We start from the raw sequence: 72089 nt of genomic DNA on the forward strand, positions 1-72089 counted from the left end.
CTGGTGGTAGATAATGCTCTCTGAATAGGCAGATAATTATAAGTTATACACTGAAGACTTAGAAACTTGAATGTTATTTAAAAAGGTACTATATTGAGCTTCCCAAGTTTGAGATGAAAAAGATGCATTTGACTAAGTGAATAAGGTGATGGGGTGTTATGTAGACAGAAATGAGACATCAGCAGTACATGAAACAGAAGATCATAAGCAAGTACCTGACTTGCTTTCCAGAATTACCTTCCTACCAGATCAGAAAGTGCTAAATTATTTAAAAATATATTTTAACATTTCAGATTTCACTTGTACTTCACATTTGGGTAGATTGTGAGTTACTGGATCAACATACAAACTATTTCCAATCAATATTGTAAAAATATGTCTCTCCACCAATTGTTTCAGTAGCTTTTTTAAGATGAGGTGTCAGATAAGAAGGGGGGAATAGTGGGTGGCACTCTCCTAAACTTAATCCACAAAATGAGACATCAAGATAAGATGGCAATCATAGTACATTGTGCATATTTTCATATGACAATTGTCGTTTTGTGTGCTTGAATGATATAATTAATTAAGTTTACATAAAATTTCCATTAAGTTTCAGAATTAAAACCAGCACACAGACCTTCCTGACTTACTATATCAGGCTGTTTCCAAATCCAGCCAACTATCACTGTGTTTACCCTCTGTTTATACCTTGAGGGTTTGCTTTAAAACAACCAGGATTACAAATGTTTTTTTTAAAAACATTAACTTAGGGTCAGGAGCATTATGTTACAAAATAATCATCAAACCCCTGTGAATTGCCACAATTAGATCCTGTCTATGTTATGAGTTTCAGTATATAAAACTGTTTACATTTTAGATATTCAATCACCTTTCTAACGGCATATATAAAGGACTGAATCAATATCCTCATAATGTATTTTGGAATTGCTATTTCCAAGCCATAGAATGTAAGCAGATTTCTTCTGATCTTGGTGGTCATAAAATGTGATTCTTAATATAGAGATATTACTAGCTATAAATGGCCAAATTAGCATAAGGTAGGCTCGTTGGTCATATCTACTTTAATCACTTGTGCATTGAATGGAAAGCTGGGCACCTATCTTCCCCTATGTTCCTTTAAAAATGTGTCCCAGGACTTTGCCTTTCAAGAGTGGCAAAGGCCATGAGGAAATGCATGGGCCAGTCATTGGTGGATAAAACTAGTTTCCAAAAGGCAGGACAAGCTACAGTTATTGCCCAAATATATGGTAGTTCATCCTTTTGCTTAGGGAATCTTCTTTTGATGCTAGTGTCCTTGCCAATTATGACCCTTGCTTTCCTCTGGTGTGATGAATGAGGAGATGAGAATAAACAAGGTGCTATTCCATATACTTGCATAAAAATGAGCTGAGTTTCAAAGACTTGATGCAAAAATGTCCTTGATTTTAATGGTCAACAATGTTCACATAGTAACAAGGACAGTGATCAATCATTTGTGTTAACTCTGCTAGATCTTGCGGTAAGTTTCAGCAAGTTGTCCATGAAGGACCCTTGATGTGTCTGAGATACATGGTGAGGAATTGATAGATGTATTTATTTTAGACAGATGGGCTGTGTCTAGACTAGCCTCGAACTTGGAAGAGGGCATGGTAATTAGGGTTTTGGGAGATTACAAAATTTTGAGCAGTAAAGGGACTTCAAAGGAGTGTGGGGACTGTGAAGTACCTGCGGCTGACCCATGGCTACACGCAAGCTGGCACTTCTAAGTGTGAAACTTCAAAGTTGCTGTGGGTGAGATTTAGCCTAATGAACTGCTGCACATGCACCACAGCACTTCATTAGTAATCTCCCAACACCCTAATTACCATGCCCCCTTCGAAGTTGGGGGCTAATGTAGGAACAGCCATGCTGAACCTTTCTGTGAGAGGACCACAAAGGGTAGTGTCACTATATCTGTCCTTTATCAAAATGGTCTGCAATCCCAGGGGGTTCTACAAAGTGCAAGCCTGCTCCAAGACTCTGAGTTAGTGATAGCAGATATAAAAGCTTTTCCTCATCTTTGTACAATACTGAGATATCATGACTAGTCTACGAAATACTTTGATAAATAGAAGACTATATTTTTTTTTTCTTTCTGATTAAGTTTTCACCTCAGTCATCCAGACCTTGTTACTTCCAGGCTAAAACACTAAAGTATGTTCTACTTATAACTAACCCAAGAGGTACCACAGAAGCTGAGTTTCTGCAAATTGTGGCTGTTTGACTCCTAAGAGGACAGACTGTTTACAGAGCAGGTGACATGTTCTTAACTTCTATATCATTGCTGGCAGATACCTACAAAATCATATGCAGAGCTTGTAATCCATGACTACATAATCCTCTGATATAAAATATATACCTGCCATAAAAAAGGACAGATTCTATTTCAAGTACACTCACATCAGATTTGCCATTCCAGAGCCAGCTCACTCTTCCAGGGGGGCCACACCCAGCCCCAGGAGATCCCTGCTCCTCTGGGGGTCAGTGAAATACAGATGTTGGAGCTGGTGTGAGAGAAGCCATAGTGACTCACAATAGACAACCAAGCTAACTGGAACCCAGCCCTCAGTGGTAGGTGAAGACCATAAGGGAAGCTATGAGGAAAAGCACCATAAGGACATACAGGAGGGTGGGAGTCATGGGTTTCCCAAGCTTGATCCATAGAGCGGAAACTGCTTCTTGCAGAGTCAGAGGGCAAATCACCATAGCAAGGGGAAGTGTATCGCATAGAAGAAGCATGTGATGGGGGAGGCAAGTAAGGGAGATAAGAGGAAAGGGTCATTAGGGAAGGAAGGCACAAGGGAGCAAAGAGCAGTAGCAACATGGGGATGGGTACAGGGATGCACTTTCAAAGGTAGGTTACATTTTCCTTTTTCTCTGTGCTTCTTAAAAATTGGTGGTTATGATTTTTGGAATATTTATCTTTTAATAAAGCAGGAGAGTATAGCCGTGTCTACACGTGCACGCTACTTCGAAGTAGTGTCACTAACTTCGAAATAGCGCCCGTCACAGCTACACATGTTGGGCGCTATTTCGATGTTAACATCGACGTTAGGCGGCGAGACGTCAAAGCCGCTAACCCCATGAGGGGATGGGAATAGCGCCCTACTTCGAAGTTGAACGTTGAAGTAGGGCACGTGTAGACGATCCACGTCCCGCAACATCGAAATAGCGGGATCCACCATGGTGGCCATCAGCTGAGGGGTTGAGAGATGCTCTCTCTCCAGCTCCTGTGGGGCTCTATGGTCATCGTGTAAAGCAGCCCTTAGCCCAGGGCTTCTGGCTGCTGCTGCAGCAGCTGGGGATCCATGCTGCGTGCACAGGGTCTGCAGCCAGTTGTCGGCTCTGTGGATCTTGTGTTGTTTAGTGCAAGTGTGTCTGGGAGGGGCCCTTTAAGGGAGCGGCTTGCTGTTGAGTCCGCCCTGTGACCCTGTCTGCAGCTGTTCCTGGCACCCTTATTTCGATGTGTGCTACTTTGGCGTGTAGACGTTCCCTCGCAGCGCCTATTTCGATGTGGTGCTGCGCAACGTCGATGTTGAACGTCGATGTTGCCAGCCCTGGAGGATGTGTAGACGTTATTCATCGAAATAGACTATTTCGATGTCGCTACATCGAAATAAGCTACTTGGATGTAGGCTTCACGTGTAGACGTAGCTTATAAGTGAGTTTCTATCCAGTTTTCTGTTACACAATTCAAATAATTTAGAAATTTCAATAACATTTAAATTGGTTAAATATATGTTTAGTTTAATTAGATTTGTATACTGGGCACCATGGAATCGAGTAGTGAACTATGGAAGTACCACAAAGATAACAATGGCAATACATGAAGGAGAGCAAATATATGTCATTATTTCAATGACACATGTCTAAAATACTTTCTATGAAAAAATAACTAATGAAATTCATAAATAAATCAGAAATGTAACACTAAGGATTAATAATGCCACAATGAATGTTGCCAAGACACCTGAAGTGATCCCCTTTGTGCATGTGGATTATGGCACAATTTTAGTTACATGCACAAGAGAAAACATATGAGAAATATTTTGTAAGGGCAGACCCAGAACCCCATGGGAACACGGTGCATGCAAAATAGTCAATATTGGTCTCAGGATATTAGAGAAACAAGTTGGGTGGGGCAGTGTCTTTTATTGGACCAGCTTCTGCTGGTGAGAGGGACAAACTTGCAATCCACACAAAGTTTGTCTTCAGGAACTGGATGGCAGAGGATTAAGTGTTCTGCATCTCCAGTCAGACATAAAAGTACCTTATCAGTGAGACTATCCTTTCTCTTCTTGCAATTCCATGTCCTTTTGACTACAAACCTTCCAACTTTTCTTACAAATGAGGCAGGGGTCCTACAGACCAGAGACTCCTTCACTATGCCGCCCCTGTTTATTTCCACATGGGACACCTTTTGGACACTGAATGAGCCTAGGAGTCCTGTGGAGGAAAAATATGGCTAACATGCCTCCAAATGTTTATGGATTGGTTTATTGTTGTCAGCAACTGTAATTAATATTCCAAGCTTTTCTCTGTGGATTGAGCACAGTTTGGAATCAGATTTGTAGTTTTCTGAAAACATGGCTCTATCCCCTTCCCCCTGTCCCCTGCCCCCAGCTCAGCCTGTTTTGCAGAACTGAAAAATGCACAGAAGTTGGAACTATGGGTACAGGGGTGGGAGGGTGCTGGTGCAGCCCTGGCTTTGAGTGGTTTCCATCTTTTATAGGCAACCTTTATAGCTGGGTGCAATGGCTCTCAGGCCCCTACTATACAAATTGTTCTGGAAAAATCCTAAAATAAAAATACTCTTCCCTTTTCATTTTGCTCTGATAAAAAATGGTTAATGAGCAACTCTGTTTACCGAACTCTGTTATAGACAGAACTGGTTTGGCTTTCTCACACTGTTCTGGCAGTACGCTTCAACAGTATTTGTGATGGAACTACCCCTAGAGGTGAGAGTTTTTCAGTCTTATCTCCATTCAAACCTTGGCTTCTTTGAAGCTGGCAGCAATGTGGCAATATGTGTCAGTTGTGATTATGCTTTTTATTACATAGCACATGGTAGAATGGGACTTGGATTGAGAACACCTACTCAGTTCACACAGGCCACAAAGCAGCTATCACACAGTAATAATTATTGGTAACTTAAAACCTGGCTGAATTCAGAGGATTTACAGTTCCTGGTGAAAGATTCTGTTTGTTTTTCTAAATGGTCCTTGTAAGAAAACCTCACATTCGTACCATCCAAAATGAAATGCTCTTTGACATTATGGTAAGGGAAATACACTGTAATACCTTGATGTACTGTGTTATTAAGACTGTAGAAAGTGGGTCATATTCATAAAAGGAAAGACATTTATTTTCTCTTAGGCCATGGTTACGCAAGCCTCCTCATTATGGAAAGGGCATGCTAATAAGCCACTTTGGCTGATGCTAATGAGGCTCTGACATGAATATGCAGTGTCTCATTAGCATAAGGGCACCATGTGCATTTCAAAAGTGCTGCTTTCGGAATGCACGTTGCCTGTGTAGACAGGGGCCCTTTGAAAGGACCCCTGGACTTCAAAAGCCCCTTCTTCCCAAAACTAAATGGGAACACGGGGCTTTTGAAATCAGGGGAGTCCTTTTGAAAGGCCCCAGTCTACATGGGCAGCTTGCATTTCGAAAGTGGCACTTTTGAATCATGTGCAGCTGCCATTATGCTTATGAGGTGCTTTATATTCATGGTAGCACCTCATTAGCATCTGCTAAAGTGGCTCATTAGCATGCCCCTTCCGAAAGGCGGGGGCTAGTGTATGCATGGCCTCAGTGTTTGACTTATTTTGTGCATTATACATTTTTATGCATTACATTAGTGCCAATAGTAGCAAGCTTTACAGTTCAAAAATGCAGCTGAACTTGAAATATACTATTCTGAAACTTCACTTGATAGACAAACAGCAGCTTGAGGTTTGTTATTCCATTTGCCACTGTGAATGATCACTGTGTTCAACATCCTGAAAATACAGATATGATAATATTCACTGGAAAAATATTTTTATTTTAAAATAAACATGTCAGTAAAATGATTTAATTGCTGAACTATATAAATGCTAAGGATGGCTTCATAACTTTTAGTGGAATGAATAAGAAAATTATTCATTTATAAATATTACTTTCTAATGTAGATTATATGCAAATTAATACAATCTTCCATTTTTAGATAGGTGTAAAACAGCTAGTATATGGATAAAGTCAAAGATATACATGGAATAACTCACATTAAATCTTGTATTTTACTATATCTAGAAATAGATCCCCAACTAACGCAAAATTCTTGAATTTATTCACTGAAAATAATTTGCCATTTTTTTCAGCAAATAAACTTGTTCTGCAGTTCATTTCCACATTTTGAATATTTCTGCTTTACAATTTGAAATTTACTCTGGTCATGAGCAGAAATCTCATGGTACTGTTTCTTTTTTCTATCTCAAGCTACTTCTACACTATGAGATAAATTCAACTTTTAATAAATTCAATTTTTTTTAACCTCATTCTTAAGAATTCAAATTTAAGCGTACACAAACCTTCTGGAAATGCGACCCTCCATTTCTCTGTGATGAGGTTCCATGTCCCCATTGCCTTATCCAAGTCTGACTGTGTGAGCAATGTATTGTGTGTACCTATCCCACAGTGCCTTAGTCCTGGTTGGTTGTGGGTGTTTGATGTCACTATCCCAGAATGCAAGGCACTGTCCCGGAATGCAGAGCACTTAGTGCAAAAATGAATGGGAGATTATGCCATTTTCTCAATTACAGTGCTAGCACAAGCATGGATCCTCAAATGCCTCAAGTCATTGCACACACCTTTACGGCAACTTCACAGATTCTCATGCAATTTTTCTGTTGATTAAAAAGTGAGATGATAGTGATGATGAAGGTTTTGAAGAGGAAATCTTTCTACTGCGGTCCAAGAACTCACAAATGCTGGCTGCCTTGAATGCACAGCTGCCAGTAGAGTGGTGGATTTGGACTCTTAAAATCAGCACACACTGGTGGGACCACATCATTTTGGAGTCATGGGACAACCAGCAGTGTATGCATGAGGAGGAAGCCACAGTCAGGAATGCTTTAAAACATGCCTTTATGAATGACTAGCTACACACGATAGCGATATATTTCTCTGTTGTAATAACAACCATTGTCATCATCGGATCGATGGGCTACCATTAATAACAACCAGTCCCCACTCTCCAAACTGAATTGTGCTTCCCACCAAATGTGAACCAACAAATCAGGCTGTGTCTTATGCAGAAAGAACACTTTTACTTGGTGGGAGGCAGTTAAGTTGCAGGCAGAAGAATAGATGTGGAGTGAGAGTTATCTTCCTAAAACAAAATGTAAAAAATAAAGGGCAGCTGTGCAATCAGCCCTCTCCATCCCCTCCTGGGTGCCTCTGCCACAAGCTCTCTGCAGGCTTTGGCATAGAAGTGGGCACCTGTGCTATCAGCTCTCTCCACCCCACCCCACAATGATTTTATACACCCTACCACTCATGCATGCCAAAAAATCACACTGAACTCAAACAAATAAATGTGTTTTGGGGGGAGGGGGGAAAGGAGAGGTTTAAGTGGCAGGGAAAAGAAATATTGTCAAGGGCAGTGGAATGCCATTTTGCAGTGGCCTTTGGTACAATAGCAGCAGGCTGTTCCTCCCTCCCTGCATTTGGGAACCGCGACAATGGCATGTAGGTGAACTGTCTTTTGGAGACTCCCATCTGCTGCTGTGGGAACCCCTTTGCAGCTCCAGCAAGGAGCTCAGGACGTCCATTTGATCACTCATTGTTGATATGAGCTTTGCCACATCCTCCTTCTGGTTTGAGTCTTTCTCTGTCTGGCAGTCACACATACTGTGCCACCACTGTGCTACACTCTGATGCCACCGTGCTGTCTCCCTTTTCACGTCACTGGTTTCTGCTTCAGACCACTGCGTGTGCTGCAGGATCAGATTCTGCTGATATCTTTTGCACTTCCTTGCCCTGTCTCCCATGCTGGGCGTGCCAGTTGGAAATGAAAGTCAAAACTGAGATACAATACACACTGAGCACTTGCCCTTGGAATGAATGGAGCTAGCTCTCTTCTATTAGTGAAAGTTTCTTTTTGCAAGACCACTTGAGGCTTGTTAAGGATGAGATTCAAAACATACGTTACACAACCCATCATCTACCATCACTTATCCAGTACATTTTGTTGTGGACATGGTAAGGTATTGTTCACTTTTGGGGGAGAGGGTGAGGTTCAAAGAAGGGGAAGCTGGCCAGTGTCCTGGAACAGGGGAAAATGTGTTTTGGGGTTTTTTTGTTTTTTTTTTAGCCATTCGTGGAGCAGTCCTCCACAAGGAGCAAGATCCGCATTCACCAGCAGCACCATCGCAAGTAGGGATGGTGGGGAAGTGTTCAGTGCCAGCTACCTGGATGGCTGGGTGTGGAGGGTTCCCTGTAAAGTGGGAAAAAATGCTGGGGGGTGGGTTTCCAGCTACCTGCCAGGTTGGGGTAAAAAAGTTTCTTGTTGGTCACTGGAACAGCCCTCATCAGGGAAAAAAGGCCATGGAAATGGGAAGGGAGAAGGCTCAGAGATCCTGCCACCCACACGGAGTGGGGGACATGAAGCATGCACCAGCCATGGAGTGTGCAATGTGAGCCAGGGAAAAGTAAATGCGCAGGAAGCATGGGAAAAAAATCCAATCCAAATTCCGGCGCTTCTTTAAGTTTCAAAAGAAGATATCACCCTCCTAAAACTAACAGATATTGACAAGGGAGAGCTGCTCATCCTGTGTGACCACAAGCCTGGAAAATTTGCCAAAATGCTGTTTGATGCCATGATACCAGATCGCTATCTGCTTGCCTGCAATGGCAAGTGTGCTATTGTGGAAGCCATAATAAGTCATGCCGGCCCAGAAAACTCATGCAAATCACACAAGAGTGCCTGGAGGAGGCCTTCCAGGAGATCTCCAGAAATGATAAGTGCTCCATTCCCAGAAATATTAATGCACTGTTCTGAGGGGCACAGATCCATAAAAACTTATCCTCATAGCCATACCTACACCTGTACCCACCTACAACCCACTCTTGTAGAAAAAAAATACTCACCAGAATAACTTGGTCCCTGGGGTTCAGGGACTGGCATGGGGGGACTGGTTCCTGCTCTAGGGTGAAGAGCTCTGGGTTGTCAGGAAGAGCTTCCTCGGGCTTCTGCTGGTTGCCTCCATCCTCCTCTCCACTGGCCTCTTCCTCCTGCCCCTCCCAGATCCTCTCCACTCAGTCCAGACCAGGGCCTTCACAAATGTCAAAAAGAAGAGTGGGTGACATGATGTTGTCCCCTGCAAGAAGCGTGTGCAGCAGCTCATAATAGCAGCACATCTTTGGAGATGACCCACACTGCTGGTTGGCTTCTTGAACTGTGTAATACACCTGCTGGACTTCTTTCACCTTCACTGGCATTGTCTAGAGTCCTGGGAGTAACCTCTGGCAGTTGTCTCATGTGACATCTTGTCATAGAGCTCTGTATTTCTCTTGGACACCTGAAATCTGCTTACCACTGACTCCTTTCCCCAAACTGCAAGACAATCCATAATTTCCTGGAGCTCTCTTTTGAGCTCACTGGAGCTCTCTTGTGAGACAGAGCTACTAAACAGATCACTACCCTGAGGGCTCATGATTGGAGGAGATGGCTACCAATGCAATGTGATGAGATGGGTAAAAGTAATTTTTCGTTATGGGTGCCCTTTATATTTCCAGGCCTGGGTGCCAATGAATTCAAATGCGTGATCTTCCTGTGACCTCCTTCCTGTGCACCTGGAAAGCAGTGGAGAAGGAAGTTGTCATACCTGGTGGGTAAATATGCAGCTTTGTAGGATACATATGGGACACTTCTGGAAGCTAATGCATTTAATTTTAAGACCTGGAGCTTCCACACTGGCCTTTATTTGAAATTTTAAATTTGAACTTGACACTTCACCCAACCAGTTTCAATGATATTATGATATCAATGCTCCTTAATTCAAGCTAATGTCATACACAGTGAAGAATGTGATGCTTTAAAATTGAGCTAACTGCCTTAAATTTGAATTTATCTTGTAATGTAGACATAGCCTGAGCCTGAAATTCTCTAATTGAGCATTCATATCTGCTTCTGAATACAAGTCTAGATAAAAAGTTACACTTAGAACAGAGAATAATGGGTGGAATTCATATTAGCAACCTACAAATGTTTGATTTTTTGGCAGGAAACACAAAAATATACTGCAAACTGAGACCAACAGAAACTATCTTTCAAACCTGCATTTAAATACAAAATATTTCCCAGGTTTTACTGACCTCTACCTACAGGAAACATATTCTATCAAAAACGAAGAATTAACTTGCCTACTTATCCATGGTACTCTATATATGTTGGCTACTTGGCTATTTGGCTAGAAGTTAGTCGGATAGGGAACGTGGGAAATAATATATGGGCAAGATCAGATGTGAAACAATTGCATATAAAAAAATCCAAGGCGTCTGTGAAAGGCGGACATATAAATAGTGGAAGTTTTTTAAAGTGCTTTTACACAAATGCTAGGAGTCTGTCTAATAAGATGGGTGAACTGGAGTACCTCATATCAAAGGAGGAAGTTGACATAATAGGCATCACAGAAACATGGTGGAATGAGGACAATCCGTGGGACACTATCATACCGGGATATAAATTATATCGGAAAGACAGAACAGGTTGTGCGGGTGGCGGAGTGGTACTATATGTGAAGGATAATATAGAATCAAATGAAACAAAAATCCTAAAAGAATCAAAATGTTCCATAGAATCATTATGGACAACAATTCATTCCTCTAACATGAATACGGCATTAGGAATATATTACCGATCACCTAACCAAGACAGTGATAGTGATGCTGAAATGTTAAGGGAGATTAAAGAGGCTATCACAATAAAAAACACAGCAATAATAGGAGATTTCAATTATCCCCATATTGATTGGTTACATGTCACCTCAGGACGGGATTCAGAGATTAAATTTCTTGATGCCTTAAATGACTGCTTCTTGGAGCAGCTAGTACAGGAACCCACAAGGGGAGAGTCAATTCTCGATCTAGTCCTGACTGGAACGCAGGATCTGGTCCAAGAGGTAACTGTTACCGGACCGCTTGGAAATAGTGACCACAATATAATAACTTTTAATATTCCTGTGTTGGGAAGAACACCTCAGCGGTTAAACACTCTGGCATTTAATTTCAAAAAGGGGAATTACACTAAAATGAGAAAGCTAGTTAAACAGAAACTAAAAGGTAGAGTAACTAAACTAAAATCCCTGGAAGCTGCATGAAAACTGTTTAAAGATACCATACTAGAGGCCCAGCTTAAATGTATACCCCAAATAAAAAAACGTAGTAAGAGACCGAACAAAGAACCACCATGGATTAACAGCCATGTTAAAAAGGCAGTGAGAGAGAAAAGGGCAGCTTTTAAAAAGTGGAAGTCAAATCCTAGTGAGGAAAATAGAAAGGAACATAAAGGCTGCGTCTACACGTGCACGCTACTTCGAAGTAGCGGCACCAACTTCGACGTTAGGCGGCGAGACATCGAAGTCGCTAACCTCATGAGGAGATAGGAATAGCGCCCTACTTCGACGTTCAACGTCGAAGTAGGGACCGTGTAGACGATCCGTGTCCTGCAACGTCGAAATTGCCGGGTCCTCCATGGCGGCCATCAGCTGGGGGGTTGAGAGATGCTCTCTCTCCAGCCCCTGCGGGGCTCTATGGTCACCGTGGGCAGCAGCCCTAAGCCCAGGGCTTCTGGCTGCTTCTGCGGCAGCTGGGGATCTATGCTGCAGGCACAGGGTCTGCAACCAGTTGTCAGCTCTGTGTATCTTGTGTTGTTTAGTGCAACTGTGTCTGGGAGGGGCCCTTTAAGGGAGCGGCTGGCTGTTGAGTCCGCCCTGTGACCCTGTCTGCAGCTGTTCCTGGCACTCTTATTTCGATGTGTGCTACTTTGACGTGTAGACGTTCCCTCGCTGCACCTATTTCGATGTTGGGCTGAGCAACATCGAAGTTGAACATCGACGTTGCCAGCCCTGGAGGACGTGTAGACGTTATTCATCGAAATAGATTATTTCGATGTTGCGACATCGAAATAGGCTATTTCGATGAATAACGTCTACACGTCCTCCAGGGCTGGCAACGTCGATGTTCAACTTCGACGTTGCTCAGCCCAACATCGAAATAGGCACAGCGAGGGAACGTCTACACGCCAAAGTAGCACACATCGAAATAAGGGAGCCAGGCACAGCTGCAGACAGGGTCACGGGGCGGACTCAACAGCAAGTCGCTCCCTTAAAGGGCCCCTCCCAGACACACTTTCATTAAACAGTGCAAGATACACAGAGCCAACAACTAGTTGCAGACCCTGTATATGCAGCACGGACCCCCAGCTGCAGCAGCAGCAGCCAGAAGCCCTGGGCTAAGGGCTGCTGCCCACGGTGACCACAGAGCCCCGCAAGGGCTGGAGAGAGAGTATCTCTCAACCCCCCAGCTGATGGCCGCCATGGAGGACCCCGCTATTTCGATGTTGCGGGACGCGGATCGTCTACACGTCCCTACTTCGATGTTGAACGTCGAAGTAGGGCGCTATTCCCATCCCCTCATGGGGTTGGCGACTTCGACGTCTCGCCGCCTAACGTCGATTTCAACTTCGAAATAGCGCCCAACACGTGTAGACGTGACGGGCGCTATTTCGAAGTTAGTGCCGCTACTTCGAAGTAGCGGCACTAACTTCGAAATACCGCCCGTTGCGGCTACACTCGTCGGGCGCTATTTCGAAGTTAACTTCAACGTTAGGCAGTGAGACGTCGAAGTCGCTAACCCCATGAGGGGTTAGGAATAGCGCCCTACTTCGATGTTCAACGTTGAAGTAGGGACCGTGTAGTCGTTGCACCTCCCGCAACGTCGAAATTGCTGGGTCCTCCATGGCGGCCATCAGCTGAGGGGTTGAGAGATGCTCTCTCCAGACCCTCAGCTCAATGGTGGCCGCATGGAGCAGTCCCTTAAAGGTCCCCTCCCCCTCCCTTCCTGTGCAGGAAGCTGAGGGATCGTGCAGGTGGCAGCCTACACACGCGGCCAGCCTGCACCTCCCTCAGCCCCCCACCCAGCTGCGATGGCTGCCTGGCAGCCCCCCAGCGCCCCCAGAGGACCCCCCCCAAGGGGAGCCAGGGCTCACAGCCCAGCCAGGCGGGCAGCCAGGCTGGCAAGCGGCAGCGGGGCCCCTCCTGGACGGAGGCCGAGCTGCGGCCCCTGCTGGGGCTCTGGAGCGAGGAGGAGGTGCTCCAGGTAATGGGGAGCAAGAGGCGGAATGCAGATGCTTTCGCTCGGCTGGCCGAGGGCCAGGCTGCCCGGGGTCACCCTGCCCGCACTCCTGATCACGTCAGGAGTAAGGTGAAGGATCTGCGGCAGGGTCACTCCCAGGCCCGGGATGCGGCCGGCCGATCTGGGGCCGCCCCCGTCACTTGCCCCTTTTACAGGGAGCTCAGGGACATCCTGGGCCCCTGGCACACCTCCTCCCCTCCGGCCACCCTTAACACCTCGGCCGATGAGCCCCAGCAGGCCCTGCAGCCGGAGTCCGCCCCGGAGGTAAGCCCCGCACACCGGGGGCCCCCCCCGGAGCCCAGCCCCGGGCCATCGCGGCAGGAGGAGGAGGAGGAGGAGGAGGAGGAGGGGGGCTCCTCCTCTGCAGAATCCGGGCTGCAGATCCTCCTCCTGCCATCCCAGAGCAGAAGCAGGGCCTCCGCCCCCGGGGATCTCCGGACCGTGGGAGCGGACCGACAGGTAGGTACCCCCCTCTGGTGTACACCCCTGGGCTTGAGGGGCGGGAGGTAATAGATATGTGTCCAGGGCCCCACACATGCTCACATGGCCATGGTCCCAAGGACAGCAGGGCTATGGCCCTCACAGCACTGCATCAGCCCCTGCCACCCCTCCACCCCGCACAACAGTGCCATGCCCCATCCCCGGGGCAGGGGGGAGCGGAAACTCGAGGGGCCCCCGGGAGGAGGGGGTGGGACACCCCGCAGCAGCAGCAGCAGCATGTGATGGAGTGGGGGGAGTGCAAAAGGGAGACTCAGGCTACATATGAGTAACAAGAGCCGAATAGCTCCCAGGGGCAAAGGATGATCCTGGTGCTACAGCTGGCAGGTGACACCTCTGCCTTGAACAAAGAGGAGGGAGGAGCCGAGCTGGCTTTGAATTGGGGGAGGGGAGGGCGGGGGCCACAGGTAGAGGCTAGGGGAAGGGAGAGCTGGAAGGCAGCCAGCCTGAGGAGGGGGAAAGCTGCATCCCAGAGGGGCCCCCCTTGGGGTCTTCTCCCCACAACGGGTTGGAAGGAATGTCTCCTCCAACAGCTGGTGCTGTCACTCCTGCCAGAAACTGGCCATCTGTGGCTTAATAAATCTTTCCTCCTCTCAGACCCTGCGGGGTGAAGTGAGAGTCGCTCCCACCAGGGAACGGGGTGCAGGGCAGGGGGACCCCTGAACCCCATCCATCACAGCAGCATCTCCCGGGGACGGGGATGGGGAACCTGCAGCACAGGGCTGGGGGGACAAAGGCCACGGCTCGGGGCCCACACTAACGCCTGTCTCCATTCTTCTTCCCCCCATCCTCTCCTGTGTCCTGCACGTGCACCATCAGAAGGACCGGAAGAGAGCGCCGGCGAGGCCTCAGTGGTCCCGGAGAGCCCTCCGGGACCCTCTCTCCAGGCCAGCCCCTCGGCCGAGGACCGACCGGCCCCACGGCAGGCTAGACGGCGGACCCCGCACCACCACCAGCCGATGGCGACGGACCCCCAGCTGCTGGCCATCCACCGTCGGCAGCTGGAGGTCACGGAGCAGCACCTGCAGCTGCAGGAGCGGGCACTGGCCTGGCACCAGGAGGCATGGGGGGCCTACATGGAGACTTTTAACCGCATGGTGGACTACCTGGCCCCCCATGCCGCGCCGGCCGCCGCATCGCCCGCCCTGCCTGCTCCACCAGCCCCACCACCAGCTGCTCCGCCCGTCGCCATCCCGTCCGCCATTGTCCTGCCACCCACCGCCGAGGGCCGGAGCGCCAAGGGACCCCTGGAGCCAACTGAGACTCGCCAGCCATCCTACCTTCCGGTCCGGCCCGCCCCCAGCCAGCCCCGGACAGGGCTGCGACCGCGGCGGGGCTCCTGGCCGCCCACGCCCAGTGCCGGGCTATAGGAGCGAGGGGCCCGGGACGTGGCCCCCCCCTTGTATATAGTTGGGCCCTGTTATTTGTTGCCCCCCATTTGCCCCGTCCCCCCCATGTAAATAGTTCTCCCCTTTATCCTCCCTGATTTTCTTTTTATTATTGAGGACACTTGTTTCTTTGTATTGTTTTATTTTTGTACATGTTATTTTTTCCCACATGTTTCTACATAGTTTGTTCTTGGTTCCTATATTTACACTAAAAAAAAGGGTTCGGAAACAAAAAGAAGTTTAAGTTCAGCCACAAGTGCGTGCTGTCATTTGTCCAGGAAAAGTGGGAGCGGGGTGCGGTGGGGTGCTCCATGGTGTGGGCGTTGGGGCAGGAGTGTGGTGGAGGAAGGGGCGGGCAGTGGGGGGCCTGGGCAGAGTTCACCCCGCGGCCTCATCATTGAAGTGGACCCGCAGGGCCTCCCGGACCTGGGTCCCCTCGGGGTGCACCTGCTGACTGGGGGCAGCAGGTGGCTGGACGTCTGCCCTGCCGGCCTCCGCAGCCCAGCCCTGGAAAAAGGTGTCCCCCTTGCTCTCTACCAAATTGTGCAGGGCGCAGCAGGCACCCACAATCTGGGGGATGTTGTTGGGGCCCGCATCCAGGCGGGTCAGGAGACATCTCCAGCGTCCCTTCAGGCGGCCAAATGAGCGCTCCACCACCTGGCGCACGTGGTTCAGGCGCTCGTTGAAGCGCTCCTGGCTAGCGGAGAGATGGCCCGTGTAGGGGTGCATGAGCCAGGGCCGGAGGGGGTAGGCCGCATCTGCGATGATGCAGAAGGGCATGGTGGTGTTCCCCAGAGGGATCTCCCGCTGGGGGATGTAGGTCCACGCCTCCAGCCGGCGGCACAGGCCCGAGTTCCGGAAAACCCGGGCGTCGTGGGTGCTGCCAGGCCAGCCCACATAAATGTCCTGGAAACGTCCCCGGCTGTCCACCAAGGCCTGCAGGACGACAGAATGGTAGCCCTTGCGATTCAGGTGTCGTCCTCCACTGTGACGCGGGGCGCGGATGGGCATGTGAGTCCTATCCAGAGCCTCGAAGCAGTTGGGGAAGCCCAAGGTCGCAAAGGCTGCAATGGTGGCATCTGGGTCCCCCAGCCTCAAGAGCCTGTGCAGGAGCATGGCGTTGATGGCACGCACAACCTGCAGAGAAAGCACAGGGGACAGCAGCAATGAGGGGTGAGCAGGGTGTGCGTGGCCCTGCCCTGCCCTGCCCTCCTCTGCCCGGGCCCCCCTCCCCTGCCCTGCCCTCCCCCCGTGGGTTCTCTTACCTCCATGAGGACAGGCCCGACGTTGGACTTGCCGACACCAAACTCCTGTCCCACGGATCGGTAGCTGTCTGGAATGGCCATCTTCCAGACAGCAATGCCGACCCGTTTCTCCACAGGGAGGGCACGCCGCATTGCGGTGTCCTGGTGCCTGAGTGCGGGGGTGAGCCACTGGCACAGCTCCAGAAATGTCTGCCGGCTCATCCTGAAGTTCCTGAGCCAGCGGTCGTCCTCCCACTCCCCAAACACCAGCCGCTCCCACCAGTCGGTGCTGGTGGGGTAGCTCCACAGCCGCCGGCGTGTGAGGTGGGGCGGGGGCGGGGTGCTGCAGGGTTAAGGGTTGAGCCCTGCTGCCCTGGGGGCAGCTCCTCCTCCGGTGTACCAAGGAGGTGCTCAGCTGCCTCCCGTATGGCATGGAGCAGGGCAAGCCCTGCTCCTGCCGGGAGGGCTGGGTGGACCTCTGGCTGCTGCTGCTGCTGCTGCTGCTGCTGGGGGTCCATGACTGCGGCGCCCGGGGTCTGTGTGCCTATGTCTCCTCAGACCGCGTGCTGTGCAGGCTGAGTGTGTCTGGGAGGGGCCCTTTAAGGGAGCGGCTAGCTGTTGCCCTGGAAGCGCTAGTCCGCCCTGTGACCCTGTCTGCAGCTGTGCCTGGCATCCCTGTTTCGATGTGTTGTACTTTGGCGTGTAGACGTCCCCCCGCAGCGCCTATTTTGATGTTGTGCTGCGCAACGTCGAAGTTCAACATCGACGTTACCGGCCCTGGAGGACGTGTAGACGCTATTCATCAAAATAGCCTATTTCGATGTCGCTACTTCGAAATTAGCTACTTCGATGTAGCGTGCACGTGTAGACGTAGCCATAATATAGTAAGAAAAGCCAAAAAAAATTTTGAGGAACAGCTAGCCAAAAATTCAAAAAACGATAGTAAAATGTTTTTTAAATACATTAGAAGCAGGAAGCCCGCTAAAAAAGTAGTGGGGCCCTTGGACAATAAAGATATAAAAGGAGCGATCAAGGAAGACAGTGCCACTGCGGAGCAATTAAATGATTTCTTTGCTTCAGTCTTCACGGCTGAGGATGTTACAGAGGTTCCTAAATCTGAGCCAGCCTTTTTAGGTGACAAATCTGAGGAACTCTCCCAGATTGAAGTGACATTAGAGGAGGTTTTGGAGTTAATTGATAAGCTGAATAGTAACAAGTCTCCAGGACCAGACGGTATTCACCCAAGGGTTCTGAAAGAACTCAAATGTGAAATTGCGAAGTTATTAACAGTGGTTTGTAACCTATCCTTTAAATCTGCTTCAGTATCCAACAACTGGAAGACGGCCAATATAACACCAATATTTAAAAAAGGCTCCAGAGGAGACCCTGGCAATTATAGACCGATAAGTCTAACATCAGTACCAGGCAAATTAGTAGAAACAATAGTAAAGAATAAAATTGCAAGGCACGTAGAAGAGCACGAATTGTTGGGCAAAAGTCAGCATGGTTTCTGCAGAGGGCAGTCGTGTCTAACTAATCTATTAGAATTCTTTGAAGGGGTTAATAAACATGCGGACAGAGGGCACCCAGTGGACATAATATACCTAGATTTCCAGAAAGCCTTTGACACGGTCCACACCAAAGGCTTTTATGTAAATTAGGTGGTCATGGGATAGGAGGAAAGATCCTTTCATGGATTGGGAATTGGTTAAAAGACAGCAAACAAAGGGTTGGAATAAATGGTAAATTTTCACAATGGAGGGGAGTAACTAGTGGTGTTCCCCAGGGGTCAGTCCTGGGACCGATCCTGTTCAACTTGTTCATCAATGATCTAGAAAATGAGGTAAGCAGTGAGGTGGCAAAGTTTGCAGATGACACCAAGTTGTTCAAGACAGTCAAAACCAAAAGGGATTGTGAAGAACTACAAAAAGATCTCAGCAAACTGAGTGATTGGGCTGCAAAATGGCAAATGAAATTTAATGTGGGTAAGTGTAAGGTAATGCACGTTGGAAAAAATAACCCAAATTACACGTACAACATGATGGGGTCAAATTTAGCTTTGACAGATCAGGAAAGGGATCTTGGTGTTATAGTGGATAGTTCTCTGAAGACATCCACGCAGTGTGCAGCAGCAGTTAGTAAAGCAAATAGGATGTTAGGAATTATTAAAAAAGGGTTAGATAATAAGAAAAAAGATATCATACTTCCCCTATATAAAACTATGGTACGCCCACATCTTGAGTACTGTGTGCAGATGTGGTCTCCTCACCTCAAAAAAGATATATTGGCATTAGAAAAGGTTCAGAAAAGGGCGACTAAGATGATCAGGGGTTTGGAACGGGTCCCATATGGGGAGAGGCTAGAGAGACTGGGACTTTTCAGTCTGGAAAAGAGGCGATTGAGGGGCGATATGATAGAGGTATATAAAATTATGAATGGTGTGGAGAAAGTGAATATAGAAAAATTATTTACCTTTTCCCATAATACAAGAACTAGGGGACACCAAGGCTACGTCTACACGTGAAGCCTACATCGAAATAGCTTATTTCGATGTAGCGACATCGAAATAGTCTATTTCAATGAATAAAGTCTACACGTCCTCCAGGGCTGGCAACGTCGATGTTGAACTTCGACGTTGCGCAGCACAACATCAAAATAGGCGCTGCGAGGGAACGTCTACACGCCAAAGTAGCACACATCGAAATAGGGATGCCAGGCACAGCTGCAGACAGGGTCACAGGGCGGACTAGCGCTTCCAGGGCAACAGCTAGCCGCTCCCTTAAAGGGCCCCTCCCAGACACACTCAGCCTGCACAGCACGCGGTCTGAGGAGACATAGGCACACAGACTTCCGGGCGACGCAGGCACGGACCCCCAGCAGCAGCAGCAGCAGCAGCAGCAGCCAGAGGTCCACCCAGCCCTCCCGGCAGGAGCAGGGCTTGCCCTGCTCCATGCCATACGGGAGGCAGCTGAGCACCTCCTTGGTACACCGGAGGAGGAGCTGCCCCCAGGGCAGCAGGGCTCAACCCCCAACCCTGAAGCACCCCGCCCCCACCCCCGCCTCACACGCCGGCGGCTGTGGAGCTACCCCACCAGCACCGACTGGTGGGAGCGGCTGGTGCTTGAGGAGTGGGAGGACAACCGCTGGCTCAGGAACTTCAGGATGAGCCGGCAGACATTTCTGGAGCTGTGCCAGTGGCTCACCCCCGCACTCAGACACCAGGACACCGCCATGCGGCGTGCCCTCCCTGTGGAGAAATGGGTCGGCATCGCTGTCTGGAAGCTGGCCACTCCAGACAGCTACCGATCCGTGGGACAGCAGTTTGGTGTCAGCAAGGCCACCGTCGGGGCTGACCTCATGGAGGTAAGAGAGCCCACGGGGGGAGGGCAGGGCAGGGGAGGGGGGCCCAGGCAGAGAAGGGCAGGGCAGGGGAGGGGAGGGCAGGGCAGGGCAGAGGAGGGGAGGGGAGGGCAGAGGAGGGCAGGGCAGGGCAGAGGAGGGGAGGAGACGGGAGGGGAGGGGAGGGGAGGGGAGGGCAGAGGACGGCAGGGCAGGGGAGGGGAGGGGAGGGCAGGGCAGAGCAGGGCCACGCACACCCTGCTCACCCCTCATTGGTGCTGTCCCATGTGCTTTCCCTTCAGGTTGTGCGTGCCATCAACGCCATGCTCCTGCACAGGCTCGTGAGGATGGGGGACCCAGATGCCACCATCGCAGCCTTTGCCACCCTGGGCTTCCCCAATTGCTTCGGGGCTCTGGATGGGACTCACATCCCAATCCGCGCCCCGCATCACAGTGCAGGACGCTACATCAATCGCAAGGGCTACCATTCTGTCGTCCTCCAGGCCTTGGTGGACAGCCGGGGCCGTTTCCAGGACATTTATGTGGGCTGGCCTGGCAGCACCCATGACGCCCGGGTTTTCCGAAACTCGGGCCTGTGCCGCTGGCTGGAGGCGGGGACCTACATCCCCCAGTGGGAGATCCCTCTAGGGGACACCACCATGCCCCTCTGCGTCATCGCAGATGCAGCATACCCCCTCCGTCCTAGCTCATGCACCTGTACATGGGCCATCTCTCTGTTAGCCAGGAGCACTTCAACCAGCGCCTGAACCACACGCGCCAGTTGGTGGAGCGCTCATTTGGCCGCCTGAAGGGACGCTGGAGATGTCTCCTGACCCGCCTGGATGCGGGCCCCAACAACATCCCCCTGATTGTGGGTGCCTGCTGCGCCCTGCACAATTTGGTGCAGAGCAAGGGGGAGGCCTTTTTTCAGGGCTGGGCTGTGGAGGCCGGCAGGGCCGATGTGCAGCCACCCGCTGCCCCCAGTCGGCAGGTGGACCCTGAAGGGACCCGGGTCTGGGAGGCCCTATGGGCCCACTTCGATGATGAGGCCTCGGGGTGAACTCTGCCAGGCCCCCCACTGCCCGCCCCTTCCTCCACCACACTCCCTGCCCCAACGCCCACACCATGGAGCACCCAACTGCACCCCGCTCCCACTTTTCCCGGACAAATGACAGCAGGCACTTGTGGCTGAACTTAAACTACTTTTTCTTGTAGAACTTTTTTTTTTAATTATAAATAAAACAAGAGCAAGCTATATACAACATGTGTGGAACCAAAGTAATATGTGCAAATAAAACAATAGTAATAAAAAAGTGTGTTCAGTAATAAAAAGAAAACCAGGGGATGATAAAGGGGAGAACTACTTACATGGGGGGGACGGGGCAAACGGGGGGCACAAAATAATAAGTCCCAACTTTATACAAGGGGGGGGGCCACGTCCCGGGCCCCTCGCCCCTAAAGTCTGGCACTGGGCGTGGGTGGCCGGAAGCCCCGCCGCGGCCGCAGCCCTGTCTGGGGCTGGCTGGGGGCGGGCCGGACCAGAAGATATGCCCGGCGAGTCTCAGCTGTCTCCAGGGGTCCCTCGGCGCTCCGGCCCTCGGTGGTGGGTGGCGGGGCAACGGCGGATGGGACGGTGACGTGCGGAGCAGCGGGTGGAGCAGGCAGGGCGGACTCTGCGGCGGCCGGCGCGGCATGGGGGGCCAGGTAGTCCACCAGGCAGTTGAAAGTCTCCATGTAGGCCCCCCATGCCTCTTGGCACCAGGCCAGCGCCCGCTCCTGCAGCTGCAGGTGCTGCTCCGCGACCTCCAGCTGCCGACGGTGGATGGCCAGCAGCTGGGGGTCCGTCGCCGTCAGCTGGTGGTGGCGCGGGGTCCGCCGTCTAGCCCGCCGTGGGGCCGGTCGGTCCTCGGCCGAGGGGCTTGCCTGGAGCGATGGCCCCGGAGGGGTCTCCGGGACCACTGATGCCTCGCCGGCGCTCTCTTCTGGTCCTTCCAATGGTGCAGGTGCGGGACACAGGAGAGGAGGGGGGGAAGAAGAATGGAGACAGGCGTTAGTGTGGGCCCCGAGCCGTGGCCTTTGTCCCCCCAGCCCTGTGCTGCAGGTTCCCCATCCCCGTCCCCGGGAGATGCTGCTGTGATGGATGGGGTTCAGGGGTCCCCCTGCCCTGCACCCCATCCCCTGGTGGGAGCGACTCTCACTTCACTCCACAGGGTCTGACAGCAGGAGAGGTTTCTTAGGCCACAGATGGCCAGTTTCTCCCAGGAGTGACAGCACCAGCTGTCGGAAGAGACAGTCCTTCCAACCCGTCGTGGGGAGAAGACCCCAAGGGGGGACCCTCTGGGATGCAGCTTTCCCCATCCTCAGGCTGGCTGCCTTTCAGCTCTCCCTTCCCCTAGCCTCTACCTGTGGCCTCCGCCCTCCCCCCCAATTCAAAGCCAGCTCGGCTCCTCCCTCCTTTTTGTTCAGGGCAGAGGTATCACATGCCAGCTGTAGCCCCACGAGCATCCTTTGCCTCTGGGAGCTATTCGGCTCTTGTTGCTCATATGTAGCCTGAGTCTCCCTTTTGCACTCCCCCCACTCCATCACATGCTGCTGCTGCTGCTGCAGTGTGTCCCACCCCCTCCTCCCGGGGGCCCCTCGAGTTTCCGCTCCCCCCTGCCCCGGGGATGGAGCATGGCACTGTCGTGCGGGGTGGGAGGGGCAGGGGCTGATGCAGTGCTGTGAGGGCCATGGCCCTGCTGTCCTTGAGGCCATGGCCATGTGAGCATGTTTGGGGCCCTGGACACATATCTATTATCCCCCGCCCCTCAAGCCCAGGGGTGTACACCACAGGGGGGTACCTACCTGTCGGTCCACTCCCACGGTCTGGACATCCCCGGGGGGCGGAGGCCCGGCTGCGGCTCCGGGACGGCAGGAGGAGGATATGCAGCCTGGATTCTGCGGAGGAGGAGCCCCCCTCCTCCTCCTCCTCCTCCTCCTGCCGCGATGTCCTGGGGGTGGCCTCTGGGGGGGGCCCCCGGGGTGCGGGGCTTACCTCCGGGGCGGACTCCGGCTGAAGGGCCTGCTGGGGCTCTTCGGCTGAAGTATCAAGGGTGGCCGGAGGGGAGGAGGTGTGCTGAGGGCCCAGGATGTCCCTGAGCTCCCTGACATGATCAGGAGTGCGGGCAGGGTAACCCCGGGCAGCCAGGCCCTCGGCCAGCCGAGCGAACGCATCCGCGTTCTGCCTCTTGCTCCCCATTACCTGGAGCACCTCCTCCTTGGTCCAGAGCCCCAGCAGGTCCCGCAGCTCGGCCTCCGTCCAGGAGGGGCCCCGCTGCCGCTTGCCAGCCTGACTGCCCGCCTGGCTGGGCTGGCTGCTGTGGCTCCCCTTGGGGGGGGTCCCCTGGGGGTGCTGGGGTGGCTGCTGGGCAGCCATCGCAGCTGGGGTGGCTGTCTGTGCTGGCTGAGGAACGTGCAGGCTGGCCGCGTGTCTGGGCTGCCGCCTGCACATTGTCTCAGCTTCCTGCACAGGAAGGGAGGGGGAGGGGGCCTTTAAGGGGCTGCTCCATGCGGCCACCATTGAGCTGAGGGGCTGCAGAGAGCGTCTCTCAACCCCTCAGCTGATGGCCGCCATGGAGGACCCCTCAATTTCGACGTTGCGGGACGCGCAACAACTACACGGTCCCTACTTCGACGTTCAACGTCGAAGTAGGGCTCTATTCCTATCCCCTCATGGGGTTAGCGACTTCGACATCTCACCACCTAACGTCGAAGTTAACTTCGAAGTAGCGCCTGATGCGTGTAGCCGTGACGGGCGCTATTTCGATGTTAGTGCCGCTACTTCGAAGTAGCGTGCACGTGTAGACACGGCTCAAATGAAATTGATGGGTGGTATGTTCAAAACTAATAAATGGAAATTTTTCTTCACACAGCGCACAGTCAACCTGTGGAACTCCTTGCCGGAGGAGGCTGTGAAGGCCAGGACTCTATTAGGGTTTAAAAACGAGCTCGATAAATTTTTGCAGGTTAGGTCCATAAGTGGCTGTTAGCCAGGGGTAAAGTATGGTGCCCTAGCCTTCAGTACAAGGGCAGGAGATGGATGGCAGGAGATATATCACTTGATCATTGTCTTCTGTTCTCCTTCTCTGGGGCACCTGGCATTGGCCACTGTTGGCAAACGGGATACTGGGCTTTATGGACCTTTGGTCTGACCCAGTATGGCCATTTGTATGTTCTTATGTTCTTATTACACAAAAATGAAAAAGTATTTTGACTGCAGGGAATAAGTACAATTTCACAGAATCATAGAATCCTAGGGCTGAAAGGGACCTCAGGAGGTCCTCTAGTCCAGTCCCCTGCTTCAAGCAGGATCAACACCAATTTGAAGTACTTTACTTACACACAGTGTGGTATCAAAATAGATTTTGTTATGGTGGCGATAAGAGGCACTGTGGGCCCCAAGGCACAGTGGGAGGGGTTTGGCTCCGAAGTAAGAAGGGACAGGAGGAGATAAGAGCTAGAGGCCTATGACATTTAGACCTCAGTGCCTCCCTGATTGCAGAGCATGGCACCCTTCCTTCACAGCCATGTGCAGTGGCACTGTCATGGTAATTCTAAGTGGCTTGGTACTCTGGCTGCCGCCACTGCTGCTTTGGCAATGGTGGAGGCTAGAGTGATGGTCTCCTTTGTAACACCAGGGCCAGGGCAATTGCCCTCTTTGTGCCCCCTTCCGCCATCAGAGGGCCTGGTTTGTTATGTATGACCATGAAGTAACAAAACTTTTGCTGCAGCCTGCAATTGCCATACACTGGGTTGCTTTGTTTCTGCCCCATCAGAAAGTGGTCCAAGAGACCATCATCTTCAGCAATTACGGTATCTCTACTCATCAGTTATAGTCAAGCCCTTAGACACAATCTCATCTGCTCTGATCCTACTGACAGAAAAGGAAAACTTCAAGACCTCTTCCAAGTATTCATAGAACTTAATTACCCACTGGGAGAAGGAAAAAAAAACCTGATTGACAGGGCCAGACGAATACCCAGAAACCACCTACTTCAAGATAGGCCCAAGAAGATCAATAAGAGAACACCACTTATCTTCTATAGCCCCCAACACAAACCCCTGCAACGTACCATTAAAAATCTACAACTTATTCTCAATCATGATGCTATGCTCCAGAAGGCCCTAGGTGCAGGCCTGTCCTCTCCTATAGGCAACCTCCTAACCTAAGAAAGATTCTCACTAGGAATCACAGGCTACACAACCGTAATACTAATTCTGCAACTTTTCCCTGCAAGCCCCTCTGCCAACTTCGTCCACGTATTTCTTCTGGGGATACCATCGCTAGACCTAACCACATTAGTTACAAGATCAGGGGCTCATTCTCGCATACCTCTACCAATATTATGTATACCATTATGTGCCAACAATGTCCTGACACTATGTACATTGCACAAACTGAGAAAGCTCTTTGCCAAAGGATAAGTGGACACAGAGCAGTCATCCATACACGTAAGTGGGTCAGTGAACACTTCAGTGGAGTGGGCCATTCTGTTAAAGACCTGAGAATTTGCCTTGTACAACAAAGAGACATTAAAAACAGATTGCATAGAGAAATTTGTGAATTGGAGTTTGTATTCAAATTCAACACATTAACACTTGCTGGCTACGTCTACACATGCACGCTACATCGAAATAGCTTATTTCAATGTAGCGACATCAAAATAGTCTATGTCAATGAATAACGTCTACAGCTGCGTCTACACGTGCACGCTACTTCGAAGTAGCGGCAGTAACTTCGAAATAGCACCCGTCACGTCTACACGTGTTGGGCGCTATTTCGAAGTTGAAATCGACGTTAGGCAGCGAGACGTCGAAGTCGCTAACCCCATGAGGGGATGGGAATAGCGCCCTACTTCGACGTTCAACATCGAAGTAGGGACGTGTAGACGATCCGCGTCCCGCAACATCGAAATAGCGGGGTCCTCCATGGCGGCCATCAGCTGGGGGGTTGAGAGATACTCTCTCTCCAGCCCTTGCGGGGCTCTGTGGTCACCGTGGGCAGCAGCCCTTAGCCCAGGGCTTCTGGCTGCTGCTGCTGCAGCTGGGGGTCCGTGCTGCATATACAGAGTCTGCAACTAGTTGTTGGCTCTGTGTATCTTGCACTGTTTAATGAAAGTGTGTCTGGGAGGGGCCCTTTAAGGGAGCGACTTGCTGTTGAGTCCGCCCCGTGACCCTGTCTGCAGCTGTGCCTGGCTCCCTTATTTCGATGTGTGCTACTTTGGCGTGTAGACGTTCCCTCGCTGTGCCTATTTCGATGTTGGGCTGAGCAACGTCGAAGTTGAACATCGACATTGCCAGCCCTGGAGGACGTGTAGACGTTATTCATCGAAATAAGCTATTTCGAAGTTGGGTGCACGTGTAGACATAGCCTACATGTCCTCCAGGGCTGGCAACGTCGACGTTCAACTTCGACGTTGGGCAGCACCACATCGAAATAGGCGCTGCAAGGGAACGTCTACACGCCAAAGTAGCACACATCGAAATAAGAGTGCCAGGAACAGCTGCAGACAGGGTCACAGGGCGGACTCAACAGCAAGCCACTCCCTTAAAGGGCCCCTCCCAGACACAGTTGAACTAAACAACACAAGATTCACAGAGCCGACAACTGGTTGCAGACCCTGTGCATGCAGCATGGATCCCCAGCTGCGGCAGCAGCAGCCAGAAGCCCTGGGCTAAGGTCTGCTGCACACGGTGACCATAGAGCCCCGCAGGAGCTGGAGAGAGAGCGTCTCTCAACCCCTCAGCTGATGGCCACCATGGCGGACCCCGCTATTTCGATGTTGCGGGACGCGGATCGTCTACACGTGCCCTACTTCGACGTTCAGCTTCGAAGTAGGGCGCTATTCCCATCCTCTCATGGGGTTAGCGACTTCGACGTCTCGCCGCCTAACGTCGATGTTAACATCGAAATAGCACCCAACACGTGTAGCCGTGACAGGCGCTATTTCGAAGTTAGTGCCGCTACTTCGAAGTAGCGTGCACGTGTAGACACGGCTTAGGTAATGCATTCCAGTCCTTCACCACTCTCCTGGTGAAATAGTTTTTCCTAATATCCAACCTACACCTCCCCCTCTGGAACTTCAGACCATTGTTCCTAGTTCTGTCAGCTGTCACCATTGAGAACAGTCTCTCTCCATCCTCTTTAAAGCCCCCTTTCAGAAAGCTGAAGACTGCTACCAAATTGCTCCTCAGTCTTCTCTTCTGCATGTTAAATAAGCCAAAATCTCTCAGCCTCTCCTCACAGGTCATGTGTTCCAGACCCAGACACTCCTCCACCATACAAGAGGGACACAGGAGTAGGGGTGAAAATTAAACCATTTATTACAAACTAATAAACGTTACCTACAAAGTTATAAGCAAGAGCTTGACACTGTTTACATGAGGGAATGGGGGGAGGACTATATACAACAGGTATCCTGCGGTGGCATTGGAGGAGGAACCAAACTTGGGGGAGGGGTCTGTGGTGGGGGGGGCTCACTCATCCACTGGGGTCAGGGGCTGGAAGCTGTGGTAGCTTTGAGATCCCCTACCACTCTGGGTCCAGGTCTCCATCATAGCTGAGATGTTGCTAGGATAAGGGTGAGATGGGGTGTTTGGAGGGATACGCTGGGCTCGGGGTCAGTGGGGTACACAGGGGGCTGCAGGGTGGGCAGGGCAGGGGAGGCTGTGTAAGGCGGGTGGCTACAGACTGGTTGAGGGTGACCAAGCTGTCAGCCACCCGCACTGAAACCTCCCGCTCTGTCTCCAGCCAGTCCTAGAGTATGGTTGTCATGCCCCGCAGGGCTGCCATGTTAGTGGCTGCCTCCTCCTTTCCCCATCGGTGATGGTGGCCAGGCCAGTGACTGCTCCACATAGGCTAGCCACATCATTGCCTGCTGCAACTCTTCAACTTTTGACAGCATTTGGTTGGGCGTGCTGCTGGGGTGCCCCTGGTAGTGACACCCTTGGGTAGGAGGCTGAAGGCAGCTGCATTCTAGTGCCAGATTCTAGTTTATAGCTGGACCTCCTTTTCGCACTCCTGTAGGCCAGTGCCATTGCAGACCCACTTTTTTGAAAGAGCAGACCGCAGAACATCTACACGTCTTATTATATTCAAATTATGTTTCAAAATAGAGCGCTCTTCCTTATACAGGAATGAAAGAAGGACTTAGAAAGAGATGTGCCCCCCCACCCCTGTTGCCTCAATTACAATTTCAAAATAGGGCATAATGTGTGTAGACACACAACAGTGTTTTTCTAAAGGGGGCCTTATTTTGATATTAATTTTGAAATACTTTGCTAATGTAGACACGGCCTTAATGACCTTTTCTTCAACTATGCTATTTGTCTGTGGCCAGAGTACTTCTCTAGCTCTTGTCTTTGCTTGATTATTCTCAGTTGCCCTTTGTGTGCTTGTTTCAATGTTATCCTTATCACTGTAGCAGACAAATGATCTGTGTCCCCATCCAGAGCACTGCTGAGATCCATAGGAGCTCATTTTTGTAACAGAAAGAGGCAGATAAGAACTTCTGAGTTGGTGTGTGTGTCCCCCCTTGCCCCCTGCCCTTTACCCATTATTGTATCATTGTCTGGGCACTGACAGCTGGAGCATGTGTTCTTGAAACTGTCTTCTATTAATAAGTGGCATTCAGGTCAGAATTCATGGTCACATTAAATTTCTGTAATTTCAGACAGTCAGTGTATCCTGCTTGGTGCTTTTCCAATTCCCTTTTTGCGTGTTGCAGATGGTGGTTTGTGATCAGTTTCTTCTTCTAAGCTAAAGAGATAAAGCTGTGAAATCTTGTATGGTCATTTGCCAGCCCTGACGTATCTTTCAATTTGTGTGTACATCTTCTTGCTAGCTGTCATATATGAAACTGGCAATCAGTCCAGTACTGGAATAGTAATGCTACCAACCCTCCTTTTGAGGCATCTGTCCAGAGCCTGCTGTATTTTAATGGGTCAAAAATGTAGAACTAATATCAGAACATCCTTTACAGCTTAAACTCTTTCTTGCTTCTACATCCCTGGCCATTTGTGACTTTGAGAAAGAGTTGCCATAGATAGGTAGCTAATGCAAGCTATAAGGTTATGTATAAACTTGCTGACATAATTCAGCTTGCCTAACAGCCTTTAAACTTCACTTTTATTTTCAGGTTTTATCATTGTTTTAACCTTGGATTCTTCAGCCAAGATTCCCTTTGAGGACAATCTCTCTGTCTAATGTTTTTTCTTGTTTTGTTGAAACTGTCATTCACTCTTTCTCAGCTTAAGGTTATTATTGGCTCTTGAAATTTCCAGTACTCTTTTTGAACTTTCCTGATGTTCACTGCTAATGCTGCCCTAAATGATTATGTCATCACTGTACACTCTCACATATGCTAGACCCTCTGGCACCTGGCTTGTTGCACAGTGAAATACTTCAGGTGTTGATCGCATTTAAAGGCAGTCTTAGGAAGCAATATCTGACAATGCTGTGTTGATACTGCAGATCTTGGAACTCTGTGTCCAAGGGAATCTACTACAGTTAAAAGCAGAGCATTTTTTATTTATTTATTTTGTATGTTTGCTGCTTGCTTGCTCCTTTTAGTTTTCATATGCAGCTTAAATTGTCTGAGCCTTGTCAAGGCATAGTCCATATTTCCCCTGACAATCAGAGGTCATGGGGGAATTACTTGCAGCGGTCATTAGATTGTCACCTTTCACTGGGTCCTCCAGCACACAGTCTTCTAGTCTTAGCACCATATACATAAATCATTTAATGTAAACAGGAACTGTGAACAAAAATGAGATTTTTTGGGGGGCGGGGGGGTGCAGGGGTGAGATGCAGGACTTCCTATTGGCCTGTGTGACTGTGCTCCATGATCACCTTGTCATGATTGTTTTTGCTTCTGATCCCAGTAGGAAGCATGCCACAGGAAACTAATGTGCCCATGAAAATTCTACAGGAAGTGTGGCCTCACTTCATGCAGGACACTCTGTGCAGAATTCGCATCTATACAGAGAGCCAGTGCAACTTGTCTATGTCACATAAGTCCTACGTTTAGAGCCCCGCTAGGATTTGGTAGTGAATATAGTGTTAATATTAATTATTCACCAGGCTCACAACATGTAAAGATTTTAATGGCGACTGTCAGATTAATTCTTCACATCAGTACTGGATGATTTTTTGTTTTCAGGTTTTTAAAGATTCAGTAAAAGAGAGGGTTGAAACTCATTTCTGAGTATCATTGGAAATACTAACCCTTATTGCAGCAGGACTTTAGAACAGCACTCTGCTTGTAAACTTTGGTAGGGAGTAATTTTGCCACATTACTATGGACTTGATACTTGAGCCAGAGGCAGCAGTAGAGTGAAAGAGAAATAATTATGCCTTAGAAACACTGTAGAAAGATAAATGATAAGCATGATGCTATTTTGGCTGAGAATAATAAAATAATGCACTTCTTTCCTGGAGTAGATGGAGTGAAGTAGCAAGATTTTTAATAGCTTTATTGCAAGGCACAGGCAACATGTTACATAAGACAGATATAGTAATCTGATCTGAATTTTGGTACTTGCAAATTAAATTCTTAACACAAATGGGGTTATTATTTATTAAAGTTATCAGTGTCCTAATGGAGTTTTTTGTACATCACAATGTTTGTGTTGTGTCATTAGTTCCCATTTAATGGACACAATATTGTTGCTGTAAGGTTGTGAAGTAGATGGAATAAGGTAGTTGATTGTGACATTTAAGGGAGCTGCAATTTTAATGAGAATGCCAATGGAAAATAATTATTGGGGAGGAGAGGTTATAGATGAGAAGAACAGGTTATTAATCACAAAGTTTGACATGCAAAATCCTCCTTTGCTGAAAAGTGCCCACAAGAAAGAGTTTAGTTACTTTGTTATTTTAAATAATTAGACAAAATTATTATTATTGTTATTATTATTATTATTACTTCTGAAGCAAAATATCAGTAAGAGAGAACAACTGGAGTTAGTACCTGGAGAATTCTGACTAGGTAATCAAAGTGGGATGGAGAAAGGGTACATCCATCTTTGGTCTATGAACATCCCCTCACTCTTGTTGACCTTTCTTTTTCTTTTTTTTCAAATGTGTCATTCTCAACAAGTGCAACTCTACTGATGGAGGATAGCACTCAGTGAAAGTTGTAGCTAAGGGCTGGATGAACTGGGTCAGGTTTTACTACCATGTTGGTTATCTTTGCTCTGACTTTAAATGGGAGGGACCTAAAATCATCTGAGCTCTTATTTTCACTTGAGCTTCCCTGATATTACCACTAGTGCAGTGCTGCACAAATTACTAGTGGAATTTCAGTCACTTGGAGCTCATAAATTCTAAGGCTACGTCTACACGTGCAGCCAACATCGAAATAGCTTATTTCGATGAATAACGTCTACACGTCCTCCAGGGCCAGCAACGTCGATGTTCAACTTCGACGTTGCTCAGCCCAACATCGAAATAGGCGCAGTGAGGGAACGTCTACACGTCAAAGTAGCACACATCGAAATAGGGATGCCAGGCACAGCTGCAGACAGGGTCACAGGGCGGACTCAACAGCAAGCCGCTCCCTTAAAGGGCCCCTCCCAGACACAGTTGCACTAAACAACACAAGATACACAGAGCCGACAACTGGTTGCAGACCCTGTGCCTGCAGCATAGATCCCCAGCTGCCGCAGAAGCAGCCAGAAGCCCTGGGCTAAGGGCTGCTGCCCACGGTGACCATAGAGCCCTGCAGGGGCTGGAGAGAGAGCATCTCTCAACCCCCCAGCTGATGGCCGCCATGGAGGACCCGGCAATTTCGACGTTGTGGGACGCGGATCATCTACACGGTCCCTACTTCGACGTTGAACATCGAAGTAGGGCGCTATTCCTATCTCCTCATGAGGTTAGCGACTTCGACGTCTCGCCGCCTAACGTCGAAGTTGGTGCCGCTACTTCAAAGTAGCGTGCACGTGTAGACGCAGCTTAAATGTCCTAATGCACACACAACAGCTGCTTAATTTTTCTTATCCACCCATTCCACATGGGTAAGCAAGTTTGAATCATGGGGCAGGACTTTAGAACTGCACTCTGCATGGAAGTTCAACAGAAGTTGGAGATGAGCTAGTTTGTGGAGCACGGGATGTCCCTGGAGTGGGGTAATTGGATAAGGCACTGAGGTTACTTGTGATGTATTGAATTAATTAAAGTGACATTTGCACTCATACACTTGTTTAGTTTCTTTTCCCCAGAGTGAAATCCCAATTTTAGAGTCCTTATTCAGATAAATTAGTATTAAAGTAGCAGGATGGAAATTGGTTTCCATTGGGAATGTTGAATAAATAGGATGCAATCCTAATAGGCTGCTGCTTGTTTCTATGCTAGTAGGTGTTCTGAACAGGTTAGTCATCCACAGTTTCTAGACACTTTGCAGTTCCTTGCTATAGTCAGAGAAGGGTCCCAGCAGAAAAAGCCATGGACTTTGATGTGTACAAGCTCGGTAGGATATTGATGCTCGCGCTGCTGTTCATCAATTGTCCAGGAACAAAATGCCAGCCTACTGTGTGAGCCATACTCACAACCATACTTACAGGGCCCTGGTCCACACCCATTGCTCTTGTACTCTGTAGCTACAATCCATTCATTCCCTTCCCCCTGCTGTGGGCTTACATGCAGTCCACAACAATTACTTTTTTTTAGTTCTGATAAATACTATTGCTCTCACTCTATACCTGTATGACTCTAGATGGTAACAGGCAGTTCCATGTTCAATTTACAAAAAAGAAAATTTTAACAACTTCCCTAAGGATGGGGCAAAAATGATCTGCCCTCAGCCACCAGAGAGAACTACAGATAACCTCCATCTCCCTATTTTTGGTGATCTCATCAATTGTGAAGCTTATATCATCAAATGTTGAGGAAAGGGAAGAAGGTGTTATCTTGAATTTGTATTCACCTTTTTAGTGAAGAACAGGTGTGAGCAAAAGGTTTCTTTCTTATTCTGGTTGACTGACCTCCAGAACAGAACTGTCAATCAGAGAGAGATAATTTAAGGACCCTAAAGTTGTTTCTCAGACCCTGGCTTTATTATTTTCTTCTCTGGTGTAGTTTGTTGTTGCATGATAAAGCACAGCCAAAATAAATAACTTTTTATTATTCAAAGGTAATGTGAATTTTTCATGTGAGTTGTGAAGTATGTTTATGGGTACACTAAGTGCAGCAGGAAAATTGGTTAGCCACATATATGAAGTGCATGAAGTAATGGCTTTTGATGAACCAACTTCTGTTGTTGAAAGAGACAATTTTTTGAGATTACTCTGAGCTTTTCTTCCATATGGAAACGACACTGTAGAAAATGCATATGAGAGAAATTAGTCACTGAGAGATACCTATTTGATCTGATTCTGTTTTCACATACACCAAAGTAAATCAGGAAAATCTCCACTGAAGTCAAAAGCGTGCTACTTTTATGTCAATAAGAATAGGATCAGACACCCAAAATGAGAATTTAATTGTAAGTTAAAGTTTATGTGCTCTTTCAAGTAATGGTGCCGACTGAGTCATCACAAAACCAGCAGTTTGTTTGCTCTTGCTAAAATATATGAAAGTGGCAGGGCTAACTGTGTATTAACACCTCCTAGCTGCGTCTACACGTGCACGCTACTTCGAAGTAGCGGCAGTAACTTCGAAATAGCGCCCGTCACGTCTACACGTGTTGGGCGCTATTTCGAAGTTGAAATCGACGTTAGGCGGCGAGACGTCGAAGTCGCTAACCCCATGAGGGGATGGGAATAGCACCCTACTTCGACGTTCAACATCGAAGTAGGGACGTGTAGACGATCCGCGTCCCGCAACATCGAAATAGCGGGGTCCTCCATGGCGGCCATCAGCTGGGGGGTTGAGAGATACTCTCTCTCCAGCCCTTGCGGGGCTCTGTGGTCACCGTGGGCAGCAGCCCTTAGCCCAGGGCTTCTGGCTGCTGCTGCTGCAGCTGGGGGTCCGTGCTGCATATACAGGGTCTGCAACTAGTTGTTGGCTCTGTGTATCTTGCACTGTTTAATGAAAGTGTGTCTGGGAGGGGCCCTTTAAGGGAGCGACTTGCTGTTGAGTCCGCCCCGTGACCCTGTCTGCAGCTGTGCCTGGCTCCCTTATTTCGATGTGTGCTACTTTGGCGTGTAGACGTTCCCTCGCTGTGCCTATTTCGATGTTGGGCTGAGCAACGTCGAAGTTGAACATCGACGTTGCCAGCCCTGGAGGACGTGTAGACGTTATTCATCGAAATAGCCTATTTCGATGTCGCAACATCGAAATAAGCTATTTCGAAGTTGGGTGCACGTGTAGACGTAGCCCCTGAGATACAGAAGGTACAGAGTTTTTTTCACATGTTGGACTATTATGGTGGCAAGAATGCTGGAAACAAATTAAGTTTTCTCTGAAGAAACACACTGGTATCCACGCTAATTCACGCAGACATGCTGCACAAGCAAGAATTTTACATTAGTGTTTTTTCTGCTCAATTCTCTTCCTTGTCTGTATTCCCACAGAAATAAGGAGCTCTAGCCACGTATCAGCACACTATTGTGCTAAGTGCTGTACAAACACTGAAGTGAAAGATGGTCCCCTTGTCACAGAGCTTACAGTCTAATGTAGGCATGTCTCCAACAGCAGGACAATTGGTACTTATCATCTCTGGAGTTTCTGAATTATCATCCAAAATATATTTTACTTTATGTCAAATTATTGAACTAGTAAGGTACAGACTCTCACAACTGGCTGATAGAGATGAATATTGCTGTCTTCACTGGAAAGCCTGGGATATCAATATGCCTAGAAAGCTTGCACAGACAGTCATTTATATAGCTCTATATTCAACATAATAGTTAAGTATATGACTGCTCATGTGCATATTCATGCGAGCTTGCCCTGCTGACAGAGGCTGCTGCTGACAGAAAACAAGCCGTGTAGACTTGGTTCTGCCAGCAAAACCCCCATTTGTCAGTAGCCCCTTATGCCTGGAAAAAATTAGGAATGAGGGGCTGCCAACAAAGGGAGGGTTCGCCAGCAGAACCGTGTCTATATGGCTTGTTTTCTGCCGGCAGCAGCCGCTGCCTGCAAGGCAATCTCACACAACTTTACAAATTAGCTGCACAAAAATGCAAAAGAGTGACTATTTGCATTTATGAGACCCCTCCTTTCCATCACTCTGCCAGCAGCATGGCTCAGTGTAGACACAACCTGCGGGATTTACCTAAGTATCATGAAGTACAACCAAAAAGATTGTGTAAGCAAAAAGTTAATTTTAATACACTCCTTTCATTCCTCAAATACATCGTACATTACCAAACACCACATATTTTCTCAAACATTATCAAACATGAGCCTATTTTCTAGCTCATTTAGATTACATTTGTCAAAACAAATTAATACAAAAATCCACAACTCAAAAGGATCTGACAGTGGTTTAATCTCTAATGTTGAATTTTTAATCTGCTAATGATAAAAAAGAATTAATACCAGCCTTCACTATACATCCCAAAGAGATTGTTTTGGTTCCTTTCCTTTCTGGAGTTATACCAGCAAATATATTTTAATAAATGTTTTCTAAGTTAATATGGCTTCCAATAGTTGACTGCCAATTCTGGTCCTTGTATTTTTGTAGGAGAAAGAAAAGAGGGGATATATTTAAAGTGAAGAAAATTCAGCCCTTGCAATTAATTCATATGTGAAATCTGCTGAGTGTTTATAAAGTTATTATAAAGAAGCCTGGGTATACTTCTTCTGTGTGTATGTGTGTGTGTGTGTGTGTGTGTGTCTGTGTCTGTGTCTATGTGAGCATGCATATGCGTCCTTGTGCATATGAAGATGAGACAGATGATGAGATGATAAAATGATAAAGTTAAACTTGCAATTCATCATAAATTAGATATCGGATTAGTGTTCGTTTGGAGGTTGAGGTACAGAAGAAGCATGTGAAATGTTGCTTTTCAGTGCTGTAATTACAGGTGCAGAGAACTTTGAAAAAAGGTTACTTTTATTTAGAAGCCTACACTGATTTTATTTTATGTGGGGAGATTGTGACTCCCTCTGTCCGTCCCATGTTCTGAGCTCATGACAAAGCTGCGACAGGGTCAAATATAAGGAAATAAAACAGCATCATCAGTAAGAAATCTTCCATAAAAGAATTGCCTCAAACATCATCCCCAACTCCATCATTTGATTGCTGGAACCTGAAAGTAAAACTTGTTAGTGCTGCATTTTTGTGGGGGTGTATCATAGAATTTCGAAGGGAATGGAAAACTTCATGCATTCAAAACTTTCAATAAGTACAATACCATAGCCCTCACATCACTGAGTTACAGAGACGGCAAAAAGCATATTGGGCTTGTCTACACTACCTTCGAAGGAAGGTTGGTAATTAGGTTGTTGGGAATTTACTAATGAAGTGCTGCACTGCATACCCAGCAGTTCATAAAGCAAATTTCCCCCCCACAGCAACTTCGAAGTTTTAAACTTCGAAGTACCGGCTCTAGTCTAGCCATGGCTCACCCACCGGTACTTCGAAGTGCTGGTAAAAAATTTTCATCAAACTTTTGGGGTGTGTCTACACTAGCTGGCTACTTTGAAGTAGCCAGTACAATGTCGAAATAGCACCCGTTGTGTCTACATGTGCTGTGTGCTATTTCGACGTTGAAATCGACAGGCAGAGAGATGTCGAAATCGTTGTTCCCATCCGAAGATGGGAATAGCCCCTTACTTCGATGTTGAACGTCAAAGTAGGGTGTGTATAGACGATCCATGTCCCACTACTTCGAAATAGTGGAGTCCTCCATGGCAGCCATCAGCTGAGGGGTTGAGATGCTCTGTCCAGCCCCCTCGGGGCTCTATGGCCCCCGCGTGCAGCAGCCTTTAAAGCACCACAGACTCAGATTTCCTGTGGCAGGAAGCTGAGAGCATGCAGGCAGCAGCACACACACGTGCTAGCCCTGCATGCCCTCTACAGACCCCAACCCCTCTAACCAGCACCATGGCATCGAGCCAGCCCCCCGAGCATGCCCAGGGCTCCCCTCCTGAGGGGATCCAGGCACCCCCAGCAGCCAAGCAGGGCTGCGTCTACACGTGCACGCTACTTCGAAGTAGCGGCAGTAACTTCGAAATAGCGCCCGTCACGTCTACACGTGTTGGGCGCTATTTCGAAGTTGAAATCGACGTTAGGCGGCGAGACGTCGAAGTCGCTAACCCCATGAGCGGATAGGAATAGCGCCCTACTTCGACGTTCAACATCGAAGTAGGGACGTGTAGACGATCCGCGTCCCGCAACATCGAAATAGCGGGGTCCTCCATGGCGGCCATCAGCTGGGGGGTTGAGAGATACTCTCTCTCCAGCCCTTGCGGGGCTCTGTGGTCACCGTGGGCAGCAGCCCTTAGCCCAGGGCTTCTGGCTGCTGCTGCTGCAGCTGGGGGTCCGTGCTGCATATACAGGGTCTGCAACTAGTTGTTGGCTCTGTGTATCTTGCACTGTTTAATGAAAGTGTGTCTGGGAGGGGCCCTTTAAGGGAGCGACTTGCTGTTGAGTCCGCCCCGTGACCCTGTCTGCAGCTGTGCCTGGCTCCCTTATTTCGATGTGTGCTACTTTGGTGTGTAGACGTTCCCTCGCTGTGCCTATTTCGATGTTGGGCTGAGCAACGTCGAAGTCGAACATCGACGTTGCCAGCCCTGGAGGACGTGTAGACGTTATTCATCGAAATAGCCTATTTCGATGTCGCAACATCGAAATAAGCTATTTCGAAGTTGGGTGCACGTGTAGACGTAGCCCAGGAGGCCAAAAAAGAGGCGGGGCCCCTCCTGGTCAGAGGCTGAGCTCTGAGACCTGCTGGGGGTCTGGGGTGAGGAGGAGGTGCTCCACATGATGGGGAGCAAGCGGTGGAATGCAGAAGCGTTCGCCTGGCTGGCCGAGGGCCTGGCTGCCCCGGGTCACCCTGCCCGCACTCCGGATCACGTCCAGAGTAAGGTGAAGGAGTTGCGGCAGGGGTACGCCCAGGTCCGGGACTTAGCCTGATGGTCTGATGCCACCCAGAGGCCAGACCCACACCCCAGGTCCCACCCAAGGAGTCCCCCCCCTCGGGACAGCGGAGGAGGGGTCCAGCAGCGAGGAGCGGGGGCTTCTCATTGACCTCCCCTCCCAGAACACCAGCCGGGAGTTTGCCCACCGGGCTTCCCCTGACCACGGCAATGGATGGTCGGGTACATACCCCACAGAGCACACACCCATGGGCCACAGACTGGGGGCACCAGACACAACCGGGAGCCTCACACACCATCAGTGGACCCCCAACCTGCAAACACCCAGCCACAGTGCAGTCCCAGGATGGCGGCATGGCCATCAGCTCCCATCAGCACCTGCACCCATGGACAGCACTCAGCCTTAACCCTGGGGGTGGGGGGACAATACTATGGCAACAGCCAACAGTGACATCACACGCACCAATGGGGATGGAGACCCAGTACCCACGAGCGGGTGGGGGGAATGGGCCATGGGCCACAGCACTGTACTAAAAGCCTTCCCCTCCCTCTCTCCCTTTCTGCAGCTGCAGCATCCGACACCCCAGGCAGCCAGGCACCCTCCATCGTCTCCGACAGCCCGCCAGAGGTCAGCCACCACCAGCGCCCGGAGACACCTCCAAAGGCAGCGGGATGGTCCCCCCACCGCCGGACTCTGAGGATGGCCCCTGTGACCCCCCAGCTCCTGGCAGCTCTCCAGCGGCAGACGGAGGTGGCGGAGGAGAGACTCCGCTTCAACTGGGAGGAGTCCACCTGGCAGTGGGACGCATGGGAGGACTTCATGGGGGTCTTCCGGGACACAGCTGCATTGATCCGGGAGGCCATCGTCCGGTTTCTGCCCCCTGCTGCCCCCCAGGCTGCCCTCCCCATTGCTCCACCCAAGGCCCCCACTGCCACACCACCTGCCGCCCCACCCGCCTCACCACCTGCAAGCTCCACAGAGCCCACTGGGGCTGAAGACCGGCCAGTGGAGGCATCCCAGCCATACTTGCCAGTCCTCCCAGCCCCCAGCTGGCCACACCGGGGACCGCGGACATGGTGGGGGGGTCGCGCCCCCTCTACCCCCACCCCAGACTGATGGGCCAATGGCTGAGCCGTCCGCCAGGCCCCCATGTATTTAGTTGTCCCCCATGTATATAGTTGTCCCACTTTTTGTATATTGGTTGCAGTTTCTGTTGTGAACAAAACAAGTTAGCAGTTTTCAGAAAAAAAAGGTTTTATTTTCAAAAAAGCTGGAGGCGTGTGCTTGTTGGGGGGGTGGCGTGCGGGTGTTGGGGGTGGTGTGTGGGCAGTGCAGGCTGTGTGTGGGGAGGTCTTCTGGAGAAGGCCAGGGAGGTGCTCAGCAGTCTCCCTGATTGAAGTGGGCCCACAGGGCCTCGTGGACCTGTACCCCCTCATGGTGGGCCTGGCAGCTGGTCGACCACCCACCCCTGGACAAAAGCCTCTCCCTTGCTCTCAACGATGTTGTGGAGCGTGCAGCATGCGTCCACAACCTGGGGGATGTTTTGGAGGGTGACATACAGTCGGGCAAGAAGGCACCACAAGCAGCCTTTCAGACAGCTGAATGTCCTCTCCACCACCTGGTGGGCGTTGAACCGCTCCTGGCTGGCATTGAGGTGGCTGGTGTACGGGTGTATGAGTCAGGGCTGGAGGGGGTAGGTTGCGTCTGCCATGAGGCAGAGGGATACGGTGGTGTAGGTCCCCACCTCCAGCCAGCAGCACAGGCCCGAGTTCCTAAAAACATAGGCATTGTGTGTGCAGCTGGGCCAGCCCATGTACACGTCCTGGAAGCAGCCCCGACTATCTACCATGGCCTGCAGGACCACGGAGTGGTAGCCCCTGTGGTTTATGTATCTTCTTCCACTGTGGTCCGAGGCGCAGATGGGATGTGGGTCCCATCCAGGGCCCCGAAGTAGTTTGGGAACCCTATGGAGGTGAATCTGGCGATGGCTGCATCCAGGTCCCCAAGTCGGATGACCCTCTGGAGCAGCATGGCATTAAGCCCATGGACCACCTGTGGGGAGGGAACACAGTCACCCATGAGGCTGTGCACACGATGCCCTTCCCCCAGGCACCCCTCCTGGGCATCTCCCCTGGTATCCCCCCCCACCCAGCCCCCCCGTCCCTGGCTCCCCTTCCTCCCCAGCCCCATACCCGGCCCCCCCGCCCCCCAGTGGGTGCATGCTGGGGCCTCCTTACCTCCACAACGACGGCCCCGACCATGGCCTTTCCCACTCCAAACAGGTGTCCCACGGAGCAATAGCTGTCTGGAGTGGCTGGTGTCCAGATGGCTATTGAGACCCTCCTCTCGATGGGGAGAGCTTGCCACATCCGGGTGTCGTGGTGCTTCAGTGCTGGGGTGAGCCACTGGCAGAGATTGAGAAAGGTCTGCCGGCACATGCGGAAGTTCCAGAGCCACATGTCATCGTCCCACTCCCGCATGATGAGCTGCTACCACCACTTGGAGCTGGTGGGGTAGCTCCAGAGGTGGGGGAGCAGGCAGTGGGGGAGGAAGAGGGGATCCCGGTGGTCAGGGGTGTCGCTGTCTGCCTCCGGGGAGGGGTCCTCTGGCAGGAACCACTGGGTGGCCTCCCGGGCAGCACCTAGCAGGGTGCTTGCCCCCTGGATGACTACCTGGAGGGCCTCCTTTTCCTTCTGCTGCTGCTGCTGCTGCTGGGTGTCTGTGTCTGCTGTGACTTGGTCTGCAAGAGAGTGGCTACTGCTCTGCAGACCTCGTGCTAAGCAGGCCGGGTGTGTCTGGGAGCCTTTTAAAGAAGCGGCTTGCTGTTGACCCAGAAGGGCTAGTCCAGCCTGTGAGCCGGTCTGCAGGCTTTGCTGGCCCCTTATTTCGATGGGGAGCTCTTGTGTGTGTGGACGCTCCACATTTGCTTCCAGGGCGGCTCCTTTCGACTTTCTCCATCGCTACTTTGATGTTGAACAGCGAAGGCAACAGCCCTGGAGGATGTGTAGATGATACGCGTTGAAGTAGCCTATTTTGATGTTCTTATTTCGAAATAGGCTACTTCGACGTAGTGTGCTAGTGTAGACATAGCCTTGGTCAAAATTTTGAGGAGTAAAGGGACTTCAAAGTTTCCCCAGCACTTCGAAGTACCAGCGGGTGAGCCGAGGTGAGACGCAAGCCAGTACTTCGAAGTTTAAAACTTAGAAGTTGCAGCGGAGGGGGAATTTGCTTAATGAAGTGCTGCGTATGCACTGCAGCACTTCATTAGTAAACTCCCAGCACCCTAATTACCATCCTTCCTTCGAAGGAAGGTGGTAATGTAGACAAGCCCATTGAGTAGTTTCTGGATATAGGATATATCTGGGACAGTTACTTCCCTGTAGTGCTGAGAGACACCACTAGCTGGTCATCTGGTACAATCCATTCAATGGGTGAAACCACACAGAAGGGCAGAATTTGAGTACAGACTCAGCCATGTGCATCCCAGCAGGTTCCTGTGCACTGCAGTTCCTTGAATAATAGACAAATATCTTCTCTTGTTGGGAAAAGGTATCCATGACAGCCCATGAATATCTGACTTTAGTCATTTTTGGTATGAGTGTCTTGTCATATTCTAGAGTGAGGAACTAGGGCTATGGAAGGAAGCAGCCAGGTGGCCTCTTGAGACAGTTTCATTTTGCTCTTGCAACAGCAAAAGGACGTTGAAAACCAAGATTTGGCAAGGACAAATAACTGCTCTGTTGCCTTCATGAAGTAAAGAGGCAGGCACTTAATGGAGAAGCCCAACTGCTAATGAGACACAGGAGGCCATATCTAAAACTAGGACCTCCTTCATTTCACAGGCATTATTGGGAAGTGGAAAAAATCACTAAGGTAAGCCTGATGTGTAAGTGGTAGCTGCCCACAAACACTTAAATGTAACTGCCTTAGACCCCTTTACGTAATATGATTTTGTGAGCTAAATGATTATCCACTTGTGGAAAAACAATGTGGCACTTTTCTGCATATGAAGCTCTACATTCTTTATATGTAAATAGTTACTTCTGATTTACATATTACTGGATGACTAGCTCTAGAAAGGACTATATGCAGGAATGACAGAAGAAGTCACATGGATTTATGTGTTGGTGTTATGAATTATTCATACAAGGAAAAGGTTTGAAAAATGAACACGTATGATTAACTGCAAGCAGAACAGCAGGAACTTTCAAGCTGACAATTTTATATCAGTTTAGACAGTTATTTACTGTGCAGTTAGTGCTGTTATTTACAAAATGAGGGGTTTATGCTGAACCAAGCAACTGTCACATTGCATGGCATTTGGGATATCTTTAGCTATGTGATATGATTATGGGACATAAAAAATGAATCAATTCTTATGACCAAATGGAAGAGACAGAGAGTGCTAATCCTCTTGGCAAGTGACTACATATATAAAACCAAATCATTTTACAGAGTAGTTCAAGTCTCATGGGCAACTTGCTCACTGTTTACATACAGTTGTTATTTTGTACAGACATAGTAAACTGGATTCTTGCAGTTGAATATTTAAATCAACACGTGTGTTATGATTGGAATTTACTCCCTGTACAAAGGGCAAGCATAAGATCTGTATACCACTAAGCTGTATTTAGTGGGAATTGAGCAGGATACAGTCTTTGTCTTCAGTTGTACTTAAACAAAATGTTGAAATGTGTTGCTGAATGAAGGCTTAAAGGAAACCAATTTTTCTTTGAAATAAACTTGTCAAAGGTACTAAATATAATCTGTGGTTCTTGAATATATTTTGAAACCTGGAGGATTCTTAGGTTGTTATATTTCATAATTACCCATTTTGTCTTTGTTGGGTAAATATCCCCTCAGTTATAGCTGATAATGATTCCAATTTTTATCCAATATATTTCTATTGACTTGCAGAAACCCTCAGTTCTTTCTGCAAAGTTTCAGGAAGTAGTTTTGATTTATTAAGAATAAATTTGGCCATTTGAGCATATCTTGTACAGGTTTCTTCCATTGGTAAAGATTTAAAAAACATTGTAGGGCCAGACCTCAGAGATATTTTGGCACCTAACTCCCATTTATTTCAGTGAGCAGTTAGGTATCTAAATACCTTGGATGATCTGGGAATTATGCCCTAATCATGCAAATATTGACACAGAAGTTTAACTTTATATACTGGAGAGGAGCAAAGTACACCAATAAGACAACTACTTACAGTTTGTAAACTTAAAGCACATGTTGAAATCTTTTGCCAGACAAGAGACTTAAAGTTTCTTCACCTTTTTAAAGCACCATGCACAATGTTCTCTGATATTACACCTACAAATTGTTGGTTGAATTATTTAATCATTTTTGTTCTCTCACTTGCAGGAACAATTTAGATTCCTGTGATTTGCAGCAGCACTCAGGTATTTAGATATCTATAAAATCCAGGTTGTCCCCCATTATTGCACCCCTCAACAAAAAAAAAATCTTGTTATTGTTCCACAAATTCATTAGAAGAGCAAGGGTCTTACTCCCTGATGCATTCACTGTTCATATTTGTATAAATAGGTGCTCATGTCCTTAGTGGCATGAGACTTGATCTGCCACTTCCTTCCAAACAGCAAATAAAAAGGAAAAGAATGTGTATACTGCTGTTTTAGGAGTAGGGGCAAAAATGTAGAAGCAAAGGCTTAATGTGTATCCTTTCAATTTAGTAAATCATGTGGAAACTCTTGAAATGAGTAAAAATTTACCTTTGTACCAACTTCTACAAATAAAGGAAAGCAATGTGCAATGTAATTAAGAGATGCACAAGAAAATTCTTCTAAATGTGGTCTACACCAATGACATTCACATTGGCAAAAGACGGCACAGTAAACACACATAATTGCTATCTTTGAAAATCCAGCATTTATTTACTATGCCATAGTAATAGATTTTGGGTACAATCTTGATGCATACTGATTATCTTTTGTGAGAGGCTGAGAATCGTTAGCTTTAATTGCAGCCTGTTTTATGAATATACCTTATTTTCAGTAATGGTTTCCATTAGAAGGTAAATCCTGAATAGTTAGAAGAAATCATCTCCCTATGTATGTTTTAATTTGGCCGTTAAACATTTTAAGAATTCTTTTGACTTTCTTCTGAGAGTTCAGAAAAGTAATCTTGGACAGGAATTTTTTTCTTTTTGTTAAGGATTTTACAGAAAAATAAATTCAGGGAGAGGCAAGCACTTCAAGTAACCAGGCCCCAGGCTACTTCTTATCTTTGTTTTCAAGGCTCTAGTATTGTGTTACCATGTGAAACCAAGCCTAGGTACATTATTAGCTTTATAGTGAGCTGCAAACCTAAAATAAAAATTGAATTAATATGCTGAATGATCCCATTAACCAGGTTTATTGTGTAAGTAGAAAAGAATTTGTCACAAACATCCTTTTTTAAAGTAAACTTTCAACAAGTGATATTTTCCCCCTCTCTGAGAAATTTGCTGGCATTTCCTTGTTCCCATATTATATCCAGCAACTTTGTTGCACTTTTTTTTTTTTTTTGAGTAGGAGGAAGGACAGAGCTGGGGTGGGGGCAGGATTCAGAGCAAGCCTTTGGAGCTGTGGAGGGCTCAGGGCAAGGGGTTGTGGGTGTCTAGGCAGAGGGTGGAGGGTTCAGGGCTAGGGATGGTGGTGCAGAAGTCAGGGTAGAAGGCTGTGAGGTGGGAGTGGGGGCTCAGCACAGTGAGAGGGGGTTTAGGGCAGGTGGTGGGGACAACCAGCATCTGCTCCACAGGGACTGACCCAGAGTGGTGAGGGCTGTGCTACCTGACTGGCAGCATTGCTTCCTAGTACTGACCCAGGATGGCAGGGGCCATGCTGGCTTGCTGGCGACTGCTGCTCTGAAGCAGTGATGGGCACTCCACTGCCCAGCTGCTGGCTGCTCCATACCTCTCTGGGGCAGTGGGGGATATGTGTACTTGCTGCCCCTTGTGCTCATTCTGGAGTATAACTGTCCCATTTACTAGGTGCTTCTGTTTGGGTTAAGCTGAGAGGTGAAAGTAACAGAGGTGATGTTGTAGTTGGTGTCTGCTATAGACCTCCAGATCAGGGAGATGAGGTAGAGGAGGATTTCTTCAGGCAGCTAAGTGAAGCTTCCAAATCACAGGCCCTGGTTCTCATGGGAGACTTTAATCATATGGACATTTGTTGGGAGACCAGAACAGTAGCACACAGACAATCCAGGAATTTTTTGGAGAATGTTGGGGATTCCTTCTTGGTACAAGTGCTGAAGGAACTGACCAGGGGCAACTTGACCTGCTGCTCACAAATGGGGAAGAACTAGTAAGAGAAATAGAAGTGGGTGGAAACCTGTACTGCGGCGACCATGAGATCATAGATTTCAGGCTCTGGACAAAAGGAAGAAGGGTGAGCAGTAACATACAGACTCTTGATTCAAAAAAGCAGACTTCAACTCCCTAACAGAACTGCTGAACAGGATCTCTTGGGATACGAAGATGAAGGGGAAAAGAGTTCAAGAGAACTGGCAGTATTTTAAAGAAGGCTTACTGAAGGCACAGGAACAAACCATGCTGCTGCATAGTAAGAAGTGCAAACATGATAGGCAACCAGCTTGGCTTAACAGTGAAATCCTTGGTCAGCTTAAACTCAAAAAGGGTGCATACAAGAAATGGAAATATGGACAGTTGATTAAGGAGGAGTATAAACATATAGCTGGAGAATGCCAGGCAGTAATCAGGAAAGCAAAAGCACAATTGGAACTGCAGCTGGCAAGGGATGTGAAGAGCGACAAGAAGGGTTTCTACAGGCATGTTAACAATAAACGGGTTATCGGAGGTGTAGGGCCATTACTGGATGAGGCAGGTAACCTACTGACAAATGATGTAGGAAAAGCTGAAGTACTTAATGCATTTTTGCCTCAGTCTTCACGGACAAACTCAACTCCTACATGAGAGTCCTAGACAATGCAGTATGGGAAGGTGGAGGGCAGCCATCTGTGGGGAAGGAACAAGTTCTGAGCTATCTAGAAAAACTAGATGTACACAAATCCATGGGTCTGGATTTAGTGCACCCCAGGGTACTGCGGAAATTGGCACATGTAATTGCTGAACCTTTGGCCATTATCTTTGAAGACTCTTGGAGATCAGGAGAGTTACCGGATGACTGGAAAAAGGGAAACATAGTGCCCATCTTTAAAAAAGGAAAGAAGGACAATCCAGGGATCTATAGACCAGTCAGCCTTACCTCAATTCCTGGGAAAATAATGGAGGAGATCCCCAAGGAATCCATTTTGGAGCACTTGGAAGAGGGGAAAGTGATCAAAAGTAGCCAACATGGATTCACCAGGGGCAAGTCCTGCCCGACCAGTCTGATTAGCTTTTATGGCAAGGTAACAGGCTCTGTGGACATGGGGAAGTCAGTGAATGTGATATGCCTTGACTTCAGCAAAGCTTCTGATATGGTCTCCCACAACATTCTTGTCCATAAGTTAAGGAAATACAGATTGGATGCTGGGACTATGAGATGAATAAAAAGCTGGCTTGATGGTCGAGCCCAATGGATAGTGGTCAATAGCTCAATATCTGGATGGTGTTATTTTCAAGTGGAGTGCCGCAAAACTTGATTCTGGGGTCGGTGTTGTTTAACTTATTTCTTAATGACCTGGCTGAGGGACTAGATTGCACATTCAGCAAGTTTGCAGATGAAACAAAACTAGGGCGAGAGGTAGATATGTTGGAGGGTAGAGAGAGAATCCAGAGTGACCTGGATAAATTGACGGACTGGGCCAAAAGAAGTCTGATGAGATTCAACAAGGAGCCGTGTAGAGTCCTACACCTGGGGCGGAAGAATCCCAAACGTTGTTATAGGCTAGGGACCAACTGGATCAGCAGCAGTGCAATGGAGAGGAACCTAGTGGTTATGGTGGATGAAAGGCTGGATATAAGTAAACAGCGTGCCCTTTGTAGCCAAGAAGGCTAACAGCATACTAGGGTGCATTAGGAGGGGCATTTCAAGCAGATCTAGAGAAGTGGTTGTTCCCCTCTATTTGGCACTGGTGAGGCCGCATCCGGAATATTGTGTTCAGTTTTTGGCCCCCCACTATAAAAAGGATGTGGATGTGCTGGAGCAGGTTCAATGGAGAACAACAAAAATGATTAAGGGGCTGGAACACAAGACCAACGAGGAGAGACTGAGGAATTTGGGCTTGTTTAGTTTACAGAAGAGAAGACTGAGGGGTGATTTAATAGTAGCCTTCAACTTCCTAAAGGGAGCTCTAAAGAGGAGGGTAAGAAACTGTTCTCAGTGGTGTCAGATGGCAGAACAAGGAGTAATGGTCTGAAGTTGAAGAGGGAGAAGTGTAGGTTAAATATTAGGAAAAACTACTTCACCAGAGGGGTGGTGAAGCATTGGAATGAGTTGCCTAGAGAGGTGGTAGATTCTCTATCCCTCAAGGTTTTTAATTTCCAGCTTGACAAGGTCCTGGCTGGGATGACTTAGTGGGGGGTTGATCCTGCTTGAAACAGGGGGCTGGACTAGATGACCTCCTGAGGTCCCTTCCAGCCCTATGATTCTGTGGTCTGGATACACTACGAACTAACTTCGAAATTAAGCACTACATTGAAGTAGCCAGTGGAGAGTCCATACACATTTTTCGCTTACTTCAAAATTAACCTCAGCATAGGGAGCCCGACTTGGAAGTCCTTACTCCATTACCAGGGATGGAGTAATGCCCTACTTCAATGCTCAGCTTCAGAGTGGGGTGTGTGTAGACTCTCAACTCTGAAGTTGCTTACTTCAAAGTTGTACTTCAAAGTAAGCAACTTCGAAGTTATTTTTATAGTGTAGACACAGCTTTTCTGTTAGATGAGAAACAATCAGATTCCAGGCACACCACACTGTCCAGGTACAGCCAAACCCTGACTTTGCTTTAAGATATAATAAGAGGAAGCTGCATACCAAAATTGGTGGTTCTAGTTCTTACCATTGAGGAGTTCTTGAGCAAACAGACATACAGACATGCACAGACTCTCTCAAATACTCTTGTCTTTACTGAATTTTTTACTGAATTTTTCAAAATTTTCCATAAAAGGAAGGCTGTTCTCAGAATAGTATTTCTTTTTCCAGAGCCCATATGCATATTTAATGTTCAGTGTGAGCTGTATTATAACTCTCTTAATCTAGAAATTTTCAAAATTATATATTCTTTAGGCTTGAGCCAACCAACGCTTGGTGACTGAAATTAATGTTAATACAAATATTGTAAGTATAGTAAGATAGCCACGTTGAAACCAGAAATTTATCCTCTACATTTGCTTAATAGTTGTGTTAGATGGTAAAAGGATTCAATCAGTACCAGCCACATCTGACTGTGCACTGATAACATGTAGTCAAGATAGATGCTCCATATCTCATTACCTGCCTCCCTCATCTGTCTGTCCATTCTGCAATGTTCTTTTGAAATAGGTTAGGATAACCTATCAATTATCTTATCACTATTAAACAACCCATATAAACTTTTCACATAGTTACAGGATAATAATTACAAAGTTTATAAGAAATTGTCAACTTCCCACTGCTGTTTATTATTTTAGGCAACTTTTTACCCTTGGTATTTTGTCAATATAAGTGTTCGTATATTTACATAAACCTGTTGTAATATGTGGAAGCTCCAGATAGTTTAATAATTTCATAGTTATGTAATGCAAAAATGAAGCAAAATACAGGCAATTACATGCACAGCTTTGTACGCTTGCTTCTTAAACATGGAAACAAAATCCAAATATGCACAATGATAAATGATTTCTGCCAAAAGACCTTATTCTGTCATTAATATCTTAACAGTCCAGTAATAAGTGTGAACTCCTAGTCCAGTTAGTGCTACAGGTTTTAAACCTCTTCAGCATGTCAAGAAAGCCACAAGAAAGTTAATTACCAGTACCAAAGTAAGGAGTGTATTCCTTACCATCAGTAAATATACATTGGTTTCCCCTGAACTTTCAATTTGATTTAGAAATTTACTTTTAATCTTATAAATCTTAAATGGTGTCGGCCTTGCTTAACTGAGCTTTTGACTGCTCCACATTTCATTGTGTGACATGCATTTAATTTGTTTTGATTTATTAATCATTTCCAAATGCAAATTGGAGATGCCAGGTTCAGGCATAAGGGACTGGAGACAGAGGAGGGTTTAGCAGGCAGAGGGGCATCCACACGGCCTCTGCAGCGCCGACATCCTCTTCTGCCGGCACTGAACTCTCGCGTGGCTATGGTAATAAGCTTCAGGACTATGCACATAAGCAGCCATTTGCAATCCTGAGAAGCTCACTTTGCATAGCTCCACCAGCAGCAGCTCTGAGCACAGCTCTGTGTAGACCCAGCCAAGGTATGGAATTTTCTGTCCAATTATATTAGATCAGAGCCACCGACCTGGTTGTTTAATAATTTAGCCAAGTACACTTCTAATAACTCCAGCCTTTCAGACATCTTAAGTGAATTCTGAAATGTCTTTGGTTAATAGTTGAGATGATCATCATGATCAACATACAGAGGTATGTTGAATTGTAAAATACCAAACTGATTTGTAAAACATCTTGATAATATTGTAAACCTGAATTAGATTATTACCTTGATTACATTTGACTAATAGCCTGACGCATTAGGATCCCAGTGTACTTATAGTAAGCACATCATAGCAAAGAATAATTTTGAACTTACATTTTATTAGAAGAAAGCAGTTTGCCTGGAGGCTAGAAAAAATAATTAAAATTCAATTGAGGCAAAGTTATTTCGAAGCTGTTCTCTCTTCCACTGCTGATTTTCTGAATTTAATATTTAATGACACACTTTTGAAAACAAGATTAAATGGCACATGTATCTCCATAATCCCCTCATTCTTCCCCGCAGAAGGAAATAACACATGGCTTTTACTGGTAGAACTAACATCCCCAATTAACATGAGTTTATTGATATCAAGTGTCCATCTGCACTAGGAATCTGTACATGTAGAGTTTAAAGAACAGTGGGGAGATGTGTGATGTCTGGGGAATAACAGCCAAAGCACATTTCAAAAGGGTTAACTAAAAGGATCCTTTGGTAAATTTTTTAAAACTTTTCAGAAGGTAAATGAAGAGTAGGGAGATGAAGTTAAGTAATAATAAAAGACATTTCAGTCCCTAAATATGTTACTTTGTTAATATGCTTCACCTCCTTTAGCATTCTAAGTAGCATAGGCATCATGACATTGTGAGCATTTTTTAATATGGGAAAATAGAAGGAATAACACCCCATCGACTGGCATGTGCCTGAATTGTTATATCTAGACCTGGCACAGGAGACACACGTAAATAAGTGATGAGAGGCAGTGTTATGATTCTGCTTCCTATGTTTTAGAAGGAGGTGTCTAAGCATGTTCAGGAGTAGTGAGGGGTATATTTTTAAGGTCTGTGGTAATTTATGCACAACTAAGCTATGTCTACATGTGAGCACCCTTTCAAAAGGGCAAAAATTGAAGTTCGGCTGTCAAAATAGCTGCTGTCAAAAGGGAGCACCCACCACCATTTTTCAGATCGGCAATTTGATCCACTCTGTCGAAGTGTCGTCGAGGTCTTTTGAAAGAGAGCGTCCACATGGCTCCAAGCCCTCTTTCAAAAGGGAGGCAGCAAACACCATGGTCAGGGTCCCATGGCTGACAAGCCCTTCCGGGGCCGTAGCCAGCCGCCTCCTTTAAAGGACCCCTCCCTCTGCTTTCCCTGCTCCACGAGTCTAGTGCTGCCCAGCCTGGCAGAGCCCACTCGTGCCCACCATGGAGGCCCAGCGACAGCTTCTGCAGGAGGACGCCCTCATCATGGATGCCCAGCTGGCAGTGCTGTGCACCCTCGCCAAAGCTGCACCCAATCTCCTCAGGTGGCTGGGCGGTCCCCCCGGGGCAGCGGAACTCCCCCCAGGGCACCGCTGGGCACCCCACCCCGGGTGCCCTGATGCCTCTGGATCCACCCAGCAGCAGCAACTGGTGGGAGCGCATGGTGTTAGAGTGGGGTGAGGAAAGGTGGCTGCAGAACTTTCGCATGTCGAGGTAGACCTTTGAGGAGATCTGCCACGGGCTCACCCCCACACTCCTGCACCAGGACACCTGCATGTGGCCAGCCCTCACCCTGGAGAAACGGGTCGCGATCGCCATATGAATGCTGGCCACTCTGGACCCCTACTGCTCCGTGGGACAGCAGTTCAGGGTGGGCAAGGCCACCGTCGGGGCTGTACTTATGGAGATAAGGTGGTGCCGGCTGGGTTGGGGGGCTGGGGTAAGGGGAACCCTCCGCTGCAAGTGCCCATATGGGGCAGGGGCTGGATGGGAGGGGAACAGAATGGGCCCAACGTGGGGGCAGACAGCTGCCACACCCGCACTAGAGCACGTGCCCCCTTCCCCCACCTTGCAGGTCATCAGGGCCATCAGTGCAATGCTGCTCCATAGAGTCATCCGCCTGGGGGATCTGCATAACACTGTCACCAGCTTCCAGGACCTGGGCTTCCTGACCAGCATTGGCACATTGGATGGCGCACACATCCCCATCCGCGCCCCGCCACACAGCACCAGCCAGTACCTCAACCAGAAGGGCTACCAGTCAGTGGTGCTCCAGGCCCTAGTGGATCTGAGGGGCTGACCTCTATGTGGGCTGGGCCGGCTGCACCCACGATGCCCGGGTCTTCTGGAACTCCGGCCTCTGCTGGTGCATGGGGGCCGGCACCTTCGCCCCCCAGCAGGAGATCGCAGTGGCGGAAGGCATCGCCGTGCCGCTCTGGATGGTGGCAGATGCGGCGTACCCCCTGCAGCCGTGGCTCATGAAGCCATACACGGGATGCCTCAACCCCAGCTGGGAGGCATTCAATGAGTGCCTCAACCATGCCTACAACATGGTGGAGCAGGCCTTCGGGCACCTAAAGGGGTGGTGGAGGTGCCTCCTTATGCAGCTGGAGGTCGGGGTCCTCAGCATGCCCCAGGTGGTGGGCTCTTGTTGTATCCTCCACAACATCGTGGAGGGAAAGTGGGACGCCTATGTCCGCGGGGGGGGGGGGGGGGGGGGGCTCTGGCCGGTGCTGTCTATGAGCAGCCAGGCGCCAGCCCCATCCGCCAAGCCCACCAGGATGGCCACCACATCTGGGAGGCCCTCAGGCAGGGCTTTGCTGACAGCCACCTCTAACCTGCATGCACACTCACATCCCACACACATCTGCCACCCACCATCCCCACCAACCCCACCCCCACCAGCACCGCACCCTCACATCCACCACCCACCATCCCCCTGAGGAGCACAGCATGGAGTTGTAAACAATAAAGAAACATTCATCTAACTATTTTTGTTGGTAACTATGTACAGGGGGAAGTTAACTAGGAGGGGGGCGGGGGGAACCTAACTTGGAGGGGAGTGGGGGAACCTAACTAGGAGGGAGGTGGGGGAACCTGACTTGGGGGGGGGGGGCGAGGCACTCATTCCAGGGCAGGGGTGGTGGGCTGTGAGCCCCGTCGGCCCCTGGAGTCCCTGCATCCCTGGGTGCGGGGTCCCCAGCAGCGGGGAGAGGGTGAAGGTAGCACCAGTAGGTATTTCTGGCGAGTAGGACCTGGTGGAGGCGGAGGGTGGAGGCCCAGTGGGGGCGGGCTCAGTGGGCGGGTGGAGGGGGAGGGCCCAGTAGGGGCCGGGGGGAAGGACCAACGGGGGGAGCTGCCTGGGGGGCCAGGAGGCGGGCAACAGTGGCCGTATGGCCCTGGACAGCTTGGCCAATGCCCTCCAAGGTGGACAGTAGCTTATCCCCAGTCTGCCCTCCTCCACTCCATCTCAGCCTGGGCGAGCCTCAGGTGTTGCTCGGCCACCTCGGCCTGGTGCTAGCTGGCTGGGTCTTCCTCAGCCTGGCAGGGGGCCCTCCGGCCACAGCCCCAACGGTGCACTCCCTGCAGTGGCATGCAAACCCTCTGAGGGCTGCGGCAGGCTCTTGGGGATGAGGGACAGCGCAGGGCTCTCCCAGCCCACAGATGGTGTGGCTGTGTGGAGAGGAAAGCATGTCACTCAGGTGCCCCAAATGGCTGTGGCCCACCCACCCAAGCCCACCCCATGGGGCCCCTGCCCCCCCCCAACGGATACTGACCCCCTGGGGACATCGACCCTCCCAGCCTGGGGGTGTTTCCAGGGGTCTCTTGTGCAGGTGGCCCTTCCCGGCCTGTGGTGTGCAGGCCCCAGGCGCTGTCCAGCACTGACCAGCCGCCACCCCTGTGTGGCTTGCAGCACTGTCCACTGTAGGTGGGTGCTGGGCGTCGCTGGTGTGCCACCGTGGGGCGCCACATCCCGTGTGGGAGGTGTCCTGTGCAAGGCCCGGGACCACCGGTCCTGTGTGCTAGCAACTACTCGTTGTGTCACCCCCACCATGTGGAGCAGGTGTGTGCCCCTCCCTGTACATCCCGGAAGGTCCAGCTCCCAGTCATCCAGCTGGAGGAGCAGGAAGGGATGACTACGGTGAGGTCCCCCTCCTCACTCAACCACTCGGTGGTCCCCTCATCCTCCTAGGTCCCTGGTCTGGGCTGCTCCTCCTCCTCCTCCTCCTCCTCCTCCGGCTGCACCTCCTTGCCAGAAGTGTCCAGGAATGCCAGGGATGGGGAGCTCTCCTGGGGTCCCAGGATGCTCCGGAGCTCCCTATAGAAGGGGCACATCGCTGGAGCTGCCCTGGAGTGTCTGGCCTGGTCCCTGGCCCAGGCATAGCCCTGGCACAGCTCTTTTACCTTGGAGCATACCTGCTGCACAGTACACTCTGGGTGGCCCCAGGTGTGGAGGCCCTGCACCAGGTGGCTGAAGGCAGTGGCATTGTGCAGCTTGACCTCCATGTGGTGCAGGACTTCCTTGTTCTTCCACAGGCCAAGGAGGTCCCGCAGCTCCCGCTCCATCCAGGAAGGGGCCCTTTTTTTTTTCTCCCCCAGGGAGCCCTGCAGGGGCCTCAGAGGGGGGGCCATGAGGCTCACGGAGGGGCTGGCTGCTGGCCATGCTGGTGCTGGAGTGTGCAGCTGGAGCATGTGCACAGGCTGGTCCTCACACGCTGTCAGCTTCCTGCCATGGGTTTCCTGCGTGTGTGCAGCTTTAAGGCAGCTAAACGCAGGGACCACAGAGCCCTGCTGGTGCCGGCTGGAGCAGCCCAGTGCTCCAGCTGATCGGCACCATGGCGGACCTGTATTTCAAAAGAGCTGACTGTGGAGCGTCTACATGTGTACTCTTTTGATTTAGTATTTCAAAAGGGAGTGATCTTCCTGATAAGGGATCGGGATTCTGATTTCGAAGTCTGCACCCCATTCTTTCAATTTTCTGTCAAAAGACGGGTTTACGCGTGTGGACGCTCCTCCCACTCTTTCAAAAAAGGGCCACTTCTTTCAAACTTTTGTGCACATGTAGACACAGCTCTAGTGAAACAGAAGAGCATGGGAAGAATCTTGCCTGATGTTAGTATAAGAAATAATGTCTCCTGGTGCTGTCTTGGGGATGTGTACATGCTCATTATCCCTTGCGTTCCATATTAACATTACTGCTAGGTCATGGAAAACCAATTCATTACAAGTATCAGAGAGGTAGCCATGTTAATCTGTATCAACGAGAACAAGAAGTCCTGTGGCACCTTATAGACTAACAGATATTTTGCAGCATAAGCTTTCGTGGGCAAAGGCCCACTTCATCAGATGCATGAGTCGGTGAAGTGGGTCTTTGCCCACAAAAGCATATGCTCCAAAATATGTTAGTCTATAAGGTGCCACAGGACTTCTTGTTGTTCTCATCTCATTATATTTATTTAATCTTTAATAATTTACATCTCTAAGTGGCATTATGGTAAACGTACAAGAAAATACACAAATATCTGGAAACAGAAAAGAGAACTGGCTTCACAACCATCCTTCATAATAAGTCCTAAAAGGTTTTTAGTATAATTAAAAGGAGTCTTTAATGTAGGGGAACACATTTTTTACTTTAAAGACAATTTATTAATTTTTAGTAAGTGTTGGCAATATGAAAGAGCTTGTCTTCCATTGTAAATCTACAGTACTTTCACTGAGTTAGCAGTCAGTTACATTGCTGTAATTTAGAATCTGAACCAGGTGGCTATATCAACATCTTAGATTCAGTGCCTCTGCTGAAGTAAATTGACACTGCTCTATTGACTTCAAATACCAATGGGCCCAAAGAATTCACAGATGCATAAAAAACGTAAATCCAAGTGAAGTTTGTTCTAGCAGAGAATTATATCAGCAACACAACCTAATGACTTTACTCCTGTAATGCTAGTATTTAATCATGTCATGTTCTGCTGTTCATTATATACTATCACTAGTTAATTTATGTCATGGAGTAATGAAAGTGTCAAGGTTAAAACTATACCAGTGGCATGTTCTAATGACTAACTTCTGATCTTGGACTGAGTTTGTTTCCTCTTCAGAATGGAAGAATATTCTCTCTTCTCTGTAGTCATAGCCTTTTATAATTATGTATCCCACAAATGCAATGTTGTGTGCTCTTCTTATTCTATTGGTAGCAATTCATCCTGGTCCAGACACTGTGAGGTCCCCTATACCTCTCAGTCTGTACGTGGCCCAATCACTTACAAGAGGAATGGAATAACTAAAACAAAACTGCACAGTGTATGTGTGTGCAGTTGGGATGGATGATGCTCTGCAAGCAACTACATGACACCTTTTCCTGGCTGATGTGGAGAGCATGTCAATGGAGAGTCCAAAATATCTACGCTAATTTAATTTAGTTCACTAGCAGCTACTAAAAGTATCTTATCATCATAGATTACTAACCTAACATTATTTGACAGTTATTTTTGGTCCACTAGTATTTGCCAGCAATGTGGTGAAATTGTATCTGTTGCATGCACACACACACAGATATACACACACAGTGCTGGGTGCTATCACTTGTGGCTATTGATTAGCATTAGTGAAATTAAAGGAGTTACAGCATGGATAACTCTGCCTCCTTGCAAGGTGATGTATTTCAGTGAGAGGTAAATTCTGTTGTGCTATAAAGGCTGGCTACAACAGTTTGCAGAGCTGCACATTTTAATTGAAACTAACACCTCAGTTACTGTTCCTCTTTACAAACATTTTATCAATTACACAACTAAGTAAGGCTGGGCCTACACTACAGAGTTTTGTCAACAAAAGTGGCCCTCTATTGACAAAACTCGTGGGCTGAGTCTACATGGCACTCCGCCCAGTGCTGCTGCCAGCAGGGCTATGCAAAATGAGCTTCTCGGGATTGCAAATGGCATTCCATTTGCATGCTCCCAAAGCTCATTAACATAACCCTGTGAGAGTTGGGTGTTGGCAAAAGGGGTGGCAGCACTGCAGAGGCCATGTGGACATGCTTCTGTGGGCTAAACCCCCCTCTGGTGCCAGTCTCTTATGCCTCAAACAACTGGGTGGTGCACCATGTAGACATAGCCATGGAGCATCCACACTACAAATATGTTCTGTCAAGAAAATTGTCAACAGAAGGTAGCAGTTTTCTTGGCGGAGTTCTATCACTCTTGTTCAAGGCATAGTGCTTCTATGGACAGATTCTGTTGAAAGAAAAATAGCGTAAACGCTTGGGTGCGGTGAGCTCAGCCTTTGGTCTGAAGAGACAGTACTGCTTCACCCAGCCGCTAAAAGAAGGAATGTCCAGGGCAACATCCAGGTCTCAATAGCCTGGGGACACCCTGCCCAGACTGTAGAGCAAGTACAGGCAAAAATAAAGGAGCTGCATCAGGGGTATACTCAGGCTTGGGATGAAGGCCGCCAATCGGGGCATGACAGCTGAGCTGCTCCTACTACTGGGAGCTACATCAGTTTCTCTGGGTGGAGGACACCTGTCCCCCCATGATCCTCTTGGATACATCTGGGGAGCGTCCCACCCAGGGAAGCAGCAGCTAGACGATGAGGGTGACATCGCATACCTGGCCAGCGAGGGGACCCTTGTCATTAGCTTAGAGTCAGGCCTGTCCTCCAGCCCGGACACTTCCAGGGCCTCGCCAGACCTTTCCAAGGTACTCCGCGGGGCACGCATCTGGAGCATGCGGGGGTAGGCAAAGGTTGGGAATGCTGCGACTCCCACCAGGCCAGCTCACCACCCCGTGTAACCAGCACCTGGACACATGCATAAGGTGCCACGTTCCACCACATTTGACCACTCAGCTGTGGGGCATGGGCACTAGACTGCTGCCAGCCTCACCAGAGATGTACAGGGCCCCAGAGCTCTGGGGGAACCCTGCCTGCCTCTAACATGGCTGGGGGTGGGACAGGCAAACGGGCAAGGACCTGACCCCAGACACACAAGCAGGGAATGCAACTCTCCACTTGTAGGCAGAACATCAATAAGCAAATTGATTGAAAGCAATACACTGTTTTCATTTTCTCAACAGAGCTTAAACTTGTAGTAAGGGTCAAATCCTGCCCAGAGTCCTCAACTGTCATTGACTTCAAACAGAGTTTACAGGGCTTGGTATCTCCTATGAGACCTTGCAGTGTTGGGCACTAAATGTCAGTTTATTCTAAGACACATGAGTGTTAATAGCCTATTAATCTTACTTGCTGTCTGGTTTAAAAAAAATCATTAAACCATTTTTGTTCTTGTCCTGTGCTGTAGATTTTGAATCCTCTTTTTTACAAGCATCTGAGCTTTCTAATATCTTAGTCCACAACATATGTGCCACATCAAGGAAATAATCATTTAAACTACTTGCTGGTTTTGCTCTTGTGTGTATGCAATATTGCCATATTTATGTGATAAAGTGGGAGGGCTGTCATCCTGCATTGGTGAAATAAGGGTAACGCCCAGCCCTGAGAGAGCACTGGGACCATAGGCCAATGAGAAGAGGGCTACGTACAGCCAATCAAGGCTTGGCAAGGCCCTAGAAGAAGGGCTCCAGGTGAAAAGAAGGAGGCACTCTTGTGCCAGCTTTGGAGCAGGAATGACCTGGCTGCTTGGTAAGCTAGAGAGGATACCTGAGCTATAGCAGTGCTGGGTAAGGGCTGGAAAAGCTGTGGTGTTCTGGCCAAGCACGCTGCCAGGCTGAGGCCTTGCTCTCAAAGCCTAAGGAGTATTATGATTGCAGGGAGGCAGACAGGACAGGAGAAGGCAGCAGGTCCACACCCCATTGCCAATGATGAGTGTCAATGTCAGACCGTCATTTGACCCTGAGGGAGGAGCTAGATCGTGACCGGTAGTGGGTCACTAAGGCAAACTGGGAAAGGAGGTTGGGGCTCCTGGGAGGGGTGGTGTTGCTACAAGTCAGTACCAGGAAGGAAGGAGCACTGTGGGCTGGCAGGGAGGTGGAGCCTGAAGTAGCACAGAAGAAGACAGGTAACTAAGGGAGGGACACCGGCCAGCAGGGGTGCTCCATGGCTGGAAAGCCCAATTTCCAGATAGACTAATGAGAGGCACCATAGCAGTGAGGCTTCAGCCCTTACATAAGCACTGTGATGGTGGTAGCATGCTGGGCATGGGGGTGTTGAGGCAGTAGCCATAGTCTGTTTGGGGAAGTCAGGATCTGGGGGGTGCAAGAGAGTGTGATTGTGGTGTCAGGGATAGAAGGGGGAGTGATGCATATACTCTGCAGGGGGATCATGTGGAGCTACTGAGATTATGCAGAGGGGGAGGGGGAAAGATTCCTATTTGTTCCCTGGCCCTGGCCCTGGCCCTGGCCCAGGTGCTGTGATGCTCACTTTCACCTCCACATATGTGCTCACTTCATAGGGAGTGTGGGGGTGATTAAAGATCATCTCCACAATATTTCTACTAGATGGGCGCTAGCTCCACTGCTCCCTCTTGTCATGGTTCTGCCACCCTCACTCAGTTTATATAAGTTGTATCAGCAAGAACATTATAGCTGCGTCTACACGTGCACGCTACTTCGAAGTAGCGGCAGTAACTTCGAAATAGCGCCCGTCACGTCTACACGTGTTGGGCGCTATTTCGAAGTTGAAATCGACGTTAGGCGGCGAGACGTCGAAGTCGCTAACCCCATGAGGGGATGGGAATAGCGCCCTACTTCGACGTTCAACATCGAAGTAGGGACGTGTAGACGATCCGCGTCCCGCAACATCGAAATAGCGGGGTCCTCCATGGCGGCCATCAGCTGGGGGGTTGAGAGATACTCTCTCTCCAGCCCTTGCGGGGCTCTGTGGTCACCGTGGGCAGCAGCCCTTAGCCCAGGGCTTCTGGCTGCTGCTGCTGCAGCTGGGGGTCCGTGCTGCATATACAGGGTCTGCAACTAGTTGTTGGCTCTGTGTATCTTGCACTGTTTAATGAAAGTGTGTCTGGGAGGGGCCCTTTAAGGGAGCGACTTGCTGTTGAGTCCGCCCCGTGACCCTGTCTGCAGCTGTGCCTGGCTCCCTTATTTCGATGTGTGCTACTTTGGCGTGTAGACGTTCCCTCGCTGTGCCTATTTCGATGTTGGGCTGAGCAACGTCGAAGTTGAACATCGACGTTGCCAGCCCTGGAGGACGTGTAGACGTTATTCATCGAAATAGCCTATTTCGATGTCGCAACATCGAAATAAGCTATTTCGAAGTTGGGTGCACGTGTAGACGTAGCCTATGACATACAAAATGCCTTAGAAAGGCTAATATCCTTATCAAGTATATAAATTATCCGATCTGCTATTGGACACTTCATAACTTCAAATTTTTCACCTTTGCATTATAAGAGGAAAAACAATTACTGTCAGGGAACAAGGACTCCCTATCCTCTGTCACGTCAAAGAGCTGCTTCTGATTAAATAAAATTATTTCTTCGTTACATATCTGTGGTTCCAGTACCATCATCTCTGCCTGACAGCGCTACCTGATCATTCATTACTTTCTTTCCTGTTCTTGCAGATGACTTGCCTGTGTGCTAGAGCTGCACACTGCTCATCCAGGGGAGAAAATATGCAATAGATCCTGGGATATCCAGTCCAGTTGCTTTAATTACCTCACTATACAGTCTCTGAAAGAGACAATACTGGTTCCTAGGAATACTGCATATTTATTTTTTCAGGGAAAAAAAACTGTTAATCATTTGATTTCACTGCAGCAACATCAAACACAGTACAACCTGCAGCACCGTCTGAGCATATTGGGTACATCCAAAAAGATCAATGCAATTTTTATTTCTATGTAGTGGTTCTTAGCAGTTTAATCAGCTGTAATCTCTCATCTGTGGTACAATTGTAACCAGACTTGAATGTGGGACTTCTGGAGATTAGTGCAGGTGCCTCTGCAGTTTGAGCTGTAGAAGACATTCATTCTTTCTCTCTGTGAGTGGTTTAGGTGCCGCTGCATGGGACAGCGAACCATTTAAGCATTTGATTCACTCATGTCTTATAAACATGAATGCAAATATAACTGTCCTTTGTGGGTGGGAAGCAATAGGAAAGACATATGTGAGAAAATGGAGGAAACTTTTTTATGTCAACACAAAAGGGAATTTGTAACAAAAATAGTATAACTGTTACTACATTTGTCGCGTGTACACAATAGCTGTGCGCTCCCTTCCATCAATTCAGAATAGCTTCCACTTTCTACTGTTCCTTGGAAGAGCCCTACTTTGCCTATGCTCTGCTGCGACAATCACAATCAAGTGGCTGCGTTTATATTCTCTAGATTTGAAACTGTGGGGATGGGTGGCAAAGATCCTTGGTGGAGAACAGTCTGTTTGAGATGATACTTTCTCCCACCATAGTCTATGTCTGTTGTTTGTGGTTATGATGTAAGACACTTATATTTTTCTCAGGCTTTTGCACAACCTCAGGGTTGTTGTAGAACACAGCCTACTCATCCTCAAGGAGATATTGATGCTCTTCAACATGTGTTCTACTTTCTTTTTATCATGAAAATGTGACCAGTGCTTCGTTCACCTCTGTTGAAATATTACATTAACCAAATCCTTAGCTCGTATAACCAATATTGCTTCAATGAAGTTTGCATTCTGAAGCTCTAGCTTAAGAAAGGGCTTAAATATAAATTTTATTGATAGAATTTTAAGTTTTTTTCTTCTGGATTTAAGAATTCAAATAATATTTATTTTTCAAATCCTGAAGCCCAATCTTGTAACTAGTTCCTTGATCTCATTAAGTAGCCATTTCTCACCCAGTTTCTTTCCCCTGTAAAATTAAATGGGATTACTTGCACAAGTAAGGAATTGAGAGCGCAGAAATTACAATACAACATTTGATATTATAGCAGCCTCTATCCCTATATTTACCCCTTTTACAGAAGTTTAATGAATCTTATACATAGTGGCTGTGTCTACACATGTCCTACAAAATTCTGGGGAAGAAAGGGCTTCCACAAGGAGGGTTTCCTTCCGGAAGATCCCCGTGGGCCGCTCAGCTGTACATCTATTTTGGAGTCTGGAAGAGCTTCTTTTGGACTCTGAATCATGTGCAGGAAATTTATATCCATGCCTCATTAGCATATTCTGGACAGCTCATTACCATGCAGCTTCTGGAAGAAGCAGCACATGTAGACACAGCCAGTATGACAAGGTATCATTTAAAAACTCATGTGCTGATGAGTATCATGGTAATATAAATGTGGTAGGCCTGTATATAACATTATAAGATTACACTGACTGATATTGCTAAAGCCATGTTCCAACACGTTCTGGAGGAGCTCAAACAAACTAGTGCTCCAGAGACAAAGGTTAGCCAAAGCCTCAGCTAGTATTGTCAAGATTGATTGGACCATCATCTGATTAGGTAGCCTCTCTTTGGCAGGAGAGAGGGTGTGGGTGAAAATCTACATTTTGAGAAAGAAACATCTTGAGGTTCCTGTCTACACAGACTTTCTGTCTCCTGAACTACATTAATGTATAAATGTATGTTATACTAGTTAAATTATGTGACTTGAGTTGCCATAGCTTAGTGCTATGTACATACTTCAGTAAATCTCCATTGATATACCTTCCGCTTCTTGGGATGGTGGAGTACTGAAGCTGATGGGAGAGCACTCTGCCATTGACTTATGATACCTTCACCAGACCCTCTAAATTAACTCTACTGCATTAATCCCAACAGCATGGATATAGTCAGTAATAAAGACCAGATCCTCAGCTAGAAATGATCCCTGTGAAAGAGATAGGGAAATAGAGAAGGGAACAGGCATCCAAGACAATCTCTCTTTGTCGCTCTACCAATGGCATCAACAACACCTGAAGTACAAAGGAGCAGGTTGGGGAAGAGTGGGAGAGACCTTAACTGAAAGATTCAGCCTGTAAGATGGTTGGAACTTGTATGAGATACTGTTGCTTTAAATTCAATTGGCTTGCTAAATTAGGAATTAGTTTTTGTCTGCACTAGTGCTTTTGTTGGTAAAATTTATATTTCTCTGAGGGGGGTGGGTGAAAAAACATACACCCTTCTTAACATATGTTGCATGGATAGAAGTGTTGGTGTGGGTGGCACTATGTTGATAGGAGCATGGCTTGGTTTTCTTGTATGGACAGGAGCAATATCTCCTGTTGGAATAGAAGGCTACCTGGGTAATCTTAGGCTGCATCTATATTACAAGATAAAATCGAATTTCAAGGCATTAGCTCATTATTAAAACATGACTGTCTTCACAGTTAATACTATTATCTTGATTTATTGAGACGTAATTCTGATTACAAAATATCGAAATTAAGGGATGGGTAGAGCATCAAATTCAAATTTAAAATCTTAAATCAAGGCTAACGTGGAAGCGCTATGTCCTTATTTGACTTTATTAGCCTCCAGTATCCAGTATATATCCCACAAAGCTACGCCGTGACCCTCCAAGTAGGGCCGCTTCATTGTGTGCTGCTCTCAGGTGTACAGGAAGAAGGTCAAAGGAAGCCTGCAAAGTTTTGATTGAATTTGAATTTGAATTGGAATTGGAATTGGAATTCAGGAGCCCAGCCCTGCAGATAAAGGACACCCATTATGGAAAAAATCCTTTACCCATTGCATCACAGTGAATTGGTAGCCATAGCACTGCACAGGTTGTACTTATTGGTAGCCCTCTACTGTAATAATGAGCACTCAAGGCAGTGGTCTGCCTGCCACTTCTCGGGCTCACAAGAGAGCACCAGCTTGGACCTAACAGGAGATTCTTCATTTTATTGCCATTTGGGGAGGACAATTGGTGGAGAAGAGACTTCGGGTGGCCAAGAGAAATGTGGTAAACTGAGAGATGTCACATGAGATTACCACCTGAGGTTACTCTCGGGACTCTGTGCAGTGCTGGGCGAAGGTGAGAGAAAGCCGGCAGGCCTATCAAAAAGTCCAGGAAAACAACCAGCGGTCAGAGTAACTTCCTGGACCTGCTGCTATTATCAATGGCTGCACGTGCTTATGGGGAGCGACCCCACCACAGAGCCCGAACTGCATTACAACACTTGTGGAGGCCTTGGCATGAGGTTGCAGTGAGCCCAGTGGAGCAGGGTGGCCCAGAGCAAGAAAGCAACAGAGAGGAAGGAAGGGAGCAGTGAGCAGGGAACAGAGGAAGTTGTGCCAGACAGCTCGGAGCTCTTCAACATAGACCTGGAACCGTTCCGCTCCACAGCATTCCCCTCCATGCTGGTCCACGCCAGTTCCTGAGCCGCCTGGACCAAGCAGTTCTCATGAATATTTATTCTGCATGCTAGAAGTGGGTTGGGGTGAGGATAGTTATAGGGTTGTGTACAGGTTTTCTAGCTGTGATTCTGTGCCCCTCAGAACAGCATGTTAGTGTTTCTCGGGATGGAGCACTTCTCCTTTTTGGAGATCTCCTCAAAGGCCTCATCCAGGCACTCTTGTATTTTTTCGTGACATTCTTGGGCAGGCCTGACCTCTTGCGGCTTCCACTGTAGCACTTCTTGCCGCAGCAGGCATCCAGATAGCAATTGGGTGTCATGGTGCCACACAGCATTTTAGCAAATTTTCCAGGCTTTTGGTTACACAGCAGGAGTAGCTGTTTTTCTCCATCTCTGTTAGTTTCAGGAGGGTGATGTCTTCTTTGGCAACCTGCAGATGCATAGGAATTCAAATCTGTCTTTTTTTTTTTTTAATCATGCTTCCTGCCACTTTACATTTGCCTGCAGGAGCTGGCGGGTGCTACGTTCCCAACCCCACAACACAGTTTGCAGGCTCTGCAGGGCTTCTTGCCCTCCCACATGTCCCTTTCCAACCAGCATTTCTTTTCATTTTTCAGGACTTCCCCATGCCCCGCAGCTGCTGGGATCTGCTGGGCTTTTCCCCTCCCATGTCCCTTTCTCCCTGCATTTATTTTCCACCACTTCATTTCATTTTTCAGGACTCCCCAGCACCATGCAGCTGCAGTGATCTGCTAAGCATTTTCTCTCCCATGTGCCTTTCCAAGCAGCATTTCTTTTCAGTTTTCAGGATTCCCTCATGCCCCTTGGAGGATTACTCTGCTGGGCTTTTCCCCTCCCATGTCTCTTTACATCCAGCCTACCCCTGGATTATTTTTTCTTTACATTATTGTACATCAAACCCCACCATGCAGCCATCCATGTGACTGTAATCAAACCCTTCCCCAACATCCCCTACATGCAGCTTGATCATTGTGGAGAATTGCTCCAGGAATAGCCAAAGTTATCTTCACTGCCCCAGGATACCCCCTGAGGACACCTGGCAGCTTCTCCTGCTTTGCAGACCTCCCCTTCCCCCCAAAAAGCAGGCAATTGTTTATAGTTTACCATGTCCACAAAGCAATGTGCTGGATAAGTGATGAATTGTGAAATGTACACTTACTGTCCCATCCTTAATAACCCATGAGTGTCATTCAAAAGTAAAGTTTCACTGATAGTTGACACAGAGACCCATTCATCGCACTTCAAAGCACATTATGGCCATGTCTACACTAGCCAAAAACTTCGAAATGGCCATGCAAATGGCCATTTTGAAGTTTACTAACGAAGCACTGAAATACATATTCAGCGCATTATTAGCATGCGGGCGGCCACGGCACTTTGAAATTGACGCGGCTCGCCGCCGCGCGACTCGTCCAGACGGGACTCTTTTCGAAATGACCCCCTCCTATTTTGAAGTCCCCTTATTCCTATGAGCAGATGGAAATAAGGGGACTTCGAAGTAGCCGGGGTCCTTTCAAAAAGGAGCCCTGTCCGGATGAGCCGCGTCAATTTCGAAGTGCCACGGCCACCCGCATGCTAATGAGGTGCTGAATATGTATTTCAGCGCTTCATTAGTAAACTTTGAAATGGCCATTTACATAGCCATTTCAAAGTTTTTGGCTAGTGTAGACATAGCCTATATGAATTATATCCTAATTTCGACCTCCTTTTTCCAGAGCCAATGCATATCATACATGAGAAGAACCATAGACGAAAGAAATGCAAACAAGATCTTATCCTGCAGCATATGGAAAAGACTGAGGTGGAGCACACCAAGCTGACAAAGGATGCTGCTCAATGGTGTCATAGTACAGCTGAGTGGTGTCACAGTCAAGCAGGGTATGTCTACACTAGCCCCAAACTTCGAAATGGCCATGTAATCGTCCATTTCAAAGTTTACTAATGAAGCGCTGAAATACATATTCAGCACCTCATTAGCATGAGGGCGGTCGCGGCACTTTGAAATTGACGCGGCTCACCACCGCACAGCTCGTCCCGATGGGGCTCCTTTTCGAAAGGACCCCACCTACTACGAAGTCCCCTTATTCCTGTTTCTTGGTGTGGTGGAGAATTAAAGTCAACGGGAGAGCACTCTGATATTCACTTATTGGCCATGTCTACACAAGTGGCTTTTCCCAGCAAAACGGGTCTTTTGCCAGAAAAAAACACAGCACATCAACATGGCAAATGTGCTTTGTTGACAGTTTATTGACAAAACCTAACACATCCTCCAGCAACATTTTCCCTCTCCTCGTTCAGGTCTAATGCCTATCTCAACAGTGTTCTGTCAACAAAACAGCCACATAGACACGCTGGGATCCTTTTCTCAACAGACAGGTCTTCCGGTTCCCCAGGTAGCCCTGTTTGCACAGCTTCCAGTCAGCTATTCTGTCCAGTGATGGCCATGCAGTCTGGCTGCTCTCTGTCAACAGAGTGGATTGCTCTTCCAATTTGCTTTTATGTGTAGATGTGATGTCACAGAAATTTTGCTGGAAAAATCCCTTCCGATAGTCACTTCTGTCTACAGAAGCTTCTTGTGTACATGTGGCCAATGTATCTTCACCAGATCTTACAGTTTAGTCTTCTACCATACATGCATGTTATTTCCATTAACATTGCATAGGAGCCAATTATTTTATCATTTCGCTGACTAAATACCATTATCTTAGTTCCTGAAAAGCTTATACAAGTTAAGAATATAGGGAAATACTAATCTATATCTCCCTATTAAATTATATCACATGGCTTATAGTGTCTTTTTCTGGCTGTACTATTGCATATTCTGTTATCTGTGGGTTTTTCTGCCTAACTTTCACTTTGAACACTGAGCATGAGAAAAGTTCAATGTACTTGTATGAGGATAACAGGTTGGTTAGAGGTTAGAGGAAAGAATGACACTTCACACAGCAGCTCAATAAAAATTCAACAACCAAGTGTAACTGTTTCTAGTATTAGGAACAGCATTTAGGTAAATATGTCTTCTAGTTTCAGTCTGAAGTAATTTCCCCCTTGCAAAATTATATTACTCAAAATTAGTTTGTAATGGAAGCAGTAGCTCAAACTTGTCTAAGCATTTCTTTAGTTTTACTACATTAAAGGAACTGTAAGGGGACAAGGAAGGGTTAACATGGGGGTTAACAAGGTATATCACTGCAGTCTGTTACTATATTTATATTATGCTGCTTTTCCCTCTGGAATGTGGAACAACTTTTTTTTCTTGGGGTGGGGTGGAAGGGGCGTTGCAGATGCATCCATGGCAGAGGGAACTCGTACAAGGACAGCTTCTGGTGTGGGCTCAATGGTCCCCTGGTATCAGAAGGGGAAAGCAAGGCTGAGTTGCAGAGAAGTAGCAAATGGCATCTGAGTACTGCTGTTTGCAGAGATTAGCAGGTCTATGGATTCTGACAGTGGAATTCATGATGAAAAGAAGAAATCCAAGCCCCTTCTTGTGGAATGAGAAGAAAACTCAGAATCTCCCTGATACAAACAACTTCTACATATTGGGAGAAGGGAACCTGACTAAAACCCTAACTTTGGCCCTTCATATATAAAGCTGTCATATCATCAAACTAAAAATGGTCTGTCTCCTGACATGCACAAATATTTAACAATTCCATGTGTTCTTATGCAGAAGAATGTACTTCATAGTACAGCTTCTGTTTTTGTTTACTGTTAAAAATGTCACACAAAGAATCAGATTTAGTATCACTATTTATGTTTTCACCACTTTTCCTGAACTGAAAAGTGAAAACCCTGAGTTTAATGCCACATGAGCAGATGAGTACTGTATATTGTAGTTCAAGAATCTGAATACATAGTAAATTTATTGAATATTAATCTTTGCAATCATTATGACTGTTATAGGTGTTGAAAGAACTACCTGGAGTGGCCAGTTTCTGAAAACGTGATGATCACATTTATTCTAATGAATGTCTACTGAATTTTTGGAATGCTTTATCTTTCGCATTATAAAGTACATTCAAATGGATGTATTTCGAGTGTGTCTTGGTGCAAAAAAGCCAGAGAGAATATCAATCAGCTACTTCTCCGTGTTATTTTTGCCACCCATATTTTGAACAGCTGGAGTAATAAAACTCTCTTTCAAGGTTTTTGTTCTCTCCTGTTTTTGTCTATCATTCTTTTTATACATATGGTTGCCCAGGGAGGCTGTGGACTCTTCATCACTGGAGATACTTAAGGACAGGTTAGATAGTCATCTATCAGAGATGGTCTAAATCAGGCATGAGCAAAGCTGGGGGTGGGCTCACTGAGGGGGGCATGAAATTTTGTAAGGGGGGCAACAACATGATCAGCTGCTTGGACTCAGGCTCGTCCATCTCATTAAAAATGTTGAAATATGTTACTGTTTTTATGGCTGTGTATTCACAGACTGATAAAGTTTCTACAGTCTACAGACTTTTTCTTACACATGCAAAAAGTGGTTTTCATTTTTCTTAATCCATTGGGTTGGATTATATTACACAGGCTTGCGGGGCGGGTAGGGGTGATAATTGCAGGCATGAAAAGTGAAGCCCGATGTAGAAAGTTTGCTCACCCCTGGGCTAGATGGTGCTGGGTCCAGTGTTCTATGATTCTATTTTAACTTTAACCAGACAAGCTACTCACTGGAAGCAATGAGAGAGAACACCTTTAGACGCAGTGTCTGGGAGGGGGGTAGGCTTCTAAACATTACAGTAACATTTTAAATAAATGCATTTCTAAGAGTTATTTATGCTCATAGAACACCTACTACAGAAATAAGGGCCTGGCCCTAAGCTCATGTAAATCTCCCTTTAGCCTCCATGAGCTCTATATCACGTCCTAAAGTTGCTCTTTTTTTCACCACCATCACTACCTCTATAGCTGTGTCTACACGTGCACGCTACTTCGAAGTAGCGGCACTAACTTCGAAATAGCGCCCGTCGCGGCTACACGCGTCGGGCGCTATTTCGAAGTTAACTTCGACGTTAGGCGGCGAGACGTCGAAGTCGCTAACCCCATGAGGAGATAGGAATAGCGCCCTACTTCGACGTTCAACATCAAAGTAGGGACAGTGTAGACGATCCGCGTCCCGCAACGTCGAAATTGCCGGGTCCTCCATGGCAACCATCAGCTGGGAGGTTGAGAGACGCTCTCTCCAGCCCCTCAGCTCACTGGTGGCCGCGTGGAGCAGCCCCTTAAAGGTCCCCTCCCCCGCCTTGACTCTGCAGGAAGCTGAGGCAACGTGCAGGCTGCAGCCTGCACACGCGGCGAGCCTGCACAGCCATCAGCCACCCACCCAGCGGCGATGGCTAGCCAGGAGACCCCCAGCGCCCCCAGGGCCCCCCCCCAAGGGGAGCCAGGGCAGCCAGTCTGGAAAGCGGCAGCGGGGTTCCTCCTGGACGGAGGCCGAGCTGCGGGACCTGCTGGGGCTCTGGAGCGAGGAGGAGGTGCTCCAGGTAATGGGGAGCAAGAGGCGGAACGCGGATGCGTTCGCTCGGCTGGCCGACGGCCTGGCTGCCCGGGGTCACCCTTCCCGCACTCCTGATCATGTGAGGAGTAAGGTGAACGAGCTGCGGCAGGGTTATGCCCGGGCCCGGGATGCGGCCAGCCGATCTGGGGCCACCCCCGTCACTTGCCCCTTTTACAGGGAGCTCAGGGACATCCTGGGCTCCCGGCACACCTCCTCCCCTCTGGCCACCCTTGACACCTCGGCTGACGAGCCCCAGCAGGCCCTGCAGCCGGAGTCCGCCCCGGAGGCAAGCCCCGCACCCCGGGGGCCCCCCCGGAGGCCATCCCCGGGACATCGCGGCAGGAGGAGGAGGAGCGGGGGGGGGCTCCTCCTCCGCAGAATCCAGCCTGCAGATCCTCCTCCTCCCATCCCGGAGCAGCAGCAGGGCCTCCAACCCCCAGGGATCTCCGGACCATGGGAGCGGACCCACAGGTAGGTACCCCTCTCTGGTGGACACCCCTGGGCTTGACGGGCGGGGGTAACAGAGATGTGTCCAGGGCCCCCCACACGCTCACATGGCCATGGCCACAAGGACACCAGGGGCATGGCCCTCACAGCACTGCAGCCATCAGCCCCTGCCCCCCCCCACCCTGCATGACAGATGGGGATCCCCGGGCCAGGGGGGAGCGGAACCTCGAGGGGCCCCCGGGCGGAGTGGGTGGGACACCCCGCAGCAGCAGCATGTGATGGAGTGGGGGGAGTGCCAAAGGGAGACTCAGGCTACATATGAGCCACAAGAGCCGAAGAGCTCCCAGGGCAAAGGAGGATCCTGGTGCTACAGCTGGCAGGTGACACCTCTGCCCTGAAGCAACAGGAGGGAGGAGCCGAGCTGGCTTGGAATTGGGGGGCGAGGGCGGGGGCCACAGGTAGAGGCTAGGGGAAGGGAGAGCTGGTAGACAGCCAGCCAGAGGAGGGGGAAAGCTGCATCCCAGAGGGGCCCCCCTTGGGGTCTTCTCCCCACGACGGGTTGGAAGGACTGTCTCTTCCGACAGCTGGTGCTGTCACTCCTGCCAGAAACTGGCCATCTGTGGCCTAAGAAACCTCTCCTCCTCTCAGACCCTGCGGGGTGAAGTAAGAGTCACTCCCACCAGGGGACGGGGTGCAGGGCAGGTGGACCCCTGAACCCCATCCATCTCAGCAGCATCTCCTGGGGACGGGGATGGGGAACCTGCAGCACAAGGCGGGGGGGACAAAGGCCACGGCTCGGGGCCCACACTAACGCCTGTCTCCATTCTTCTTTCCCCCCTCCTCTCCTGTGTCCTGCACCTGCACCTGCACCATCAGAAGGACCGGAAGAGAGCGCCGGCGAGGCCTCAGTTGTCCTGGAGAGCCCTCCGGGACTATCGCTCCAGGGCAGCCCCTCGGCCGAGGAACGACCGGCCCCGCGGAGGGCTAGACGGCGGACCCCGCGCCTACTACCGCCGACGGCGACGGACCCCCAGCTGCTGGCCATCCTCCGCCGGCAGCTGGAGGTCTCGGAGCAGCACCTGCAGCTGCAGGAGCGGGCGCTGGCCTGGCGCCAGGAGGCATGGGGGGCCTATATGCAGACATTTAACCGGCTCGTCGACTACCTGGCCCCCCATGCCGCGCCGGCCGAGCCATCGCCCGCCCTGCCCGCTCCTGCAGCCCCACCACCAGCTGCTCCGGCCGTCGCCGTCCCATCCGCCGTCGCCCCACCACCCACCCGCGAGGGCCAGAGTGCCGAGGGACCCCTGGAGCCACCTGAGACTCGCCGGCACCGACACCTTCCGGTCCAGCCCACTCCCACCCAGCCGCGGACCAGACTGCAGGCGCGGCGGGGCTCCCGGCCAGGCACGCCCAGTGCCGGGCTATAGGGGTGAGGGGCCCGGGACGTGGCCCCCCCCTTGTTGTATATAGTTGGACCCTGTTTTTTTGGTGCCCCTGTTTGCCCCGTCCCCCCCATGTAAATAGTTCTCCCCTTTCTCCTCCCTGGTTTTCTTTTTATTATGTATGCCACACAGTTGTTTCTTTGGATTGTTTTATTTTTGTACATATTGCTTTGGTTGAACATTTGTACCTAGTTTTCTGTTTGTGCTTCACATATTTATTTACACCCCAAAAAAAAGGTTCGGCCAGAAAAAAAAAAAAATTACGTTCAGCCACAAGTTCGTGCTGTCATTTGTCCAGGACAAGTGGGAGGGGGGGGCGGTGGGGTGCTCCATGGTGTGGGCGTTGGGGCAGGAGTGTGGGGAAGGAAGGGGCGGGCAGTAGGGGGCCTGGGCAGAGTTCACCCTGCGGCCTGTTGGTCGAAGTGGGCCCGCAGGGCCTCCCAGACCCGGGTCCCCTCAGGGTCCACCTGCCGACTGGGGGCAGCAGGTGGCTGCACGTGTGCCCTGCCGGCCTCCGCGGCCCAGCCCTGCAGAAAGGTCTCCCCCTTGCTCTCCACGAGGTTGTGCAGGGCGCAGCAGGCACCCACAATCTGGGGGATGTTGTTGGGGCCCGCATCCAGGCGGGTCAGGAGACATCTCCAGCGTCCCTTGAGGCGGCCAAATGAGCGCTCCACCACCTGGCGCGCACAGTTCAGGCGCTCGTTGAAGCGCTCCTGGCTAGCAGAGAGATGGCCCGTGTAGGGGTGCATGAGCCATGGCCGGAGGGGGTCTGCCGCATCTGCGATGATGCAGAAGGGCATGGTGGTGTCCCCCAGAGGGATCTCCCGCTGGGGGATGTAGGTCCCCGCCTCCAGCCGGCGGCACAGGCCCGAGTTCCGAAAAACCCGGGCGTCGTGGGTGCTGCCAGGCCAGCCTACGTAAATGTCCTGGAAACGTCCCCGACTGTCCACCAAGGCCTGCAGGATGACAGAATGGTAGCACTTCCGATTGAGGTATCGTCCTCCACTGTGATGCGGAGCGCGGATGGGGATGTGAGTCCCATCCAGAGCCCCGAAGCAGTTGGGGAAGCCCAGGGTGGCAAAGGCGGCGACAGTGGCATGTGGGTCCCCCAGCCTCACGAGCCTGTGCAGGAGCATGGCGTTGATGGCACACACGACCTGCAGAGAAAGCACATGGGACAGCCCCAATGAGGGGTGAG

The sequence above is a fragment of the Carettochelys insculpta genome, chromosome 1 (assembly GCF_033958435.1).
Source record: "Carettochelys insculpta isolate YL-2023 chromosome 1, ASM3395843v1, whole genome shotgun sequence".
NCBI lineage: Eukaryota > Metazoa > Chordata > Testudines > Carettochelyidae > Carettochelys > Carettochelys insculpta.